Source organism: Leucopleurus acutus, assembly GCF_964270905.1.
Source record: "Leucopleurus acutus genome assembly, chromosome: 18".
NCBI classification, from domain to species: Eukaryota; Metazoa; Chordata; class Mammalia; order Artiodactyla; family Delphinidae; genus Leucopleurus; species Leucopleurus acutus.
Window position 1 is genome coordinate 17,600,542 of NC_139160.1, and position 72,089 is coordinate 17,672,630.

Below are 72,089 nucleotides of genomic sequence, written 5' to 3' on the forward strand. Positions count from 1 at the left end.
AATTGTATCTCATTTATTCATGCATATTAACCTTTTATAAATGTATTGGCAATGTGAAGAAAAAATTTAAATTTAAGAACAAAAAGCAAGTGGACTAAGATATCCAGAACTTCAAAACACCAGCCTAAATATTAGGTCCCAAAGTTCAAATATTAATTTTATGCTGACAAGTGATATAGTTGATTTTTTCCTCAGTTATATTAAAATATATATCACATACAGTGGAGTGTGGACCAGTCATAATATATTTCTAGGATTTTAGCACGTTAAAAGAATTAACGAATTAAAAAAATTCTTTGTGAGTAGGACCCAGGCATCATGATTTTAAAGCTTTATAGTTGATCTGTATCTGGCCAAAGTTGAGTGACCTAGAGCATCATAGCACATAAAAAGGCATTTAATAAAGAGCTGAATGATTGAGAAAAAAAAAAATTTTTTTAAAGAATACTGGATTCTCTATTACAATTTTCTAATACTGTAAAAGCTATTAATATTCTCATTTAAAAAGTAATCCATGTGTTTATTATAGTGTTTATAATATCAAAAGATTGAAAGTTTTTAAACTGTCCAATAATAAAAAACTGATTAAATAACATGCTGAGTGGAATACTATGCAGCTGTTTAAAATAATGTAATCAGTATTTTAATGAGCTAGAAACTTCATGATTAAGTGAAAAAAGGTTACCAAATAGCGTGAACAGACTCATTAAAAGAATACATATGCTAAAATGTTATTACTGGTTCACTATGGATGTGAGATAAATCTTACTTATTCTTATGGTAAATAAGCATGTATGATTTTTGTGAGTGGGGGGGGAGGTTGTTTTTTGAAAAGGAGAGAGAGCTCCTTGAAAAATAAAAACAGTTACTTGCAGCAGCCTTACCACCACTTAATCACCTCCTTTAGAAATCTGTAAATGGAAACCCTAAGTTCCTATGGGTTCAGGAAATTTAGAAGTGATAATGAAGAATTAACTATCATGGGAAGGACTGAACAGGTAATTTCAAAAATCAGATAACTTTAAAATCAGCTTCAGGGGAGCAATCTACTCTGTGTTCTCAAAGGAATGGTGAAAAGGAATTCAAGAATCACTTCTTGAATTCTCTGTTGAGAGGTTTTGCTGTCTTTTCCCCGGTCTTCCAGCCCCCAAAACCTCAAAAGGTAAGTATAAGAAAAGGAGTAGTTATCTATTTTAATTTTGAAACTATATTAATAAGCTGTAAAGAAAAACAAATCTGGTTTATTTTATAGTTATAGATATTTAATAGCACAGTGAAACTGACTTTCAGATCTTAAAAGGATTTTTGTTTAAAATGAAGTTTGTTTTAATTTTTCCCAGCATAAAAATAATGTATAGGCATAGAAACCTCGAAAAAGGCAAAAAATTCTATTTAAAAATTACATTTTTACCATCCAATGGCAACTATTATTAGCAGTATATTGTTTCCTTCTAGTTGTGTAGTTGGATTAACAAATTTATTTCTTAATTCATGACTATGCCAGAAACTGGAAAGAACATCACCCTCTGGAAAAGAGATATGAGATATGCTCCTGGCTCAAAAGGTTTTTCTTTACATTTATCTACAATACAGTTGATCCCCAAACAACATGGGTTTGAACTGTGAGAGTCCACTTAATTTTTTTCAATAAATACGTACTACAATACTACACCATCTGAGGATGAGGAACCGCGGGTACAGAGGCAAACTCTAAAGTTACACGTGGATTTTCAGCTGCAAGGTGGGTCAGTTCTCCTAACTCCCTTGTTCAGGGGTCAACTGTATACCCAAAAAATACCACTAATTTTATCATTTGTTCCATAATGTTTTACTGTAAAAATGCATACATTTTAAAATTTCTTTTTTCTCAAAATATTTTAGTAAATTTGAGTACATGAGAAGATGCATCTTGTTTACCCTCTGGCTTCCTCTTTCACACCTGCATGTCATCCCCAAGCGTACCTTTGCATAGTTTGAGAGCCTTTCTGAGGCAAGGGATGTCATTGAAGGGTTTTCATTGGGAGAGAAAGAAAATAATTACTGAAAATGTATTGCTCAAGATTTGCTGAAGGAAATCTAGGACCATTAGAGAAATGCTGCTTTTGTACCCCAATAATCACATCAAATTTATCAAAAAGCTGAGCTGGTGTTCTAAAATTGTGGAATTCACATTTGATATTCAAAAAACATTTACTAATTACAGACATTTCAGTTCAAACACATGGCTATGGTTATCAAAATGTAAACACGACACATATATAAATTCATAGTGTATGACCTGTCTGTTACAGTGACCCATTTAGAATGTAAAAATAGTATGTCTCAACCAATTTCTCACATTTCAATATTTTATAATTTAACTAAACCTCTTTAACAGTAGTTTTAGACAGGCAGGTTTAGAATCTGACAACTTGGCTAATCAAATAAACATTTGGGAGTCTAAAAATCTGACTCAGAGGGGTGTTTGTCACCAGAACTCACCTATGGTACAGATGTCAAGTTAGACCCTCTGTTATGCCACTTTTGTCACCATTTTAGTGGGCATTGCATCCTTTGAAAAAATAGGGAAAGCACCCAAAAGTAAAGCCTCAGGTCCATAATAGTTAAGCTATCAGACCAGTTTTTTGAATATAACTCTTTAGATGTATTTACCCCTAAAACCCAAGGAATTTGGATCTTTAAAAATTTATTACTTACTCTTTCTAAAAAGTTCCTTATAGTTACATTCTTCAGGAAAAAATTTGTGATTTTACAATATTTCTATATTCATTAAATTCCTTTTTTTAAAAAGAATTGTGGATGGTTTTTTGGGTAGTCAAATTGGATAATTTAGTTTGGAATTTAGGTAAAGATTCAACAAATTTCAAAACTAGCATGAAAATTCTTCATTTATTTAGGATAAACTATTGCTATATGCTAATAAACACGTGTTCTCCCAAATCATTGTTGATTGAAAGTCTTGGTTTGTATGGTTCATGTCAGGACACATGCAGACTATGGATGTGAACCAGTTTCAGAGGGCATTCAGAGAACTGAAAAAATATGAGATGTCAAATGTCCTCAGGGGTGGGTGGAGGTATTAAGAAGCTTGCTTGAAAAAGAACAATATTGAGACTTTTATTCTGTATTGCAAAATATAGAAGGGCAAAACTGGGGAGATTGAGTTTCAGGGATGCAAATATAAACTCTTAAGCAAGGGATTTCTACTGACTATGGATGTGTGTGTGCATTATGGAAATGGACTGCTTTACCAAGGACCTCAGAGCGATGACATGGGGGCGGGGGAGGGAATAAGATTTAAAGACATCATTTGAGATGATGAAAATCAATACATCAGCTTGAACAAATTCTTGCCTTTAAAATAAGCACACTTGTGCTAGCAAGTTTTGACTAAAGGAAACTACAGGGATATTTCTAGATTTTTTGTTTTAGCACAGCTTTTACTGAAAACTATTATTTTAACAGAACTGACAGTATCTAAGGAAGGTACTCCCTTAAGAAGTTCAAGATCACGGTTTCAAGAAGTATGTCACTTGTCTGAAAACAAATAATGAAAATAAATGTTAATAAGTTACTGAAATTGGAACATAGTTTTTGAATACTAAAACTTAAAAGTTGGCATTTGGTTTCAAGAAAGATTACTTTATCAAGGCTGTTGGGTAAGTCCAGTATAGAACTGGATCATTAAGTTTTCATTTTCCTCTTAAGACTTCAGAGGAGAATAAAGTTGAAGAATTTGGATAAACTAACAGGAAGGAACCAATTCCAGAGAAATTCTTAATCATACCGTTTTGATTTGAAGAGAGTTGAATCATAGTGTCAGTGGGACATTCTCTGATACTTATATTCCAGGGTGCTTGGATATTTCAGAAGACTGCTGCGCCATAGCTTGGGCTTAGAATTGCCACTTTGGGAATTCTCTTTCTGTAGTTAAATATAGGGGGGGATTCAGCTTCAATTGGAGCTTTTCTTACCTTACTAGACACATAGTAGATGCTCAGTTATTTATTAAGTGGAGTGTTCCTAGGAAGATCAATCTCACTCTGAAATTGGCACTGGGTCTAGTTGATTCTGTCATCACATATACAGGAAATAATCTGTATATTCTTTGCCAGTCTTTTGAGCCTAAATCATAGTTGAGACTTGATTAAGAAGTGTTACGCCTTGGCTGAGAAGATAGCTTTTATGACGTCTTTTAATGCAGGCTTCTTAGTTTTTACAGTTCAAGTACTTTTCAGACTACTCTGGTTCTCTTTCAAATTTATATAGAGATTCTTGATAGGAGAGAATTATTAATACAGTAAGGAACATCAGCCCTGGCACATTTGTTAATGTTTATTTGCCCCTCTGGGAAATAGGCCTGTAAATTTTTATTATTTATTTTGAGTGCTTATTTTAGTGAAAGTGACCCAAATCAATCAAATCAAAACATTTAAATACCACCCCTTGGGTTGTGGATGAATTTTTTTTTAAGTACATATGGAAACCACTCAAGCTTTAGGTGCTATTAGTGACAGAAATAACTGCTGACACATTGTCCTTTGCCAGAAACTTTTACATTTAAAAATCCTTTCAATTCTCATAACCACCTTATGGGGGAGATACGTCATTATTCCCATGTTATAAGGTAAGGAAACAATCACAGGGAAATAGCATGCCTGATGTCACATAACTAGTAAGTGGGGGAGTCAGGATTCAAGCTCAGGTAGTTTCATTGCAGAGCTCATGCTCTTAATAATTATATCTACAACCTCTGTCCTATAGTTAACAAAAGGTAGGGGAGAGAAAACTAAATATTAAGCCCTAAAATGCTCAAAATGATAGTGATACCTTCCAAAGAATGTTAAGACTTTAAAATAGGTTTGTATGTGGAAGTACTATACTAAGCACAAATTACCTTCTCAAATATTCCATGATGGTGCTACCATCCCACTGCAAGGAGGCATGCTCTGAGAAGTGTGTTTTGGTAACACTGGACGTGGGTGTTTATGTGTCCATGTCCTTCTGTGTGTATGTGTAGTCCATGAACATACATGCAGCTATATGAATTCAGTCAGCCCTTAGTAGCATTGTCCTCCCCTGAGAAAACTGCCCCACCTAATTGTCCAGAGTAAGTCTACACAATCTATAGGTCATACTTGGTTGTACTGTTTTTAAGGTGTCAAAGCATCAAACAGCATTGTTCTCTCACTTCACATGTCTCTTTGGAAGCTAATCAAAATCTAAGAGAAAATAAACCTTTTGTAACTAAAAGGCTGCAGACAAATTATACATTTAAATTGTAAACTTATTTTGCAGGTTACCTATTCCTAAGCTATAAGACATACCATTTTCTTTGTATTTTATGTTAATTTAAAGAATTGGACTTCTGGCAGGCTTAAAAATCATTAACTTCATTCTGTCTTAGAGAGCAATTGCAGGCAGTGTAGCAAGTTCTTACTGAGCCTTCAGAAGTACTCTTGGGTATTGCCTCAGAAGGGCAACCTCCTCCCACCCCCTTCACATACACACACAGAAAATTAATAGCTCCCTTTTCTGTTCTATCATCCCTATAGTAGTTTCATTATTGCTTATGTTACATCATATTGTGATTATTTTTCTTATTTCTCTCTGATTAACCTGTAAGCTTAATAGGCTTGAGCCCAGACTATCTTAGCTCATTTGGTGACTGATACAGTAAATAGAGCCCATGATCGCACATAGCACTCAGTATTATGTTACATCCCTTCCTTATCATGGAATACATTGATACCAATATTAGTATGGCTACTCAAAACAACTCACTTGTTAGATAGCCAGAAGATAGATCTTTTCAATGGAATCCTCCTAGGATCAATTAGGTGAAATTTCCAGATCACAAATATCAGTTTCATTGAAGGATCACAAGGAAAGAGAAATGAGAAACATGAAATAGTTCTTGCCAGGTAGTAGCAAGTTTTATATGTGAAATAAGTCTTTGTGAAGGCTCTTTATCTCTTACTGAGATGATGCATTAGTTAAGGAATAATAAATTTCACAGAGCATGTTTTATCTCCTAGGTAACAGACAAAAGAAACTGACAATATACCTTATGTAAGTCTCAGGAAAACTGTCTCTAGCAGATTGAAATTGTTTCCCAGATGTTCTTCCTGAAGTGCCACAAGAACACTATGGAGGTCAGGAATTCCAGTTAGCTTTGCTACCATCTCAAGATTCAGGGTTTTCAAAAAATATTAAGTGCTTTTAAAAGGGTTAAAATTATTTAATTGCTGTTTTTCCCACTTCATCATTCATCTGACTGACCCTACAGTTGATTGCTTAAGACAGCTTTTAAAATCCAAGTCAGCCTTGCTTAGGCCAATGAATTCATACCAGCTTGTATGTAAGAATACAACCAGAACAACTATTTGTGACTGCCTCTGTTTCTACCTCATCAAGAAATAGTTTTCACTTTAATCTTTCGCACTGAGGTCATACGGTGTGACCTTTTTTCCTAGCACTGTATTTGTGTTCTTTTCTTGCTATCTCCCAGACTCTGAACTTTACCAGCTTCCTGAACCCACAGTACCCAGCCTCTAAATCCTACCTGCCTAAATCCATGTCATTCAGATGCTTTGTCCTACATTGGGAAATCATCTGGCTTCCGGGCTCTACTTTTGTTTGGAGGACCCAAGTATATTCCCAAATTAACTGAAGCTCTAGCCTTAATACTCTTTTGCTCTCAGGTCGATTTCACATGGTGGCCTCTGTTGCTCTTCATAGTTAATGCCTTCCAAACTAGGTTTGGCCTACCTGTCAACAAAATATTTGGGTGTTTTATAATTAATAAATGTATGCATTGATAATATACCTGATATGTCTGCTACTCTAATATTGTTTTTATCTTTAATGTGTTTTCTAAAATTAATTGCTCACTGCCAGTAATACTCATTACCCTCATTTTTAGATAAGGAAAAAGCCTAAGATACTGTTGCATTAGTATAGGATTTTGGCATCAAGATTCTAAATACAACACATGGCACAGTGTCAACAATTAGTTAGCTTTAAATAGATAATTGCTCAATAGAATTTATCCAGAGACCTACGAAAGGAAGCATGAGAATGATGAAATCATCTTATAACCTCATCTTCAATCCAGGCCTGCCTAATTGCTTGCCACGGAGAAGACTAAAATTGTTGGAAATTCCTTTTTTTGGCTAAGTTTACTTTTCATCTTGTTTCATTTCCTGTCTTAGTATGATAATCTTTTTATATGAAATTGTGCTATTTAAATTTTCATAATTTTAATTTATTCATGTGTAGAATGTGTAATTTTATAATTTGTGATACCTGATGTATTTCAAGTAACATAATTTCCTTACACATATAAGAACAACATTAAAATTAAACTGACACAGAGTAGATATCCAATAAACATTTAAATTAATATTGAATGAATTAATAAATTTATTTAACATGGTGGTAAGTCAGAATTTTTAGAATTCTGTTATCGACAAATAGTCTTATAACTTTTCAACCTTCTCTGTGTTTTCAAAGTGTTTACTTTTAATGCTCAGTGTTTTTGTATTTAATTTCCCACAGTTGAAAAGATGAAGCTTCTCATAGAAACAAAATAATTTTTTTAGATTAAATAATCCTTTTTAGACTATGTTTTTGGTTCTGTTACTGGCTCCTAGGGAAAAGAAATTGCAATAAAATAGGCATTTCTAAAGAAATAATTTAGGATTAGGATTCCTTTAAGAATTCATACAAGAATTAAGAACACTGTAGAAAATCAAGTAATATAAATTAGAAGTGAAAATTTCCATTAGATTAATTTGATGATTCTAGACATGAGAATCTGTAAGTTATTTTCTATCATTTTGTCCTCATTTTTAAAGTCTCAGACAATGAAACTTCCATCACTTGAATCTCATTCAGTAATGTGTATACAGCTATTTATTCAACAAGTCACTTTGTTCAGAGGCATTTGCCTCTGATACTAGTATCTTCAATGTCATCAAAATGCATTTTATTAAGATGACAATTGAGCATGTAGGGAAGCTTAAGCTTTCCCCCTGGTTTAGAAGACCATGAAATGAAGCAGAATAAAAAGTTATAATTCAGTATAATAAAATTTGTGAATATTATCCTAAAGAAGTGTTCAGGTAGCTTGGTTACTTTGCCAGGGGAATGACAATGTAAACAGAAGCTTAAACTGTTCCTATCCTAGAGAAGTTAAATGTGGTCCTATTCAAATACTTAAAAATTGGCTCGGCTTAAATTTGTGTGACCTTAAACAAATTGCTCTCTCCAAGCCTCAGCTGTAAATTTTAAGTAAGAGGTTGAACTTGGATCTGTTTTGTCCCAAAGTTTTATAATCCTAGAACAGAGTCAGCCTCCAATGTATTTATTTTATGAATAATTCTGTATGCTGACATATTACTCATTAAAGCAAAGGAAAAAAAGTTAAATAATCTTGTAGATTTATGTGGAAACCTTAGTTATCACCTTAGAATTTTGGATATTATATATTTAAGTTTTCCATTCTAGAAAAAAAAATTAGATTTGTTTTTCCTACCCTTTTGTCAGATTGTCACCTTGACTGTATGAGACATGGCCAACAAAAGGAAAACAACCCCCATAGAAACTTGAAGAAGGAGAGGCACTCCCTGTAAATGAAAAATAAGAAATCTTTTAATGTTTATCAGATAAAGAAAGCATTTAATTGAATTAATGGGACACTGGAGTACCAGATGATTTAGTTAACTGACGTTTACAATGATCTTAAACCTTGTTTGAATATTTTGTAAAACATTAATAAAAATTACAATATTTCAGTATATCAAACAGTATGCTGAATATTGTTAAATTTTATGTAAGGATCAAGTCATATAAAGTATTATGTAATAATAAGTATAGAAGTTTCGAGAGTAGTGTTTAATGTGTTTTAGGCCATAACATCCAGAGGGTGTTTGATTATAATTTTTCTTAAAGTTAACTTCTTTTTTCTTGAAGTAGAGTGCAAGAGACAAATTCAGGTTAACTAAGGATTCAATTTGAAGAATTCCAGTTTCCTTTAAGCAAAATTTCACTTTATTTCAAACTGAACAAAATTATGTTGTATTCTTAATTTGACAACACACTCAAAAGGTGTACACTCGAAAGGATTCAAATTACAAACCTTCCAGTTATAATCTGTTGGTTGTAAGCAAGGCCATGTACTTGTAAGTTTCTCTTACTGCCAGAAATTGTATCAGAAGGGACTAAATTATCAAGAATGGCCACTGGTGTTTTGTTTTGTTTTGTTTCGTTTTTGGCTCTGTGGCATGGGGGATCTTATTTCCCCGACCAGGGATCAAACCCGTGCCACCTGCCATGGAAACACAGAGTCACAACCACTGGACCATCAGGGAATCCCAAGAATGGCTACTGGTTTTGATCATGGTTATGTACATAAATGTGTGTTATATACTCTACCTAAGTAGAGTAGGACAGTTTTATCATATGCAAATCTATTTTTGAATAGTGTGAAAAATCTGAGGTGATAATTTGAGGTGTCATATTCTGTAAATGAGAGTGATTATAATTTCATCTCATCAAGAATAGTTATAATAATAATACTTAAAATGCCTTGAAAGTTTTCTGTTGGCATTTTTCAAGTGAGATAATCTTTTATTATTAAAGACATATTCTATGCCCAGTACTTCACTATAGTCTAAAAAAGATGGTCACTGTTGGCAAAGAACTTCTGGCCTAAATGGTAATATTATACTAACTTACAGGAAACAACTAGAGAAGAGTGGAGTGTAATCTGTCTTGCTGATCTGAAGTGGCAATAGAAGCTCAAAGAAAATGTGGATTTGGACAACAGAGAAGACTTCTTAGAGGAGGTTGAAAATGAGCTGGGCTTAAAGAATAGATAGGACTAATTCAGTGAAATGAAGGAATTGGAGACGTACAAGTGCAGAAAACATGAACCAAAGGATGATCAAGTAGGAAGGAGTAAAGTAGAATTACTGGGTTGAAAACAGATTGGTATTGGGGAGTAGGTAGGGAGGTGAGTGTAACCATGCTTGAGATTGTTTTCCTTCCTTTGCATAAAATGCCCTAATTTCTAATTGAAAATGAGAGTATATTCAGATTGCCTGCAGCCCTTCGAAAATCAAGGTGTGATATTTGAAGAAAAAATCACGATTTGTAAGAAATGTTGGAAGGAATCTAGGCTTAAATTAGACGAGTTTACCTGAAATATTGGGGGTCTATAGCCTTTAACTGAGCAAATCAAGTGAGAAATCTTGAGAGGCAGGGGTTGCATAGCCAAAAGTCTACTATCAGGGATATTTTTTGCCCAGGTGAGATTGACCTTATCACTATGGGAATGATCACAAGTACCACAGTACTGTTGTTAAGCCAAATAAAAACACTGTACTCCTTTTCCAAACCTCTAATTTGCATACAAACCTTAGCTCAAGTTATGTCCTTTCCCTCATCTTCAGCTGTCTAAATATTCTTAGGCTATCTAGCCCCTGCAAGAAATTTTCCCAGTTCACTTTCCTTCCTCACCCAGAAATACCATTTCTCTCTTTTGCGCTCCTATACCTGACCTAAAACAATTAATACATCCTGCTTTATGGGCAGAGGCTATTTTATTTTGTATTGTATACTCTGCAAGTCTAACATAGTGGGTGCTTGATAAATGGCAGTTGGTTGCTGAAAATCAGTAGTGATTTGGTGATAAATTAATGTTTTGGAAAGGCTGAATACCAGCTAGATAAATATAGAAATGCCCAAGCTCTTGCCTGGTAATTTAGAAGTTCTCCACCTTTTACTGTTTCACTTACCAGGGGTCAGGGCTCCTCTCATTCTATGCTACCTATTAACATTCAAGTCTTAGCTACCTTAAAGTTTTTTTTAAAAAATCAAAGCCAGAAACCTGTGGGTGGGGGTATGAATAGCTGGAAAGCCTATGAAATCTTGAGGGTTATAAATGATCTGATTGATCATCTAAAACTTTCCAACAAAGTATAATTTAACTGTTCCCTATTGGCTTTTATTTGTTGTCTCTCTGAGGAGATGGGAGATGGTAGTAGAATGAAAAGTCCTTACATTAAAAAATACTTTTCAAAAAAATTTTTTTCAAGAAGCATCATTACCATAATCACAAAAATAAATGTATTGAACATCTGCTGCAGTTCTTTAAAGTGATCCTCTAAAGTTAATTGTATGCTTCTGAATCCCTCCGCTTACTAGAGCTACCTTATTGAGTGAAATGGGTTTTCTTATAAACTTTCTTGGACAATTTTGTAAGACAGTACCCAAGTCACACGAAAAAGCTTTCAGAAATCTCAGAAGGCAGAGAAAATTGTGGATCAAATATGTAGCATTTGTTTTCTGCTAGGACATTTAAGTCATATTTATAATGTGATAAAGATTTATTTTTATGTATCCTTAAGAGCTTTTATATAAAATCTATAGGACATTTATGTCTGATTTCCAGAACCTATATAAATATAAATTACTTTTTTTTGAAAAGTCTAATGTTGCTGTTGGGTTGGGTTTGGCTTTGAGGGAGGTTGACATATTTGTTATACTTAACATTTAGCTAGAAGTCAGGAATTCAACCAGCAATTAAATAATGGTTCCCACGGTGAAGCAGTTTCCCCTCTACACTTATTTGCCTTATGACCTGTTTTCTAGGCACTTATTTTGACCTCACCACTGCCCCCACCAAAAAAAAAAAAAAAAAAAATGTGAGAACTGACTATATCACGGGTACCTAGACCATGTGGAGAAAGGACTGAGACTGGAAGCAGAAAACACATTGTCCGTACAGAGCAAAGTGCCAGACAACAGCTCACTCTAGTAAAGGGCGATAAATGCCACATGAGATGGTCTCCTCAGTTCAAAACTGTAAGTAACTTTAGGGAATTGCAGGGGGATTAGACAGTTGTCTCTGCTGACTCAATAAAAAAATGTCTTCATTTTGTAATTTGTGGCCTGTATGCTTGTAAATAAGATGCACTGAATTGTCAAGTAGTGGACTTTTCTGGTTTGTGGGTGAGAAATAGAATGCAGCCAAAATAGAATGCAGTATTCCCCCAAAAGTAACTTGGGACCTTTGCCTTAAGACCTGAGACAAAGGTTACATGAATTTAGATAACCAGGTTAGAACTAAGTTATTGGGCCTTTGCCTAGATAACCAATTAGAGGACTTTTAGTCTTGATATAGCAAGGAATAGGGAGGTAATTATGGCCTCTTGAAACAAAATAATGAAAACTTACAAAATAATGGAATTTTTGGAAATTAAATGTGGCTATACTATATATAGAAGGATTCTAAGAAAGTCTGTTGGCAAAGAAACTGGGCATGTGACTACTGTGGTGATCTAGGAGTGAAGAAAACTTGAACAGAATGGTGGCAATAAGAATGGAGATAAAAGAATAAATTTAAGATATTTCAAAAGAAAAATTGTAGAACATCATGATGAGTTGGATAAAAGGGGGGGTGTCAAAAATTACACATTTTCTTTACTGGAAGACAATGATAGTATCACTGAAAGGAGAGAGTTGAGAGAAGATAGTTTGAGAAGGAAAGATTTTGAGTCCCATTTTTGTAATATTGAATTTAAGATGATATCCAGGCATTCCTTTTGAAATGCTTGGATTAAAAGTCGCTGAATATACAGAACTGGAATCCTATGTAAAAGTCTGGCTGGAGAGGTAAATTCATCAGTTATCCACTCAAAACTGATAAGGGTAGACAAGCTAACTGAAGTTATTTATTAAAGACAGTATATCCCTTTCTTTTAAAAAGAAGTACATAAACACATACATTTACATTAAAAAATTATTTGATTAGGTATGTAGTCTTAAATAAATATTTCCAAAATGGAATTAAAACTCTCCTTTTTTTCTTAGAGTGTCATATCTCAAGCTTGTGCCTATAGGAAAACCCTACACTGGTATCAGTTATGAAGGTCAGTGACTAAAATGTGTTAATTATTCTTTTTTTAATAAATTTATTTATTTTATTTATTTTTGGCTGCGTTGGGTCTTAATTGCTGCGTGCTGGCTTTCTCTAGTTGTGGTGAGCGGGGGCTACTCTCCGTTGCAGGTGCATGGGCTTCTCAGTGCAGTAGCTTCGCTTATTGTGGAGTACGGGCTCTAGGGCACACGGGCTTCGGTAGATGTGGTGCATGGGCTCAGTAGTTGTGGCTTGTGGTCTCTAGAGCACAGGCTCAGTAGCTATGGCGCACGGGCTTAGTTGCTCCACAGCATGTGGGATCTTCCCAGACCAGGGCTCGAACCCATTTCCCCTGCATTAGCAGGCAGATTTTTAACCACCGTGCCACCAGGGAAGCCCCTAATTATTCTTGAACCTTACCTTTGCTTCTATTCATTAAACAAATATCTTTCCCAGTATTACATTGAGGGAATGAAATTGAGAACTTAAAGTCCAAATAATTCAGTCAGTTAAAACTGTAAAATTGACATGGCTTTAATTTCTCAAATGGAAAAGCAAGTAATTGAACTGTGGGAAATGTGCTGGTCTCCAGTTTCAAGACACAGTACAGCACAAAGACCTGGCATTCTGGCTGAAGAGTTATAATAATAAACAGAAATTTGAAAACCAGGAAGACAAGTTTTCCAAGAGTGCAACTGTGGCATTTCAAAAGAGATATAACAAGAAATTCCGGAAGATGGCCAAAAATAGGTTTAGATAATTGAGATTCCTTATTTGAATACTTGTTTTTGATGGAGAAACACAGTTAAGAGGAAATGAAGCTTCTGTCTAAGAGGTCTAAAATATTTTCTCCTTTTCACCCTAAATTGGGTTTGCTTCTGAAGAAAAGTGTTAGCCAAAAAAAATCAAATAGGAATTCAGTACTGCTTAAATTGTAGCCAGAAGTTTAAAAAGTGACCAAATCAAAACAAAAAAAAATTTTTTTAATTAATTGAAAGCAAGTATTTTGATTTTCTAGGAGCTGAACCTTGTTTTATAGGATTCCTATTTAGAAAGTCAAAGTATCTTGATCTGTTTACCTAGTAATTACATGCCCATCATGGGACAGAAATACCACATTACTCTACGTTTTAAATTTCTAATATGTTCTACTTTAATGATATGTAAGGAAACCTAAAATGTTAATCTGTGCCTCCAAAATGCCTTTAAAAAACTCAGTAACATGTCTTCTGAATATACCAGAGTCTTTTATACCATTTTACCTAAATCCTTGAACTATTTGATTAATCCGAATTCAGTGAACCTATGTCTTCAAGGCAGGTTATCCAGAACTGGGAACATTTGTTTCTGTATTTCCATCCTAGTTGCAACTGACTTATGTGCCTGGTCTGATGACTTCGACTATCTTTTCATGACTCCTAAATTATGGAGGTAAGTCAAGATTTAATATTGATTATAGTCATGTAACATTCATTCGGAATTTGTATTCCTGTAATATTTATTTAATTACTAAGCACTCGTAGCATTGCATTTTTACTAGCAAATTATGGTATATTCCAGTTTTGGCTGAGCTGTTTTACTCTGATTAAATGTATAATTTTGCATAACTTTTTTAAAAAAATTTATTTATTTTTGGCAGCGTCGGGTCTTTGTTGCTGCACGCGGGCTTTCTAGTTGCAGTGAGCGGGGGCTGCTCTTCGTTGTGGTGCGCGGGCTTCTCGTGGTGGCTTCTCTTGTGGAGCACGGGCTCTAGGTGCGTGGGCTCCAGTAGTTGTGGCACACAGGCTCAGTAGTTGAGGCTTGCAAGCTCTAGAGCGCAGGCTCAGTAGTTGTGCCGCACGTGCTTAGTTGCTCTGCGGCATGTGGGATCTTCCTGAACCAGGGCTCGAAACTGTGTCCCCTGCATTGGCAGGCGGATTCTTAACCACTGCCCCACCAGGAAAGTCCAGTTTTGCATAACATTCAATTACTTAGTATTTCTATATACATCTAGACTTTCATCTCATTTTTTGTGTGATTACCCACATAAACTTCTAGTAGAAAATACCATGGGTTTTTTTCTGTAGTCTTTAACTTGAATCAACTCTTTCAGACTCTTTATGTAAAGTATACTCATCTATCTTTGAATCTACTATAATTCTTGTTTTTCCAAGTGCCTGTTTACTGAGACTATAGTGTTCCAAATTTTTCAGTTCAGTTCAGTTAAGACTCTTAGATGTCCAGCCCTGCGGGGGAATATAAAGACCAATATAAAGCACAGTCCCAGTCCTCATCTTAAAAGAACTCATGGAACCTCAGACATTGCAGCCAGACTTTCTTGGGGTCTCTTATTACAAGAAGGGTAAGATAAACCTCTCCTGTTTGGCTTCCAACTTGGGAACTCAAAGACATTCAAATTCTTACCAGATTGTGAAATGAGAAAAGTAACATGAAATAGAAACACTTGGTAGTTGGTGTGTTTTACTCAACTGATAAAAAACCACTTTAAAACAATGATTTATGGATTTGAGGTGTTGGTGTGAAATCTGAAGGTGCAGAAAGCTCTGTATGATTAACTAAGTCTTAGGCACATTTCAGTTTTAGGAGCAAATTCCTATTTATTTTGCTGTATTTTGTTGCTTATTTATTCTGTGCCATGCTTAATACTCATTTCCCCGTCACCATGTAAGGTGTTAGCTTTTTATCTATTAAAATATTTTGGGAGTTGGATTGACCTCATAGCTTAGATATATATTAAGGCATTTTCTGAGCTCAGAAATATTGAGATGATGAGTCTTTTGGTAAAATTTGCACATAACTTTTCATCTCAGATAGATCCAATAGAAGGCCTAACAATTCATGACAAAGCTGTTCTGGGACCAAACTGGTGAGTAATTATGGTTTTTATGATGTTGTTGATTTTCCAGAAATCTAAGTATTTTTAGTAATATATTTTCATCTCATCTCTATACTCCTTGAACTTTTGTTTAAAACAATAAGTTTGATGTCACACTGGTGTTTTCCATGGGTTCACTGGCTCCAGGAAGGTAATAAAATTTCCCAAATTTCTTTTTAAAAATTTCCTCTTAGTGGCTTTTACATTGCTAAGTGTGCTATTACAGAGTCAACTTCCCCAGCACAGAGGAAAAATAAAAGTAGAATACGGGATAGTTAGAAGTCTTAGCAAGTCTTTTGTTATTCCAGCAAGGTCTCTGTTAATGTGACCATTTCTGTTATTTATGATAGAGAACCAATACAAAGACTTATAAAACTAAGCTGACATTTGTCAGATGTAAACAGAATACAAGACAAATAGAAACAGCTTACAATTCCCTAAATCATATATTTCTCAAGCTGCTTTCCCTTGACCATTTTATATTACTTCAGGCTTCTGAATTCAGATATATTTTGAAAGCAGCCCGAATTAATTTCGACTTTAACATAACCTAAGGATTCTTTGTAATTATGACTTGTAGATTCTTTGTAATTATGACTTGTATATTAAATTCGAGAGTAAAATTCAACACCAGAGCATCTTTTCAGAAAATCTTTGTAGGGAGAACTTCCAACAACTTATAAGGTTACATTGTTGAGGTTCAAGAATAAGCTAAAATCTTTAGTGCCTTATCAGATATGAAACTGTAGGTGATGGAAAGAGGCTGAAACAAACATAAGTGGGAGAATAGGGGAGACCCAACTATCACTGGTATTGTTAAGACTGACAAACCATGCTTTGTGATGACTCATACCTGTATATCTGAGATGGATTGATAGGAGTATATGATTTGATAGACCAAAGTTTTCAGTTTGGTTGGCCAAGACAAGCTTCTGCCATTATTTTCTTATAATTTCTTATGATTTTCTTATAATCAATTCAGTCAAGAAGTTAAGTGATGCTCATATGAAGATGTTAAAGTCTTTTTTTTTTTTTCTAAAGCAGGCAAGAGTTTAAATTTGCCTGTGGTGCATCTAACATAAGCCTGTTTTCTTCCAGCCATATGCCTGCCTCCCTTTCTAAAACAAGACTCTTTTGCACGTCTTGACATACCAGTTACAGTGCCCCACTCTATGTTGGAGTGAAGACAAGAGGTTTATTACTTAGATAATCTTGACAGATGTGTCTCCAGATAATATCATCTGTAAAATATTTACTAAAATAAGAAACTCAATCCACTCTGAAAGTACACTTTTCCTAATGAATAATATACATTTTTAAATTTTGGTTACCTATCTCCTTCTGAAAACCTCTGGATTGTGAACCCATGACTTTTGAGGAACTGTTTAATTAAAGGCTTAAGTTATTTTAATTTAAACCCATTGTCAGTGTTATGAACTGTAGTTGTAGTGAGCTCTAGAAGGGACGACCTTATTTTGCTCCTTGCAGCTCCTTGCTCCCCAGTGTATTTGGCACACAGTAGATGTCAATAAATATTTTCTGACTGAATTAATTAAACGTATATATACTACATGTTTCCATAGGGTAATGTTTCTATTAGCACATTAAAAAGAACATTTTATTTCTCATCTCAAGCTAATTTCCGGCAAGTGTGAATGACTAAGAACACATAATAGCAGTTTAAACATTTCCTATCTTATTCCTTGCCAACCTGTAGTTACAGTATTTTTTGCTTCACTATTCTTTTAACCAGTTATCAGTTTTGAATCATCTTATCAGCAAAGCCGTATACGGAATTAAACAGTGTAACATATATAACCATGCCAACTACACCCAGCTAGTTAAATCACACGCGTGCCCAAAACTTAGCAAACTAGAAATATTGTGCCCTCGAATATGATGCTAGCAAGGGAACCAGGCCAGACACATCATCCCCAAAACTAAGATGACAGACTAAAACAACTAAGTTGTTTTTTTCTGCAGTAAAGAGAGGATGTGTGCCACCAAAAACAAAACACTCATTCATAAGGCTTTTTTCTTATTTGGGTCATTATTTTCCGTTGCTAACCTTAACGTTACTAATCTTGAAGTATTTTGCACTTTTCCATTATACATAATCTTTTGACGTACTATTAGGAAATTTTTTTTTTAAATCTTTCTTCCCTGCAACTTAGTACACAAATCTATAAGTAATTACTAGAAATTTCTGGAGTGTAATTTCTTTACTAAGTGTAGGGGTTTCACAGAAAGGATGGAAGAGTAAAATTTATGTCAGTATGAGATAATAAGCCATACTATGCCATAACATGCCTCCAACCCTGGCACACACACACACAATCTTTCAGGTATGGTTTTTTCTTTCTTTTTTAAAAAAGACCTCCCTGGTCTGATGAAAAGTAAATCTTCCTCCCACACCCAAACCCCACTCACCCAGTTTCCTCTCTACAGGTGACACATATCTTTGCTGAAAATTCCATGAATATAGATATATGAGTATTATATATCTTTCTGCAAATGGAAACTAGATACTGCATATAAAGTGGAAATATATTTTTCCACTTTATACATTGTCTTACTCCTTGCTTTTTTTCAACTTATATATATTTGACAATCCTTCCTTCTTAGTTTATAAACTGCTGTCTCATTCTTTTTAAAGGCTGCACGGTATTTCACTGTATGAACCATACTTTATACCCATTACCTGTTGATGAACTTTGAGTTTACTTCCAATTTTTCGCTGTTATGATGATACACTGTCTCACTTGAATGTGAGTTCCTTGAGAATAAGGATTTTTGTCATGAGTAAATGTTTTAATTCTGAAAACTTAGTATAGTATTCAACAAACGTTTAACAGATGTTTTTGAATGAATGAATGGTACTTTTTAAAATGCTGCTCAACTGCTTCCACTCAATGTTTTTTAACCCTACTATGTGCAGAGTACTTTGTACTCGTTGATCTAATGATTCCCTTTCTAGATATTTATCCTAATATTTTAAAGACGTGTATATAAGAGAAATTCCTACAAGAGGACTCACTAAGTCAAAGTAATATGTGTAGGGGACTTCCCTGGTGGTCCAGTGGCTAAGACTCTGCACTCCCAATGCAGGTTCGATCCCTGGTCAGGGAGCTAGATCCCACATGCCGCATCTAAGAGTTTGCATGCCACAACTAAAAGATTCTTCATGCCGCAACTAAAAGATCCCGCATGCTGCAACTAAGACCCGATGCAGCCAAATAAATAAATATTTTTTAAAAAGTAATATGTGTATTTTAAATGTTAGTAGAAGTTATATGCAAAAAGCTTTTTACCAGAGTAGGTGCTAATTGGTAACAAAGGTATTTCTCAACAAGTGTTCAGCACAGTGCTTTACACATAGTAGAGTTAAAACTGTTGAGTGGATCGAGCTCACATTCAAGTGAGAAAAATTTGTTTTTATGATGGCATGTAAGTCTAGATAGAGGAAAGGGCTGATTACTATGCCTAGGAAAGGAGGAAAACAAGGCCTTACAGAAGAGGTACAGTTGAAAGTGGGTTACCCATCTTCTTCATCATTATCATCACTGATAGTTACTGAGTGCCTACCATGCGCCAGGCAGTGTGTTGAATGCTTTACATTATCTCCTTTAATCCTCATATATCCTATAAGGGAGATATATTTATTATCCTCATTTGATAGATGAAAAAGTTGAGGCAGAGAGAGGTTAAATGATTTGCCCTAGCCACATAGCTAGTAAGTGACTTAGTTGGGATTAGAAATCAAGCAGTCTGATTCCATAGTCCATTCTTGAACGCTTTGTAAGTGTTCATGAAGAAGAGAAAGGGAAAGAGGCATTGAAGGTAGAAGGAATGTGCACCAAAGCACCAAGTGCACGGTGTTGTTTAGAGAGCAGCACATAGTTAGTGTGTCTTAAGCACTGTTAAGCTGTGGTTGCCCAAAGATGGCATGGTAGAAGGCCAGAAAGTTAGGGTGAGTACATATCTGACTAACATATATGCCCTAAATATGGAATTTCCAAACCAGAAAATGGCAATTTCTTTTTACTCTAAAAGAGAACAGAGAACCTCATTTCTTTTTCTGAGATTGCTCTGGCATGAGGGTAGTCTCTGGTTTCAGTGTTTTGTTCATGGCAAGAGCTTCAGGCTTTTTTATCCTTTCAAAGCTATAGCATTCAGTTTTGTCTTCAGAGGATACTGTTCTGGTGCTGACCAGATGGAAGCCTTCCATTAATAAAGTGTCAATCAGTAAGCCGAGGACATTAGTTCCGTTGGCCAGTTTTCGGTTATCAGGTTTTATAGAAACATACCTAGGACACACAAAAATGTTCAATTATAAAACATCCCTTTAATAACCAGCAAAACTAAACAGAAATATTTGATTTATAACCTCAAATAAAGGTATCAAACCATTTTCTGATCAGATATTTTTAAAGACTTCATTTATAAATCCAAGCCAGTACCTTCAGGCTACTGAAAACAGAGACTTTGCTGTGATCTCCAAAGTCATTTTAATTCCACATTTAGGAATATAGCCAACATTGATGAATTTTCATTGAGAAATTATTTTCTGGAGCAAACAATTTGATCAACCAATTAAATTAGCTTAATTTTCATATAATGTAATTTAACTATTTCCAAATTTTGTTTTCAACTTACTAAATATTGTTCTAATCGATTTAATTAACTGATTCAATCTTTTTAATGAACATCTGATACATTTACAGTTTCCCCCTAGATCTAATTTTACCCATTACCAGCACTGACATTACAAATTTTCTTTTGTGACTTTCTCCTATCAAATGCATTTTGCAGGTGAAATTTTGCAGATGTTAAATGTCAAGAAGACTTTATTGTCAATTTTTCTCAATAATTGTCCATTGTTGAAGAGCAAGACATGGGGTCAAAAGGCTTCTGGAGTCAAAATGACAAAACTTTCTGGAAAACTCGATAGATACACATTATTCAAGAAAAATATACCTGAACTTTTCAGATTGACTATATGTTGCTTTAATAATGTCAACATAACATGTCCATAAAGATATAGCTATATTGCCCCTTCTTTATCTACTATCAGGATTTTTTTTTTTTTTTTGGTACGCGGGCCTCTCACTGCTGTGGCCTCTCCCACTGTGGAGCACAGGCTCCATATGCACAGGCTCAGCGGCCATGGCTCACGGGCCCAGCCGCTTCGTGGCATGTGGGATCCTCCCGGACGGGGGCACGAACCCGTGTCCCTGCATCGGCAGGCGGACTCTCGACCACTGCGCCACCAGGGAAGCCCCATCAGGATATTTTTATATCCTTTGTGTCCTCCCACCATTTGTTTATGAGATGTGAAAAAAAAAAAGGCTTTAGTTCCCGGCAGCTACCTAAACTGTCTGTGGTTTTATGGGATAAAAAGAGCCTTGGGGTCATCCCTAGCCTCCTTTTAATTATGATTGATAGAGTGGTTATTGTAGCTCACATTTAGAAACCCATTCTAGGCAAAGAAAAAAATTCAATAATAAAATGTAAAAATTATAAAAGTACATATCAAAAGCACATTTATGTTTAATACAGCAAATTTTTAACATTAGTAAATCATTTCATCTACCCCCAAACCCCAGATCTTGATTTTATAGCCTAGAAACTTTTGTCAAAGAGAAAAAATGTTACAGAATGTCTCACAAAATTAAGATGCAAATAGTATATAGTAGGTGATAACAAAGTGGAATGTACTTGCAAGAAATCACTTGGCCTAAATACTTGATTCCCTAAGAGGCCAAAATGAAAAATGGAAGATTTCAAGGCATAAGAAAAAGATAAAAGAAACTAATGGGAACTGGAAAATCAAAACTTATTTTAAAAACTTATAAGGCAAGTACACTTTTCCATTTGAGCTAGTTTATACAGGAACGGTCAGATAGAAGATGGCTACCAAAGAGACTCTAGAATCCTGTGACCATAACTTGACTTGATAATGTGGTATGGCCCTCTGCAAGATGCATGCCAAGTATTTCTAGTACTGTGAACTTGAGAGATAATAACTGAGCAACTTGCTAGGTTACCAAGACCTCAGAGTGATAAATCATATTAGTAGAACATACTGAACAGCTGGATGATACATCAGGCTCTGAGCAGCCATTCAGGCTCACTCCTCCACTTTCCACCATCAAGAAAAACATCTGAATGGACAGATTCAGACCACAAGGAGTGAGCAAGAAATAAAAATGATTGCTAGCTAAATAATTATATACCTAAGGTGGGCCTCTTAAGACCAAGAGCTTTCATCCGATCACCTGAACTCCCAATAATGTCACCTTATTTGGGTTTCTACCTCTACTTTGAAATTGGAACTATAGAAGAAAATCATGACCACTTATAGGCTGAAAAAAATTCTAAACTTCAAACAACTGAAAAGAATACTCTTTGGGGATGCAAGAAAAAGTCAGTTTAAAAAATAGCTTCTGGTTTTGGAATTTAAATATAATGTCATTCTCTCATTAAGATGAAAAAATTTTTTGTACTATTTGTAAAACACAAACACTTAACAGCAAAGGGAAAACTACTGTCACTGTGTACACACAAAGAATATCCCAACTTGAGTTTCTAATGTTTTTCAAGATTATAGTCATTTTCTCCAAATGCATAGCTTTTAAAAATCATTTAGTATTTCCATGATACCTTTTTATCTTGCATGTTTCTTCTTGAAATCAATGACACCATTTTTTCTTAGTTTTTTAACTTTTTAGAAAGGGATCCCCAAAGATCTTAATCACACAAATTAAAAAACAACAACAACTGGTAATTTCCCTTCTATTTATGTTAGTACCCCACCAACTGTGCCCAGAGGTATCTTAAAACATTTTGAGGTGAAGATAGGGTCTTAGGTTTTCTTCTCAATCAGCCTGTTAGCTGGATCTCTTTCCCCAAAATGACATTTCATGCCTCTTTGGAAAGGCAGGAAATTATAAAGCGTAAAAACTTAAGAATTGTCCTACTGGGTTCTTCAGCTGGTATGCAGGACCAAGGGGTATGTTGTGGGAGGGGTAAACATTGGTCATTTCTTATGGTTACTGCAAAAGTTAAGAAAATATCCCCAAATATGTCTGTCTACCTTGACCCCAAAAACGTGTATCTTATTTAAATACTGTCAGTAAAGAACATATGTAGACTTTTTTTTTCCCCTCCTGAAAATTAAAGCCAGCTTTCACAGTAAAATAACAGTGGGACAGCATTAAGACATTTCTAAGCGGCGAAAAAAGTGTCCGTGACAGTAGAGTGGAAATCCGTCTTAGGGTCCAGCCAAGAATAACAGGGGGAGAAAGTGACTGACTCAGAAGCAACTATCCTTAATATACTGACAGCCTATCCCAGTATTTTGAGTTGTGTAAGGAGTGCCAACAATGTAACAGGAGACCAGATTTGCCATGAGATATATCTGCCTTAATGGTGTTTAAAAATAAAGTGGAATGGAGAAAAATCAGTAGCCAAATCAGAAGGACTGAAAGAACAACTGTACATAGTGTAATGAAATCATGACAAACTGTTGAGCCTTTACTATATACCAGCAACGAAAAGAAACCCTTGGGGAGAAAAAGGCTTCTCATTCCATAGTGATGGAACATAATCTATAAAATTGTTTCCTCCTACAACTTGAATGACCATAGTCCCAGTTTTCCCTGGACAACTTTGATTTATTCTTATTGTCCCACATAATAACAACTTCTTTCACTCTGAAAAGTATCCCAGTTTGGACAATAATTATCTGGTCATTCCACCCAACTCTGCTGGTTACTCCCACCAAAAAATCATTTTGAGTAATCATTTTTTTCCAAAACTGAAATGAGAAAATTTCAATTTTGAGGTGATACATCAGGAACCGGTGTAGAATAGAGGCTTCAAAATACAAAATACCTGATTCCAGTTTGGTTATCAGTCGTGCTGTCAGAGCCGCACTGGAAAACCAGGTCATGGTAAGAAGGTCTTTGTGGAGGCAGTGGAAGTAAGGTCATCTGAGGAGGGAAGGAGTTACTACTCCAGGTCGGTGCTGAAGGTTGCTCTATAAACACTGTAATTCTCCCAGTTAACATCTCGATTGTTTTGCTGCAAGAGCCAAACACCCTAAAAAAAGCTTGAGTGTTTCGGCTTAGGAAATGTACCTCCACAAGAGCAGGTCTTGGCTGTAGCAGGTGTTCTTGGTTTAAGAGATCCACCAGAGGATCAAGTTCATAGAATACAGCCTCCCTCTGAAGCCTGAGATAGTCTGAAAAGTCAGTGGGTAATAAAAGCTGGTGAGTTCTCAAAAAATCTAAGACGAAACTAAATAAAACACCATCTCTGTCCACAAAAATCTGGCCACCAACCATCTTGAATTCTTGATCTCTGCCATCTAACATACGTGTCAACCGAGAGGCAGGAAACTGCTTTAAGGTTGAAGACCTTGTGGTGAATATCTTCCCTCCCACGTTCAAAGTGACCAGTTCCTGACTACTCATTTTCCTCTTGCTTCACACTAGAGGCTACACACCATCAGGCACAGACTTAGGAACTTGAAAATCAACCTGTGACCACAAACGTTACATATGATTAAGAAATGTAGGGGAGTGGAATGTAACAAAAACAGAGACCTCGATTTCCAGGTAACTACTGTTAAAGCAAATAGTGTGTCCATAGCTGTGTTTACAAATTTGAGAGAGTGTGTCCATAGCTGTGTTTACAAATTTGAGAGTTGCCTGGGAACGTACAGTATACAGAATGAAAAAATAACAGATGAGGAACTCCATAGTTTAAGGAAAACTGCCAATATGTCTGAGGACATGTGTCAAATAGATCCCTTTACTATATCTCATTAAAAAAAAAAAGAACCTTCATAAAAACCTCTTGTAAATCTATAAAATATACTGGGAGCAGAAAAGCATTCCCCCTCTCCAAACCTCTTATCTACTATGAGTCCTCATGGCAGAGGTAATATTTATAAACATTGTCTTAATTTTTTATATCCCTTTAGCAATCTAGTGGCTAATCTTGGATTGCCAGTTGGGGATAAGGCAGTCATTACCTCAACTAGCAGATTATTTTGACTACTCTTCTCATAACTAGAATGATTCTTCTGTACTTGAAATTTAGTTGCCACCTTCTTTTCCTGTCCCTGCTTGTATTACCTCCTCTCAACCAAATTAATGGACTGGGGTAAAGACCCTCTGGACTGTCAAGGAATGTCTTGTCCCATGACAGAAATAAGGTTGACTGAAAGCAGTTCTAAGATAAAGTCACTTCTTGTTTTCATCTGAATTCTAAACAAGGTGAAAAAATTATTTTTGTTCTGTGGGAGACAGGGCATCTTTATCTCATGTGAGCAGATAGGACAGCCTTAGTGTTTAGCTGATTATTTTGTACTTTATAATAGCTGACAGATTGTTTCATCTATCGTTAAATTAGTCTTACTACTCTTAAAAAATTCTTTAAACAAGTGAATTGATTGGTTGTACAGTTGCCATGATACTTTGGAACAACACTTAGCTGCCAGTAAAAAGGCGGCTTTTCCATTTCCTGCTCTTGCAATGTGTTTTTTTGTTTGTTTTTACCCATGCCTTTGCTTGCACAGTCACCTAAGTTTTGTAGTTTACCTCCAAACTCCTCTGGTGATAAATTTACAAAACCTAAGCAGATAAAAGCAAGCTGAAATAAATCTCCACCCTCCTTAAAACGTAAACTTCGCATAAGGTAATGCCAGTTTTTGTTTACATGAGACTTACATTGTACCAAAAAAAGAAATCAACCCTCTGCAGAAAAAGCTGGAAATTCAATCCATATCTTATTCCTTTTTAAAGAATGTTCACTCTCAAAAAAAAAGTTGCTTTACAAGAGTAGTCTTTATTACATGCTTAAGAACAATCATTATTACACTACCTCATCAATATTAAATCATGTACTCTCTCACATCCCCTTTTTTCATAGCATAAACACAACCAGTATTAGGGGTAGGATGCTTATTTCAAAAGCACTTTAAAAAAGAAGGAGGGCTCAGGACTACACTATTAAATTTCACTTTTATCTTTATACTACCTAATTTCAACAACATGTGTAGGACATTGTTTTTGAAAGGAATACTTGTGGAGGAAAATATCTGACTGGAATCTTGACCAAATCTGAACTACCACTCTGTATTCTGACAAATTTCTAACAAAAGACACAGAACTATGTACTTCAAACAGATTTTATAACAGTTTATATTTGCACACAAATTCTGCCACATTGTTCAGCACCACCAAAGTGAAATTCTTTAATCTTTCACTGAAAATGAAAAACCCATCTGCCAACTGTTCCCAGTAGAAAACTGATTGTTCTACAAAATCAGCTGATTTAGTCAGGTAGGAACTAAAGTTTGAAAGATTGTCTTTCCAAGTTGTGATTTCATCAAATAAAGACCATTCTAGGAATATGGTAGGACTGAAGAAAATGAGAAGGCCCAGCAGAATGATTACCACAAATAACAGATAAAAGTTCCAAGGAATCTTGCTAATGAATGTGCCAGTGTCTTGAGGCAAAGAAAGTTTATCCACATCTACTAGTTTTATGTCTTCCCACTGACTGGTATCAAAATTCTTCATTAAAGGGCTTGAGGGCAAATTAGAGGGAGGCAAAGGAGTTTCCTTGATGACTTTTATTTTCTCCCTGAACTCCTGCATCTGTTGCAGAAATATGATGGGTTCTGACACATCTTTGAAAGCCTCAGCAATGTTAAAGGCCATTCGTTGTTCCTGCAAGATGGTGTTGAGTTTGTTGATCTCTGGGTCATAGGCCTGCATAACTGCAAGTTTCATGGTCTCAAAGTCAGAAAGGATTTCATTCTTCTTTTGATCTAATGTGTGTTGTAACTTCTCAAAAAACTCCTTCACTTTATCTGAATCTTTAGTCAGCAACTGTAGAGATTTCCTTTTGCTAGTTTCCAAGGTATCCAAGCGAGAAAGAGCATCTCCCCGACGCCAGGTCTCAAAGCTCTGGAAGAGGGACTCAAAGGCATCCCTTTCCTGAGCATAGGCATCTTCGATAGAACAGAAGACATGCTTGGTGTGGTCACCACGAGTAGCACAGATCCCACAAATCAGCTGCATATCAGTCAGGCAGAAAATGTTGAGAGGCTGCCCCAAGTGTCCTTTGCACACTGGCATTTTGGGAGAGATCTTGATCTTGTTATACTTTTCCACAATACCCTTCAGGGAGTAATTAACCTGCAGGCTACTGACCCCGGTGGCTGAAGTTTCCTTGCGGCATGTGGGGCACTTGAATGGAGATGATCTCCACAATGAATTCCGCACGTTCCCCTCTAAGATCCCTTCTAAGCATTTTTTGCAAAAGTTATGCGAGCAAGGCAAAACTCGAGGATCGTCAAACAGACTGCAGCAAATTGGGCACGTGAGATCTTCTTCAAGCAGCTCCATCACATCTCCTACCAGAGAGAAAGAAACATTTTATTTTACTCCAGTAACCCCTTCATTTGGACTACGGACTAGTTAGAAGAAACTATCTTCACAGCCATTAAAAATGATTTTTCACTGAAATAACCAAACAAAGAAAATAAGTGAGAAATTTGTGAAGGGAATGCACACCAAAGCAGATTTAATCTGCTGGGACTAGAACACGCTCCTTATTAGTAGGGCTCCCTGTACACAAGGCCTTTGTGTGGGCTTTCCAACAACAGTCTTTGGCTGAGACAGGGTTAGGACTAGGACAACTGCAAGTTGAGCCAGCAGGACCCAACTGCTTGTTTTAAAACAGAGCTGACTACTAGCTGTCAGAAACAAAGCCACTCAGTGTCTGAAGAGAATGAGCTCTTTAGTCTGGGCCCACAATTATAAAATGGTATGCTATTTAAAGAAAGCAGCACAGAAATATAAATCCAAGCATGCACTGTCACGTAGACTTTTATTAAAAACTGGCATATTTTTCTATTTCAAAGGCAAGATTACAATTATTAAAATCAGAGGTAAAAACATAAAATGAGACAGCTGCAATTCATTCTTCCCTTGAGAATTAAGTGAATATTTTTTCAAACCACTGGAACAGTAATCAAAGCCAGTGGGGACAAACCTGGGCGTCCCTAAGACTCTTCCAGGGCATCTGTGAGGACAATACTATTTTCATAGTAATACTGAGATGTTATTTACTTCTGGCACAATGTTGACAGTGCACTGTAAAAGGAGCAATGGTGAGTAGACACTGCTGGAGCCTTAGCAGGAATCAAACAAGGCAATAGGTAGCACCAAACTGGACTCCTGGTTATTGTATTCTTCACCACCACGTACCCACGGTGGGGGCAGGGGTGAGGGCAGCCAGTTTCATTTTAGAATGTTCTAGATGAAGCAGTAAAAATTACTCATTTTACTAAATCTTGATCCTTGTGGACATGTCTTTTTAATATTTTGTGTGACAAAATATGAAGTAACCACAAAGCATTTCTACTGCATACCGGCAGATACTGTCTGGAGGAAAAGCAATTAGGTGATTGAGCTACAAGCTAAATCAGCCACTTTTTTTGTGGAACACCATTTTTACTTGAAACAACAAATGACGAACTATGGCTGTGCAGACTTAGGTATCTGACAGATTTTTTTTTGAAAATGAACAAAATGAACCCATCACTTCAAGGGAAACAAATGACAGTATTTCTCGCCAATGATAAAAAGTTGAATTTTTGAGTGAAAATTGGATTTTGGAAAACATATTTGCCACTTAAGAGCTTGTAATGAAACAAGTGGTGATATTAACATGTAGGCTTTGGCTTTTTTAGAGGAGAGATCGTGTATAACGAAATATGTCACTATTTGGAGATCTATATTACACAGTGAACTAATTGGTTCAAATCACCAATGCATGTTATAAATCATACATTCTAATACAGTTAAATATCTATATATAATACACATGTAAATAGAAGCTCTTGGGAGCCTTAGTTTTTAAGTGTAAAGGGGTCCTGCAACCAAAATATTTGAGATCTCTGACCTAGAGGATACCATAGAGAATACCAATTCTCAATTCAAGTTTATTCTTTTAAAATGTACACTTTAAAACTTTTATCCCTGAAGTTTTAGAACCAAAAATAGTGCTAAATATGTCCTCATTCAGTTTACTGAGGGATATATACACACACACATATCACATTCCCACCAAAGTAACAAAATAGGGTCTACTAATCTCTATGCCATCTTATAACCAAAAGTAAATAATTTCTATTATATAATACTTTTCAAAAAAAAATATTTATTTATTTATTTATTTACTTGGTTGTGCCGGGTCTTAGTTGCGGCAGGTGGGCTCCTTAGTTGCGCCTCGTGGGCTCCTTAGTTGCGTCTTGTGGGCTCCTTAGTTGCAGCTTGCCGGCTTAGTTGCGGCATGTGGGCTCCTTAGTTGCAGCATGCATGTGGGGCCTACTTCCCTGACCAGGGATAGAACCTGGGCCCCCTGCATTGGGAGCATGGAGTCTTAACCACTGCACCACCAGGCAAGTCCCAGGAAATGAATAAATTTTAACAGTAATTTTAAGAATCACAATTGGAGCTACAATCTAGAAGATAAATAGTATTTAAAAGATAAGCTGAACTTGCAAGACTAATTAGTTTATGGTTTTCTATTAGGTTGTGAGAGATATATGTATAACAAATATATAATACATATATATGTAGAATTAAAGCAAAGAGTATTCTGTCAAATTTAGTGTTACACGGCAAAAATGGTGATGAAGCTTATTTTTCTGAAAAATCTTTTGTGACATGGCAAATCATACAACCTTTGAAAAGCACTGAGAAGAGAATGGCTACAGAGACTGAGGTTAGTGTGCTCTCTAAGAAGTTATCAAGCAGCTATAAAACATTCTGACTCTTTAAAGCAAAGAAGGAAAACTTTTGATGATCTTCCATCACTAGTCCTGGGGTTCTACACTTTTTCACCTCCATTGATCTCTGTCACCTTTCACCTAAGAATTCTATGCTAAGGCTAGATTTTGGAGTAAACTGTAGGAACAGGAAAGTAGTGGCAGCAGCATTCAATAAAGTAAACCTAATTTACTCATCCTTGCAAGGTTAACACTTCCAGAGAATCCTATCCAAGCACATTAAATAAATAAAAGGAAAAACAAAGGATACCAAGTTTTGTCATGAGAAGGAGAAAAAGGGCACCCAAGACAAAGAGAAACTTTGGAGAAAACTGAGGGACCAAGAAGAATTTTAAGGCAATCAAGTATGATCAAAAGGAAAATGTCACCAACAGGAAAATTTAGAAATAATAAACAGTCATCCCAAAGCCACAATCAATTTACAGCTCTTAAAATGAACCAGAGGAAAAAAGTTGGTATTTGGAAAGTCCCTTTTTTAAAAAAATTGCATCAAAATCATGGTAGATCCTATTGTTCCACTTTTCGTGATATAACTTACAAATTCTGGTTTATAATTTAAAGATTCTCATTTTAATCCACATTAAAACTAAACACTATTTTCTTTTCTTAGCTTTATACTCAAAACTTTAATCACAAAACTATGTGACCACTTCCACAGCTGACTTTTAGAGAAAACTGAGACATATAGCCTAACAACCCAAGAAACCATGGCAAGTTTGTTGCCTTAAAAGTTTTAAAGGAAAATACATAATAAGGTTTTTAGTCTCACTAAGTGAAGGGTATGCTTTTCACAGTAAAGGAACTTATAGATCCTTTTCTAAAGTGTGGCTAACACATAAAAATCTAAATAAATCAATTGAGCTTACTCCTTTGATGAAACCAAAGTACATATCCCCCCCTTCTGGGGGACAAATATAGATATCAAGAAATTTTATGTGAACAAAACTACTGTTCACCAGTGATAAAATTTCAACTTAACCAATGTCAAGTTAAGTATATAAAGGCAAATAAGTTTTCCAAGATTCATTTCTTCTTTTGAATTAAAAATTTCCCAAGATTTATTTATTTATTTACTTATTTAGGCCACGCCATGCGACTTCTGGGATGTTAGTTCCCCAACCAAGGATTGAACCCATGCCCTCAGCAGTGAAAGCGTGGAGTCCTAACTACTGCACCACCAGGGAATTCCCAACAATTTCCCAAGTTTTATACCAACAAAGAAAGTAGCCAAATATATACCTAGTTATCTACCGCCTCTCTGGTTTTCCACTTCATTTTCCTACCATATTTATACTTTAAAATATACTTCTTAATTTATGTAGAATAAAACTCACTCCTTTCAGTACGCCGTTCTATGAGTTTTGACAAAGGCACAGTTGTATAACACCACCACAGATTTATTTTTAAGCAAACATTCAAGATATCCACACTTAAGGAAGACTATGAAAACTGTTTGATCAATACAACCTTGAGTAGGTATATAGCAACAACAGTCTCTGCAAATGAAAACAGTAACACAACAACCAGAATATTAAAAATGGAAAAGCCAACACTTATAAAGGAGTCATAAAATAGAAGTAAAAGCTAATATATATGACTTCTCCCTCCTGGAAGCCCTTTTGTTTTTATATGATCAACCCAAAATGATTACAATTGAACAGGTGCTCATTTTATTCACTCTTAAAAGGTAATTTTAATAAAACCTTTTGGGCTCCCCTGGTGGTGCAGTGGTTAAGTAATCCACCTGCCAATGCAGAGGACACGGGTTTGAGCCCTGGTCCGGGAAGATCCCACATGCTGCGGAGCAACTAAGCCCGTGCGCCACAACTACTGAAGCCCACGCGCCTAGAGCCCATGCTCTGCAATAGAAGCCACCGCAACGAGAAGCCCGCGCACTGCAACAAAGAGTAGCCCCTGCCCGCCGCAACTAGAGAAAGCCTGGGTGCAACAATGAAGACCCAACGCAGCCAAAAGTAAATAAATTTATTTAAAAAATATATAAAACCTTTTAATTAAAAGAAACTTTCCTATTAAATCTTTGAACTTCATTAGTTGATAGCAATATAAAGTTCAAAATAATACCCATGATTTCTTTCCCAAATCCCATTACAGAAGAAAAAGAAAAGCCAATATATTATACCTTATATCTGAGAGATTTAAATCAAATTTCCATCCTGCTTTGAGGCATCTTTGAATTCAGGAATTTCAAAGCAGTATCTAAATACCTAACAAGTAACTAGATAGCAAATTCTGAAACTCACTTCATAGACAAAACTAAATTACGTGAGCTCTACTAAACAGACAGCCACCAATCAACCTTATCTTGGAACAAAGCTTAGAATAAAAGCTCACCTTTAAAAAAAAACCACTTCCCCTCATCCCACTAGTTAATCTTATTTTCAAGTTGTATACTGTATTTTCAAGTAGTATACTGATATTTTAGTATGAGATCCACTAATAATCGTTTCTTGAAACTTACTAAGAATCTATTAACAACTATTGAATCTAGGTAGAGGATGTAAGGATATCTATTGTAATTTTTTTTTTTTTTTTTTTTTGCGGTACGCGGGCCTCTCACTGTTGTGGCCTCTCCCGTTGAGGAGCACAGGCTCCAGATGCGCAGGCTCAGCGGCCATGGCTCACGGGCCCAGCTGCTCCGCAGCATGTGAGATCTTCCCGGACCGGGGCACGAACCCATGTCCCCTGCATCGGCAGGTGGACCCTCAACCACTGCGCCACCAGGGAAGCCCTCCGTAATATATTTTTAATTTTCAGTATATTTGAAAATTTTCACAATAAAAAGTTGGAAAAAAAAAACCTAAAGAGGGGACCAATAATAAGAAAACAATATTGAGCTAAAAAAGTAAAACTTCAAAAACATTAGCTAACTATGATAAATTTCACAGAGAGTTTAATCTGCTGTAATATTGTTTTATTTTTTATAAAATAAAAAATATATTATTGGAATCTCTGGATCAAGGCCTGTGAGGAGACTGACATACTTGTTTTGCTCTCAGTCTATGACCTTTGACAAACCACTTATACATATTAGTTTTTCTCCTCATTGAATAAGTGTTTTGAAAGGTATCTAACAATATATGAAAATTATTTACCAAGGTTTTTTTTTGTTGTTTTTGTTTGTTTGTTTTTTTGCGCTATGCGGGCCTTTCACTGTTGTGGCCTCTCCGTTGCAGAGCACAGGCTCTGGACGCACAGTCTCAGCGGCCACGGCTCACGGGCCTAGCCGCTGCGCGGCATGTGGGATCTTCCCGGACAGGGGCACAAGCCTGCGTCCTCTGCATCGGCAGGCGGACTCTCAACCACTGCGCCACCAAGGGAAGCCCTCAAGTTTTTGGGTTTTTTTTAATACTCTATATCAATGTGTTATTAACACCTCATTCTGGCTTTTAGAGACTGTTCCCAAACTTATATGATCCAAACAGGATAAAGTGAGATTAAGAAAAAGACAAAATTTCTGATAACTTAAAAAAGGAATATTAAAATTAATATACCATATACTCCAATAAAGATGTTTAAATAAAACCTTAAGGAGCCATAAAAAAATAAAATAAATATACCACATATAGCATCTAAAATAGCTCATCTAATTGTTATGTGGCCCTTGCAAACAAAATATAATTTACCTTTGTGTCCATATAAGATATAAGTAACTTACCTTTTCTGGCATTATCCTAGAATAAGTAGTAGTCAAAATTTCCTCCAAGGTATTTCTAGTAGAATTCCTGATAAGTAGGGCAAAATAAACCTAGTACAGAAGGTCCAGCAGCTTGGAAGGCCTACCTACTCAGAAAATTCACAAGTTTTTGGACTAAGGTGACAGTCTCAAAAACAAAAAACTAGGTCATTACCTTCATAGTCCAGAAAAACTTGGAAAAAATGAGTTTTTTCCTTTCCTTCATTCTCTTCTCTGTGCCACTATTTCGCCTCGACTTTTCCTTTGTTTATTCTTCTTTTAACTCATCTTCCCCATTCAATTTCAAGGAATGCAATCTTTTGATTTCCTCTTATTCCTTCCTTATCTCACACCTCCTCTTTACCTTACTTCTTATGTTTCTTTCCCTATTTTCTTTTCCCTGTGTCACCTGATAATCACCCAAGATATTATTCTGTAATCCTGTAAATCGGCAGCATTAAATCAATAGTTTTAGGATACCAGCTAGATCAGATATCCCTATCCCATTTTTGTACAACTACTGAGAAATCTATGAGGACACCGAATGGTGGTGAATCCCATTCTCTCCCATCCAGATGAAATCAATTTGAATATAATGAGGGTCTGAATTTGAAGGAAACATACATACAGCCCAAATTATTCTCCTGGTCTGGTAGGAACCAAACCCAGATTACTTATCTTTACCTGTTAAGAGTTAAAATTAACTTAAATTGGAACTACTGACTTCTGCAAAGGTTTTACAAACTAGAAATGTCTGGTTCCTTTTCTCCCAAATAAATGTAAACAGGTTTAAATGAAGGTAGCAAAATTCTACCCCTAGAACAAATTGTCTTCTTTCACAACAATAAACTTGGCAATCATTAACCTAAATTATTATCCCCAACAGGTTGGTATCTATTAAAAGTTTTCATCATCTAGCTCTGCATTTGAGGTTAATTCCAGCTTTCAGAAAGTAATGTCAAAGTCTAGCATTCAGTACACAGCAAGCTAGATCTATGTAGATAAGTGAAATTATTTACGTAGTATGTAATACTGTGCCAAGTGAAAACAAGTATTTAGTGGATAACTAATAAGTACTACCTACCTGCTAATAAGCACTTACTTCTGAGATGGAAATGTAATTGGTCTGAACAAAGTTCCTTTTGCTCAGTGTAGAATTACATACGCATTTTATTCTAAGTAAAACTGATCTAGAAAATATTTCAAGTAGAAAGCTAATTATGCTAAACTTTAAGCAATTTTTAGGTTGGCTGTATTCTATAATACTATGTTGGCACTCCTCACTCATATTCAATACTGCACATATGCAGGGGAAGAAAGGAAGAGCTCCTCTGGGAGTTTTAAATGGGGAGCCAGGTTACTGCCAAGGAGATATACTTGTGGTGCTTATGCCACAGGAAAGACAATAATTTAAACTATTGGCAAAAGTTTTCAGTTCAACTTTTCCTTAGAAATATATTTACATCTATAATGCAAATGAATTAGAAAGCGTTCACATTATGGGAATTTGCTTTATATTTACAGAAGGCTTAACTGGAATGTAACTATTCTGTATGTCAAAGGACACCTGTTTTTAGTTAACTGTTATGAGTACTATTCCTCTAGCACCATTCTAGTATCTAAAAATCCCAAGGCAAGGTAATGACAATGGCAGTGTCTTTCACGAATAACAAAAATGGATAATCCAATGATATTTTAAAAGATGAAATATAAGCCAAAAGTCAATTCCTGCCCTAAATTCAGAAATATAGCACATTTACAAAGGTATTGTTACTATAAAAGGTGTGATAACTGCCTTACAAAAGGACATAGAAAGCTGACACCATACTGAAGTTGGAGAGGTTATCCATGCAAGTGGACTTTGTTTTTCTAAAATTATAAAAGTAATTTGTGATTATAGAAAATTCAGAAAATACAGGAAAAAAATTACCCATAGTTACATCAGCAAGGAATAACCATTATTATTATTTTGGTACATTTCTTCTAACATTATTTTGGCACATTCCTCCCAATACTGTGTGTTTGCACACACACATATTTTAACAAAACTGGAAGCATAACACAACTTTGTATCCACTTTTTTCACTTGTTTTATCATATGCATTTCCCCTATTATAAATTCTTCTAGAACATGACCGTCTATCTTATGGATATGCTGTTTCTTATTGACTGCTTGTTTTGGGTGGATTGTAACATTTTAATGAACGCTCTGTAGAAAAGTCTTAGTCCAACTGTTAGGTGGGTCAAAGAGTAGGAACATTCTTAAGGCTCTTGAAAAGACTGCCAAGTTTCCCTCTAGAAAGGGCATACCACTTTCTGAACTCTGACCAATGATGTATGACAGTACTCCACCTCGCCATGCAATTCCCAACCTTACAACAGAATCATACTTTTATAGAGCTTAGTAAAAAAATAAGAAAAAGGCATAGTTTTTTACCATACACTTTTTTACCATACCTACCTAAGTTTAAAATATAAAACAGTTTAAGGCAGTTAATATTAGTATGTGTCTACGTATTACCAATATATAAGAATATATGGTGCTAAAAGTTATGGAGTAGGAATAAAACAGAAGTACTGGGCTTAAAAACATCTTAGAGATCATTTAGCTAAATACCTAACTTTACAAGTGAAAAAACTGAGCCTACCCTGCTCCCGCAAATTGTACACAGCAAGCAAGGCATAGGACCTGAGTTTCCCAATTCTCAGACCTTAGCACTATCCAGAAAGTGGGTCAGGAATTCAGTATCCTCATTCATCAAATGGAGAACCTTAAGCATGAGCTCTCTAAATCCCTTCTAAAATTCTATAATTTTTACAAAGTAGGTTGTAACAGGTTCTCCAGTGAAGGGTAAAGAGCACTGAACCTGCATCTGAATACCTACCTTTAAGCACTAGTTTTACCCTTCATGGAATGAGGATTTTTACAGTACCTACCTCATAATGTTCTTGGAAAGACTAAGTAATGTGTGACAATTTTGTAAACTACTGAGCTACATCAGTGTAAGGTGGTTTAATTACATATGTGTACAGATACTGTGAAAACTGTAAATACTCATTTACAGTGTTATGTTAGAGCATGAGTGTATTAACCAAGAAAGGTCCTAAAGGAGAGTTGGACTCCCTTGAACTGTAATTTCAAGGGAGGACAAAGTAAGTATTACATAGCATAGCAGGTACAAAGCATGTTCGTGGAAATGGGCATAGCTGAACAACAGCTATGGCAGAAGCAGGGCCAGGTAACCAATAAATGTAGAGAATGAAAATAACCTGGTGTTATGGAAGGACTTGCCAGAGAGGTTTAGTGCATCAGCTGGTGCAAAAAAGATGGTATTTTTAGGGAAAGATAGGAGAGCATGAAGAAACATATGTGCTTATTGTGCAAGACAGAAGTATAACCAATTAATCAATAGCTCCATCAAGTTCTACCAGAGGGAGTGGCTATGTAAAAGAAATTCTGCATTTAAAATACCTTTTATATAAAGGTCTGTAGAGTCAGAAAACTGAAGCCCTGTTATATAAGCCCTAGCAGCAGTGACACAGAAGGAAAAAGAAACCTATTATCAAAAAGAAAGAAAAGCTGCTGTAGCCTCTTTTCCTTTGCAGTGTGAATCTCTGGATTATAGTATGTTTCAAATAATTGTCACATAAAGAATTTCCAAGTATAGAATCAATTTTTCTGAGTTTTGACAAAATATGAAAAGAACAAAGACCATCCATGAGGGTGGGAACACATACATTCTGCACAGAGTTCAATTTTGAAAGGTTCTGGGCCTGACGAAATTGGGTGCTTTCTTTTTTTGTTGGTTTTTGTTTGTTTGTTTATTTGTTTTTAACGTAGGGAAAAGTATTGTAGTTTACCTCTGTCCCCTGCAAGCGGGTGTATTGGTCAGGGTTACAATTTCCCAGGGCAGAGCAATCAGGTTTTGGTTTTGTTTGGTTGGTTTTTTTTTTTTTTCCACGTTGTGACTGGAGGCTACTGTAAAGAAAGAACAAAGAAAGAGAGGGTATTATGCATTTATGTGCAAAGGGTCCTTAGTCTTCACCCTCAATTTTTTCAATCATCCCCCACAAATAAAGCCAGCCTGCTAGGACCTGATGAAAAAGCCAGGAGCATGGGAGAGGCTGGCCATCTCTGTGCTAAGGAGCTTCTCGGTGAGGGCGCCCTCCCACGGGGCCAGGCAGCCTCCCCAGGTTCAGTGCCAGGGGGTGGTCGCGTGCTCTGACTCCGGTTCATGGTCGCCTTTTCTTTTGTAGGCGATCCCGAGGCGCTGGAAGTGAACCCAGGCGTGTTGGGTAGCGGACCAGGTTTTCAGCAGCCCGGACGCGCTGCCCCCGCCGCCCACCCGCACGCCGTTGCTCCCCATCCCCCCGTTCCGGGGCCTGGCTGCTTTCCGCTGTGCTGCCGGGACTGGAGCGCCGACTGAGCTCTCCGCCAGCCCCTCCGACTCACGCAGGTGCCTGCCCGGCCAGGGCAAGTCCACACCCCCCTTCCCCGTAAAGACCCGGGCGGCGGGTACTTATCTCGGACCTCCGGGGCCGCTGGGGGGTTCCCACCGGGAGCCGCGCCGCGGCCAATCCTCCAGCCGCGGGCACCGCGCGCTAAGAGTCGGAACGGCTGCAAAATGGATTCGCGGCGCCGACGGGCCCCGCCCCAAGGCCCTCCTCCGCCGGCACCTCGGTCCGCCTCCGAGGCTAGGCCTCGCCTTTCCCCCGGGGAGGGAGTGGGTGAGGGGAGGCGGAGTTCTTCCGGTATCTCCAACCGCCACCGATGACCGCCGCCCGCCGCGGTGCGCCTGGGAGAGGGGAGGGTTGCTGGCTGCTGGCTTCTCTCCTTTCCAGAGGGGCTGCGCGCGCCCGCGAAGCGCCGTTCCCCGGGCGCCGGGAAGGGGACGTGGATCGCGCAGACCCGCGGGGTCGGCCTGGACCGAGCGCGGGCGACGGGAGGCGGCGTTGTCCCCGGTGGAGCCGCCTGGGAAGAAAGCCGGCGCGCAACAAGATGGTTGGGTTTGGATTGTTGTACTTTTTTTTTTGTTCGTTGCATTTTTAGGAACAAAAAAAAAAGCCCAACCCTTCACACCGCTTCATCTGCATCTCTCAGGACCAGAGGCCCGGCCACAGCGGCTTGGGGGGACGGAGACGACTGTCCGCCCCGCACCCCACAACCCGGGGTGGGTGGGGCGGGCGCCCGCGCTGCTCCAGCCGCAGCACGATCAAAATAGTTAACTACTGCACCCACCCACACCTTGCATCTATGTATTTCTTTGCAGGCTTTAGGCCGAACACTAGCCACCCAATTCAAGGTTTCTTTTTAGGAAAAACACCACTGCCCTTTTCTTTGGAGAGAAGGAAAAACTCAAGTATGGCTCTAAATTATCAGCCGCTAGCCTGACTCACTCTTCTGATGTCCGGCACCCTGTATAGGGACCTTCTCTAATTAGCAAACGCATTAAGCACTTACCAAGGAGCGGTTGCAAGAAGATTGCAATGATGAAAGAATGGCTTCTCCAAAACTTGCCATCTTGGGGGATGTGAAGCATGGACAAAAATCACAGAATATGCCCTGGGGTTGAGTTCGCCCCCCACCCCCGCCCCACTTGGGGAAGTCTGGGATTTGGAAGTAGAATTGGGGGGAAAGGTATTCAAGGTCTATTTACAGTACTTGGACCCGGTGACTAATAATACTAGCTCAAACCCCGTAAAAAGCTCCTCCCCACTCCCTTCTGAGATGTCCAGTTCCTCACCATGCCCGGGGTCCCTTAAATCCAGTTTTGTGTGTGTCTCCCTTAAACCCAATTTTGCCTTTGAAGAACAGTTCCTATATTTATGTCATTTTCTCTTCATAAGAACACTGTGGAATGGAAATTATGATCTTCATCCTATAGATGAGGAAACGGATGAAGTGATTTCTCCAAGGCAAAAAACAAGAGGCAGCGCTGAGACTCTAAAGTCAGGTTCCAGGTACACGGTCTTTCTACAGCACGGTAACTGTCAGTGCCAACGAAAACTGCAGCCCAGTCTCCTACTAAATAAGTGTTATTAAAAGAAAATCAAACTCCTGATTTGTAGAAACATTTTGAATACCCTAATATTAAAATGATACAAGAGTGAAAGGTTATTAACTCATAAATCAGAAATTGTCCTATGTGTACCTGGTTGTTCGTAGATACTAATTAATTAACTTATAACCAACTAAATGTAAAACGTTGGTTAAATCTGCATAGAAATCCCTAGATTGTTAACAAAAAAATAAACTACTAAGAGACCATCGTATATTAAACTCTCTTACGTGTAGAAAAATAGGGAAGGAAGAATAACCTATTTTCCTTCCCATGGTCCTAATAAAACAGCCAAGCAGGGAATCACCACATATAGTGTGACTAGAAAAAGAGATTAAAACCTGCATGCACGGGGCTTCCCTGGTGGTGCAGTGGTTAAGAATCCGCCTGCCAGTGCAGGAGACACGGGTTCAAGCCCTGGTCCAGGAAGATCCCACAAGCCGCAGAGCAGCTAAGCCCGTGCACCACAACTACTGAGCCCGTGTGCCACGACTACTGAAGCCTGCACGCCTAGAGCCCGAGCTCTGCAACAAGAGAAGCCGCGGCAATGAGAATCCAGCGCACTGCAACGAAGTGTAGCCCCTGCTTGCCGCAACCAGAGAAAAGCCTGCACGCAGCAACAAAGACCCAACGCAACCAAAAATAAAATAAATTAAAAAATTTTAAAAACCTACATACATGGATTAAAACCCACCCACACAGCTACCTCCTTCCTGGAAGAGCACACTATAACTAGATCCCATACCGAGGGACTGTCAAAATTCTTATCACACTGGAATTTCCTTTTATTGACTGTTCTTCAAATAAGCAGACTAAGCTTAAGACTGGAATTCATATGTCACCACAGCAATAAGATGTAGTCTTATGTAAGTTTGTCTTTTGTGAAAAATATATTTTTACAGGTAGAATTTCTAATGTTATATATTTGAAATATATATATACACACATATACTTATTTTTGTGATTTATTTCATGGTGTTGTTTTTGTCCTCAGCCTTGACAAAGGTGAAATCCTCCAGCTTTCCTTCCATCTACCAAGACGTGATCAGATGTTCCATAACAAAAGGGACAGTGCCAAATTTGGTGTACACTGAAATGTAAATTATCAGAATGGGGAACGTCTAATAATTAAGACTGGAGCAGTTATGTGCAGGAGAGTGGTGCTGGTGAGCCTCCTTAGATATACTGGAACATTTCATTACTATTCTGTCCTTCCCTTCCCAATAGCTGCCAGTCATGAATGCAAGCCCCAACATTCCCCAACGAGAATTCCTGGCAATACAAGGCACTGACATTGCAAGGTGCAGCAAAAAGAGCAGACACTTTGGAATCAATTCTGCATCCAAACTCTAGCTCTGCCATATACAAGTTGTTCAAGTTACTAAGCGTCTCTAAGCCTCAGTTTTCTCTTCTGTAAAATGGGGATAATGTTTCACTTGATTGTGAAAATCAGATAACATACAAAGCAACCAACATGGTATCTGACATATAGGAGGTACTTAATAAATGGTTGCTACTGCTATATGGGAGAAGAAAACCATGCTGGTTTTGAATAACGGTTGTTTTGGATTTGTAATGTGAGGCTCAAGCACAATAGTCTTAAGCAGAGCTAAACTGTCTACGTAGTAGAGGAAGCTAGCACCATAATTTCTGCTTTTTTTACACCCAGCCCAGGGTGGCCTTTTATTTTATATATTTATTTATGTATTATTTATTTATTTTTGGCTGCGTTGTGTCTTCATTGCTGCGTGCATGCTTTCTCTAGTTGCTGAGAGTGGGGGCTACTCTTTGTTACATCGCGGTGGCTTCTCTTGTTGAGGAGCATGGGCTCCAGGCACACGGGCTTCAGTAGTTGTGGCGCGCAGGCTCAGTAGTCGTGGCGCACGGGCTTAGTTCCTCCGCATCCTGGACCAGGGCTTGAACCCGTGTCCCCTACATTGGCAGGCAGATTCTTAACCACTGCACCACCAGGGAAGTCCCCAGGGTGGCCTTTTAAAAGCGTTTATCTTTCCACTGCTGTACCTCCTTCCTTATGCTTAGGGAAAGGAGAGGAAAAGGAAAAAACATCTCACTTAATGAAAGGAAGACTCTGCAGTGCTTTTTAAAGCTTTACAATTTCAGTGAAATTGTTGGAACATCCAAAACATTCCATTAAAAGGAAAAGAATCTACCTGTAAAAATACATTTATCACAAAAGACAGAAACTTACCTAAGACTTGATGAAATTAAAGGAATTAGTCCTTGGTTTGAAGAAAATTACAGGTTGCATATATTTCAATTGCACAGTGAAGATCGTGCATTAGATGGAGCAAACAGCAATATCAGTTAGCTTTGGGAGAGAATGAGAGATGCTTAAGCAACAGTAAACTTGGCCTTTAGTTGTGCCGTTTGTTTAGATGGAAAAATAAGTTATGAGAATAAAATGTCAGAGGTAATTAAGATGATATTAACATATGCTTATAATTATATACTCAGGATTGTGCTAGGCACCAATGACACTAACTGAGGAATTTCCCATTTGGTTGAAGAGAAAAGTCTTAACAGCATGAACTAGTTCAGTAATAGTGGCTGTTTAAGAGTCAATGTGAGTGGTGTGGTGAAGACAAGATCAGAGGAAGGCATGGAAGCATCACGAAGATTTCACAGGGGAGGTGGGAGTCAAACAGAATTAAAGATCATAGGATTTGAAGGTAAGAGGAAGAGCATTGGAGGTGAGGAACACAAGTTCAGGGTGGGAATTAGCTTCACTGATACTGAGTCAGGAAAGAGCATGGCCTAGTTTGGAAAAAAAGTTTGAGGCCAAATTGTGGAATGTTTTGATGTCAGAATAAAGAGTTGAACTTCATTCTGTAGGAAATGGGAAGCCACTGAATAATTACGTATATGGCACTAACAAGATGAAAACAGAATTTTGGGAAGACTAATCTGATAACAGGGTCCAAGATTTAAGGGGGAAGAAATTTCCTTTATTTTAATAGTTTTGAGGTTATTGAAAATTATAGATTTTTTTAATGCAGTAATGTATATAAAAGTACAACATATGTGCCTAGGTTAAATTCCATTGAACCATTTAATTTCAAGTGTATTGTTTACTAAAATTTTCAATTTGTAAATAAAATGAAATGAATGTAGAAACAATTAACGATGACAAATACTCCTAAAGTCCTATAAGAGGAAATTATGTGTATATATATATATATATATATATATCAATCCTATATAAATTATCTTAATATAATGATCTTAACTATATTGTATGACTAAAGTTAGTATGTTGCTTAAATATTAACTACATTTTAGAGTACGCCTCACTAGAGCTTTAAAAATCATTACATATACTCTGAAATGTAGTGCTCTGTTTTGATATTTTTAACAATGATTACACTCAATTATGTTAATAATTTTTTCTCTAAACTTAATTTCCATACATGTAGAATTTTATTCTTGATGAAAGTCACTTTATGAGGGCCTTAAGAAATGACTCATTCAGGTAAAGACTACTGTTGTATAAATATTTGCAGTTGTTTAAGAGAACTTGATTTGTAGAAACTGTTTATTTTGGAATCTTTGTGTAGCGTTCACTAATCATTATGTGCTCTAGTTTTATCTTGAAAAATGTCAGTTATAATAATAAATTTTATAATTTCAATTTAGAAAACTACTCTCACCCTGCTCTATGAGACATTTTTAGAACATTTCTTCTACAAATAAAGGTACAACAGTTTTCTATTATAGTTTTCAATAGCTAGTAGATTCCTGTACTTTCTTTATCTTAAGTAAAGGCAGTAGTATATCTCATAGAACTTTGGTTCTGAAGGTCTAAATTTATCAGATACCTACCTATACAGCATTGCACAAGAAATCCATGCTTCTATTTTTTAACATGAGTCCAATTGAGTCTCTCTGATATCAAAGCATGTGGTAATAAATGCCTTGTCAAAAATGTATTTATCTTATAATGGTCTTGTTGTTTATAACACTGTGCTAGTTGTTGCTAGAATGTGGCTGGATCTCTGGGAACTTGCGCTGGATCTAAAGCAGCCCACACCCCTCCCAGTCAGGCAAAAGACACAGACAATGCAGAAGATGTGTGAGACTCGTTATACAATATGAACACAGGTTAGGCATTTTGTGAAGGTCATTGACCTCTGTGCTGTGAAATTCAATGGACATTTTTTCAGTTCTCATTTGCTTTGATCTCTCAGCAGCTCTCACTGCCTCCTCCTTAAAAGGCCCTCTTTCCCTGGCATTTAGTAACATCATGCTCACACCGGGCTTTTCTTTTTCCAACTCTTTCAGGGACTCTTGCTGGGTTGTACCCAGCATTTAAGTTCTGTAATTCTTTGAACACTCAGGTTCAAGACACTGTCAGGACTTCAGCTAACATTTAATGACTCTCACAATCCCTGTAAAGCAGGGATCACAAACTGTTAGCCCGTAGTTACACCATTTTTAAATTTAAATACACTTTAGCGAGGCATGCCCCTTCTTCCTTTCCCACAGTCCTCCCTCTCTGCAGGCATTTGTGTTAGCCGCTGTGTTGTTGCTCGAGGCCCCTGCTCCTTCCAGATTCAGGATTCCTGCTCCCGAAGTCCCTTCTTTCCTGAAGGAACCCCCTCACCGGCCACCAGATTCCTCTTCGTCATCCTCATCCCCCAAGCACAGCACAACTGACACATCCCAGGTATGTCAAGCTTTCCAAGAAGTTCCAGGCCAAGGTCAGATCCCTCATGATCATCTCATACCATCCTATGCTCTTCTTCCATTGCACACGCTAAAGTTTGTTATTATATATTTATTTGTGTAATAATTTAATAATGTTTCTCTCTCCACTTGACTGTAAAGTCCGTAAAGTCAGAGATTGTGTGCGTTTGTATGAGTGTGTTTATCCGTGTTTTCTCATCATTGCAGCCCCAGCACCTAACCCAGTGATAATAATTGTTTTTTCATGAATGTTTTAGGGAAGTAAGAATTCTCTTTTTCAGAGATTAGTGGTATATTTCAAACTTCTAAAAATTACCTGTTAACACCAGATGAAATGGTAATGTATTCTGAATTTTATTCACTTAAAATAGGCACTCTAATATATTTTATTTTATCAAAACAATATTTTCCCTCTTTATCTGCAAAGCAAAGTTTTCCATACTCCTCCTATAGCTTACACAGATGTGTCAGTAGTCTTTAGTCTTTTACAGTAGAGCTTGTCTCTTAAAAATGAGGATAACTTGGGAGTTCCCTGGTGGTCGATTGGTTAGAATTCAGTGCTTTCACTGCCGTAGCCTGGGTTCAATCCCCGGTCAGGGAACTGAGATCCTGCAAGCCGTGCAGCACAGCCATAAAAAAATAAAGAAAGAAAAAATTTTTAAAAAAAGGATAATTTTTTGAATAGTCCATCAGAGAATTTTGCTCCGGACGCGCAGGCTCAGCGGCCATGGCTCACGGGCCCAGCCGCTCCGCGGCATGTGGGATCTTCCCGGACCGGGGCATGAACCCGTGTCCCCTGCATCGGCAGGCGGACTCCCAACCACTCCAGGGAAGCCCTTTTTTTTTTGTTGTTTGTTTGTTTGCGGTACGCGGGCCTCTCACTGTTGTGGCCTCTCCCATTGCGTAGCACAGGCTCTGGACGCACAGTCTGAGTGGCCATGGCTCATGGGCCCAGCCGCTCCGTGGCATGTGGGATCTTCCCGCACCGGGGCACGAACCCGTGTCCCCTGCATCAGCAGGAGGACTCTCAACCACTGCGCCACCAGGGAAGCCCGGGAACTCTCTTTTTAAGCATAAAAATTAAGCAATATGCCATAAAAAAAAAAAGACTTAATGATATGACTAAATAAAAATGTAAAAAAAACTTTTATGTTAAAAATACAATATAGTGATAGTAGTATGTAACTATTAAAAGAAGTTATAAAGCAGTACGTATTAACAATGAGATATGTATAAGATATAATAAGTGAAAAATCAAGTTAAAAACAGTATATATACTATGATTCCAATTTTGAAAGGAAATGTAATTCATAATATATTGATAGGAAAAAACATTTGGAGGAATATACACCAAGTTATCAATGTGAGAAGATGGAAATGGGAAATGTTCAGTATCTATGTTTTATATTATAATTTTTTTGTATTTTTACATCGAGCGTCTATTACTTTTATACTGTATAAAAAAGAAAAAAGATAAATTTGTAAAAAACACAAACTCAGTTAGAACAAATACATGCAATATATATGACTATGTTCTCAATATATATGACTATGTTCTCTTGAATAACAAATCAAACAAAAGGTAGAAAAACAAGCCAGGAACACGAAAAACAGGACACAAAAAGAAGAAATACAAATGACTGATAAGCATGCGAAAAAAATTTCACTCTCATTGATAAAGAAATACCAAGCAAAACACTTATACAGCCTTTTTTTAATGACAAGTAGGCCAGCATTGAGTGGTACAGGCCATCCTGTTTGCTGCTGGAAACCAACATAGATGGATACAACATTTTGGAGGACAGTTAGGTAATCTGTATCAAAAACACTCAAAATATATATACTTAATTCAACTTCTAGAAATGTATCCTAAGAAAAGAATCAAAAACATAATTTATATAACAAGGATATTGTTATGGAACTTTCAAGGGAAGATTAGAAATATCCTAATTATCCATCAAAAGGACATGAGTTATATGAATCCTGGTACATTCAAACAAAATAATAATATGTAGCCATTTAAAAATCATGTTTTAGAAGGCTATTTAACAACTTGAAAAATTCTTTTATTATGTGAAGAAAAGCAAATTTCAAAACTATATGTAGCATGATACTGATTATTTGTGTGTATGTGTGTGCATGCATATGCACATATTAAAAAGCCATCACAGGATTAACAGTTGTTATCCATAAATAGTAAAAAGTGAGAATGATTTTTATTTTGTCCTGATTCTTTAATGAATTTTTGAACATTTCTATAATGGTTATATAATGTATTACTTTTATAGTAATAAAAAAGAAGTTCTTTTAAAGTTGCTGGCCCATGCTTTGGAAAAAAGTTTGACCATTCCTGTAAAGATTAAACATAGAGTTACTGTATGATCCAGCAAATCTACACCTAGATGTATACCCAAGAGAACTGAAAGTATATGTTCACGCAATAACTTTAACCTGAATGTTCATAACAGCATTATTCAGGATAGAAAAAAAAAAAAGGAAGCAACTCAAATGTCCATCAATGGATGAGCAGAATGTGGTATATACATACAATGGAATATTATTCAGCCATAAAAAAGGAACAAAATACTGATTTCATGCTACAACATGGATGAACCTTGAATACATCATGCTAAGTGAAAGGAAACTGACAAAAAGGCCACATATTGTGTGACTCCATTCAGATGAATTGTCCAGAAGAAGCAAAACCATATAAACAGAAAGTTAACTAGTGATTTCCAGGACTGGGGAGAGGGAAGAATGGTAAGTGACTGCTAATGGTTACAAGGTTTCTTTTTGGGGTGATGAAAAATTCTGGAATTAAATAGTGGTAATGGTCACACAACCTTGTGAATGTACTAAAACCCACTGAATCATACACTTTTAAAAGGTGAATTTTATGGTATATGAATAATATCTCAATTCTTAAATATGGAAAAAAGTTTATGGCCCATCAAAGTTTCCTGGAGAAAAAGAATAGCGCTTAAATGTATAGAGTACTTTATATGTAAACAACCTACAATATGGTTAGCGCTATGATAGAGGGGTGGAACATAAAAATTAAAACATCTAACAGTACCTGGGGGTTAGAGGAAGTTTCCATTAAAACAGAGATTCCTGAACTTTTTTAAAAATTTATTTATTTATTCATTTATTTAATTTTTGGCTGCATTGGGTCTTTGCTGCTGCACGCGGGCTTTCTCTAGTTGCAGTGAGCGGGGGCTACCCTTCGTTGCAGGGTGCAGGCTTCTCACTGTGGTGGCTTCTCTTGTTGCAGAGCACAGGCTCTAGGCACACGGGCTTCAGTAGTTGTGGCTCGCGGGCTCTAGAGCGCAGGCTCCGTAGTTATGGCACACGGGCTCAGCTGCTCCACGGCATGCGGGATCTTCCCGGACCAGGGCTTGAACCCATGTCCCCTGCATTGGCAGGCAGACTCCCAACCACTGCGCCACCAGGGAAGCCCCAAGATTCTTGAACTTTTTGAGAATAATAAATAAAATAACCTTTATTTATTAATCCATTTAAAATAATAATGATCCATTGCATTACTCATTCCTCTCAATGATGACATCTTATATAACCATAGTACAGTACCCAAACTAGGAAATTAACATTGACAACTAAATAGACTACAGGCTATTCAGGTTTTACCAGTTTTAGCATGCACTCACTCTTTTAAAAATTTTTGTAATTGAAAGGACAATACTGGGACTTCTCTGGCAGTCCCTAGCAGTTAAGACTCCATACTCCCAATGCAGGGGGCATGGGTTCGATCCCTGGTTGGCGGAACTAAGAGCCCACATGCCACGCCATGCAGCCAAGGAAAAAAAAAAAAGAAAGGACAATACAACAATATTAAAAAATTTTAAATAAATGATTAGAGGGAATTCCCTGATGGTCCAGTGGTTGGGACTTCGTGCTTCCATTGCAGGGGGCACAGGTTCAATCCCTGGTCAGGGAACTAAGATCCCGCAAGCTGTGCAGCGTGGCAAATAAATAAATAAATAAACATCTTAAAAAATTTTTTTTAAATAAAATAAATGAGTAGAACTACCTATAATCTCACATTAAAACCAATCGGATTACCTTATATAGAAATACATTAAATTTTTATTACAAAATAGTTTAAATATACAAAAAAGTGGTAACATAAAAAATAGCCAGGTACCCACATTATCTCCATGTATGTTTTTACACTTTTACCACATATGTAAATATCCATGAAAATATGTTGTATTATTTTGCAAGTTTGAAAATCTTATATAAAAGTTGTATCACAATACACAAGGATGCATCTTTTAAATATTGGGTTGGTCAGAAAGTTCATTCAGGTTTTTCCGTAACATCTAATGTTTCTATCATAGTAATACATGCTGTCAACTGCTAGTTGGGGATGACACTTTCCAACCTCTCTTCCTACTTTCCCCAGGAAGGGGTTATCATGGAGATCAGAGCTGAGACTCTAGAGAGGCCTTGCCTGGACTGGAATCCAGAATCTTCTATTCATCAGCAGTGGAACATTTGACAAATTACTTACTCTGGTCTTCAATTTCCTCATATGTAAAATAGAGGTAATGACAGTCCCTATTTCATAAAGTCATTTGAGTATAAATTAAGACTATGCAGGGGAAGCACTTGGTACAGTGAAGCACAGCATCTAGACGTGCTCACTAAGTGTTTATCGTCATTATCATCATCTTTATTATTGCAGATAATGAATCTAGACGTTGCTGTCTCTTCCTGCAATGAAAGAGTGGTGCACATAACCAGAGCCAGCTCAGAGCAGGGGAGTAACGTGTTTTCTGCCTCTCCCAGTGGTGTGCTAATCAACAGTTAACACGCAGCTTTGGGCAAGGGTGGGGGATAGGGAGCCACACTTCGCAGTGTTTACCAGTTTCCATGTTGTAAATTCTCCCACCATGGCTGACTGCAAGCTGTCAACTTGAGTTCACTGAATGCTGACTGCAGAGTTGGGAAGAGTTATCAGAATCAGCTCTCAAGTCATGTGAGCCTGCTCCAGCACACTCAAACGAGAATTTATCTTTTTTGCTGCCTCTTTGTTCACTGCTGAAACCAGGATCTGTTCCCTCTCAGGCAGAGGACCAGGCATACATATCTGATGCGCTCCTGCCGAGGTAAGAGTTTATTTATGCCTGGAAGATAGAGGAAGTCTTCAGATGTGAAGCCCAAAGCAGTGCTCAGGCCCAGCTTACCAGAGTACACATAGCAAATGATACTTTAATTCTCATTTGTTACGTTCCCTTTGTGTCCCTGAGGGATCTTAGGTGTGAGTGTGGGTGTGGCCACAGTCTAGGGTAAGATTCTGTTATCTTTGGTCATGTGGCCATAATGCCTTCTTAAGACCAACAGCACCTTACCTATTTTTAACATGTAGCATTTTGCATTGCACTATTTCTACTTAAGACGTTCAAGTAATCATCTTTCCACAGTCTTTATAGAGATACTTTCTAATGGCCGCACAATTCCATTAATACAACTAAGTATAAGGTATATGTAAAGGAAAAAGAACCAGGAGGCAAAAACTGGGAAAAATGACATAAATGTAAGAAAAAAATAAGAATTTCAAAAACTGAGTATGGTCTTAGCTGTTGATGAGAAAAGTAAATTGAGCCCTGAAAAATAACTGAATAATTGAATCTTACAGTTAGGTCTCTAATGCTTTCAGGAAGAGAAAGTACATCTCCTTATGCGGGGCAGAGGTGGGTAGGGGGCATGAAATGCATTACCTCGTGTAGAAGTCAAGTGGAGAAACTAAGGCTGGAGTGATTCATTAACCTGCTCAGGATCACACAGGGCAGATCACCCAGGCCAGGCTTCATTCCACTATAGTCAGGAGTGAATGAGAATTAAGGAAATGGAGACAGGAGGTATGAACAATTCTTTCCGGAAGCATGATGGGGAAAGAAGAGAAAGAGCAATAACTAAATAAAGTATGAGGATATGGAATCACTGCTTTTATAATAAATATAAGGCTCAGCTCCTCCAAAGTTGACATTGAAAAAGGCCCCAGTGAGTGCAGGGCCAGAAGCAGACAGACAACAGAACCCTACACCCTGTCCTGGAGATTTGTCTGTATTTTGGGACACTCATCATCTTTGCTCCATCAGAGCCTCCTCGGATTGATTCTTCCTTTCATATTTGAGGCCCATATGTGAGATGACAAAAGACATTTCTTAATATCCCGTGGCACAATCAAGTCAAAGCCAGAAAGTTTAACCCAGGGGTCCCCAACCCCGGGTCCACGGACCAGTACCAGTCTGTGGCCTGTTAGGAACCAGGCTGCACAGCAGGGGGTGAGCAGCGGGCCAGCGAGCGAGGCTTCATCTGCCTCTCCTCATTGCTCCCCACCGCTCCCCACAGCTCCCCATTACCGCCTGAGCCACCCTCCCCCTACCCAGTCTGTGGAAAAATTGTCTTCCATAAAACTGGTCCCTGCTGCCAAAAAAGTTGGGGACCACTGGTAAACAGCTTTTCTCAAGGCAAGGGCAATGTTTCCTAACCTTGCCAGTCACAGAGACTGCCCCAGACACTCATTTAAATATACGGAATGTCAGGAGATTTGGCTTCAGTTCTCTGGTGGGGGCCTGGGAATGGGTATTTTAAAGTAATGTCAGTTATCCTTAAATTCTTGCAGGTTTGGGTATCACTGTGCTGGCAAGTAACAAAGAGAAATAAACACAGTAGCATAAATCCCCGTAGTTTGCCTCAGAAGAAACGGCCTACTCATAACCATGCTGGGGTCCCCAGCCTACCCCTGTGATTTGATGCCATCTTGGCACGTGCTGGCTTAATCTCCAGCCCAATCTGGGCACAATGGAGAAAGGTCCGTCGCCAAATTATAAGGTGGCAGGAGAGAAGGGAAAGAGGGCTTCTTCTGTTCTTAATATGTTTCAAACTGACTTCTAGTTCCTAACCAGCATGCCAATACAGACAAGACCCGTCTTTGCCCATCTCATCCCCTTCTTCTCTGTCCCTCCAGCAGGCACCTCCTTCCTACAGGCTTCTCAGTCTTCGGGAGGGTGACCCTAACATCTTGGTTTGCCTGGAGGAGAGTCTTGACTTAAGCCCAGAGTTCTCTCTGGTTTGGTGTCCCCTTTCATTCTCAAAAGAGTCCCAGTGTGGAGGTTAAATTATATCGTCATGCTGTCTATGAACAGAGTGAGAACAAAAACACAAGTGCACAAAAGCAAGAAGTAGTCTGCCAGCAATTTACACAATGACTTCCAATTATCAAGCAAATCACTCCATGACACTGCATACATCATTTCAATTAATTCTCACAGCACCCCATGAGGGAGCTCTGGGCACATGGATTCTTGCAAGTAAGGAAAGTAACCGGGTTAAATGACTTGACCAAGGTCATCCAACTATGAGGAACAGAACTGGATTCAAACATCTATCTGAGTGACTGCAACTTCTGCTCTAAAGGGGGCCTGCCTGACTCCTCAGGCCATGTGGCCACCCCACCCACCAATTTCTGACTGCGTTAAGAAACAGAACTTTACCAAGAACGTTGGGCAGTTTCAACACTAAAGGAACTCTCTCAATTTTCATATTTTTCATCTTACATTTGAAAGTAGAGTCTATTTCTGCAGCTGTGTATATAATTCAGCTCTTGTTTCTGTAACCTAATTTGAAAGAACACTTCCAAAAGAAGCAACAAAGTCTACAAAAGCACAGTTTGACTCAAGTAGATCCAACCAATTTATAAGTGGAAAATAACACTGAGGAATAAGTTTTGCATCACAAGTGTGGCTGCTTCAAGTCATCCTTCATGAAACTAAAGATGTAAGTGTAACCCAGAAAAGGGATGGTTCAAAATCTTTGCTTTACATCTGCATAGCTTTTTTTTTTTCAATTTTATTTATTTATTGTGGCTGCGCTGGGTCCCCGCCGCTGCACACGGGCCCTCCCCAGTCGCGGCAAGCGGGGGCCACCCCTCACCGCAGTGCGCAGGCCTCTCCCCAGCAGTTGTGGTTCGTGGGCTCCAGAGTGCGGGCCTCAGTAGTTGTGGCGCACGGGCTCAGTTGCTCCGCGGCACGCGGGATCCTCCCAGACCAGGACCCGAACCCGTGTCCCTGGCATTGGCAGGCGGACCCCCAACCACCACACCACCAGGGAAACCCTACGTCTGCATAGCTTTATCTTCTAAACCAGCTGCTCTCCCAGGAAAGATGAACTTAAAGTCTCACCCTTTGCTTTCACCACCAGATTGACTGCAGTTCTCTTTCTTTTAAAAAATGGATAATTTTTTAATTTTAATTTTTAATTCCAAAAGCACTGCCTTAATGCATTTTCTTTGGAAAAAGAAATCATAAATAAGTCTTAAGTGGCCTTCGATCAATACTCCAATCTCAGATCTGTACATTGTTACTGGTTTGTTTTTGTCCTTCTGTTTTTCTATCCAGGAAATTATTTTTCTACCTTCTGCCTTTTCCAATAAAGCTTCCAGTAGAGGAGTATTTTCCTTCTTCCCCTCAAACTCCATCTATAGGGAAGCTCCTAAAATCTCAGAGATTGAAAGCTCCAAGAGGGCTACAGCAGCTTCTCTCTCCTTCTAGTTCTTCTTTCTCTCTGTTGAGTGTTTAAGAGCAAAAGCTCTAGAGCCAGAGTGCTGGGTGGGAACCTTACCTGCATCACCTATTAGCTGAGTGACCTTGGGAAGTTCATGTATTCACTATTCATTTAAATTTATTTATTTACTGAGTGCCTTTTACGTATCAGGGATACAGTGGTATACAAGACAATGTTCCTACCCTTGTGGAACTTACATTCTAGTGGGAGACACAGAATGTAAACATATGAATGAATATAGCATAACTTCAGGTGGCAAGAAATGCCACAAGGAAAAATGAAACAGGGTCAGGGGACAGAGACTGCCTTTTACCTAGATGAGCAGAGAAAACCTCCCTGAGGATGTGATGACAGAGCAGAAAGCTGAGCATAGTTAGGGAGCAAATCATTCAAAGATGTGAAGGGAAGAGCAAGTGCAAAGGCCCTGAGGCAGAAACAAACGTGAAGTGTTGGAAGAACCGAAGAAGGCTAGTGAGCTGACACAGAGTGTAGGAGAGAGAGTGGTGGCACGTGAAGCCTCCCACTTTTCACCATCACCTCCCGTCTTCCAATCCCAACTCCAAAAATTCCCCAACTCCATTCGATCCTATAGTCTACTGTTTCACTACATTTTGCTTGCTCCCGTCCTCCCTCATGTCCTCACGTCCCTCTTTAACCAGTTTAGATATGAGATCCATTATTATCATCACTCCCCTGCGTAAACATTCAACTCCTTTTAGCTTCATACCATTTTCTCTTTCCTCAAACTTCCAACACTTCCTCCCCAACCCTTACTCTTCACTGATGAGCTTCCTATTTCACTGAGAAAATAGAAGCAAACAATAAAGGAGGCCCACAAGCTCCCACCCCGATACCTGCCCACCCACCCGTGCTTGTGTCCATATCCCCACCTCCCCTCCTATCATGGGGGCTGAAGGCCTTCCAAAGGTACACAAACTCACCCCCTCTCCTGCTCTAGCAAGTTTCTTTCCTCCTCTTCCATCAGTCCCATCATCATAAGAAATCACTGTAATTTCTTCCACTTCAATAAAGGCTTCTCTTGACCCAACTTGCACCTCTAGCCACCACCCATTTTCTGACATTCTTTAAAGCACAACCACTTTCACTCACTGTCTTCACTTCCTCTCCCCCCATTTCCTCTGAACCCTCTGCAGCCCAGCTTGAGCCACCATTCTACTGAAACTGCCTCCGTTGCTAAATCTTTCACCGTGGTAAATCCAACGGTTAATTCTCGCTTCTCACTTACAGGCGCATCACCAACATTTGAACCCTTTTCCCCCACTGCCACCATCCTGGCCCATGCCACCCTTATCGCTCCCACCTCTGACTCTGAGCAAGTCTCCCTGCAGCCACTGCTGCCCTGCTACCCAGTCACATCACTGCACTGCTCATATTCCTCCCGGGGCTGCCCAGCCACCCACTCAAAGTCCCATGCCTACAGTGGAACAGGAGAGGGACCTACAAGTTCCTACATGGTCTGCGCTTTCCCCGACCACGCCCAGGACCTCTCTGCCCTCCGCTTACCCGCTGCATTACTCTCTCTGCTCTCGCCACATCGGCCCCCTTGCCGTTACTCAAACATGCCAAGCACACCTCTTCCTGGGGGCCTTTGCACTTGCCATCCCCACTGCCTGGAATGTTCCCCCAGAATCCATTTGACTCACTCCTTCCTCCTCTTCCAGTGTCTGCTCCCTTGTCATCTTCTCAGGAGGCCTTCCTGGTCATCTGCTCAGCCACCCAGTGGCCCCTCACTGCCACTCACACTTCCTATTCTCCTTTCCCACTTCACTTTTGTCCATAGCACTCACCACCATCTGATAGCCTACATATTTCTTTTCTTCTTAATTGAAGTATAGTTGAGTTACAATATTGTGCTAGCTTCAGGTGTAAAGACTCGTGATTTAGTATTTTTGTAGATTATGCTCCATTATAGCTTATTACAAGATAATGGGTATCATCCTACATACTTCTTTGATTATTGTCTCCTCCCACTAGAATGTAAGCTCTGGACAGGAACAGTATGCCCAGCATCTAGAACAGTGCCTGGGACATAGTAGGCCGTCAATAATTTTTTGTTAAATGAATGAAAACTGCACACAGCAACCAGGAGCCAGCTCATGTAAGGCCTTGTAAGTCCCCCACTTTATTTTATATGTGAAGGACAGTCGTTGGAGAGTACGTGGTCTGACTTACAGTTTAAAAATACCACTCTGGCTGTAGTGTGCATGGAAGATTGTACCGGGGGTAAGAGTGGCCTCGGGGGCAGTCAGAGGTTGATGCAACATCTAATCAAGAAAGATAATAAGGACTTCAGCTAGGGTGAAGAAAGGTCAGATTTTTAGATATATTTTGGTGTTACAGCTGACAGAATTTGTTAATAATGAGGCGTCTGAGAAAAAAAAGAGGAACTGAGAATAACATCTAGGGCTTCCCTGGTGGCACAGTGCTTAGGAATCTGCCTGCCAATGCAGGGGACACAGGTTCAAGCCCTGGTCTGGGAAGATCCCACATGCCGTGGAGCAGCTAAGCCCGTGCACCACAACTACTGAGCCTGCGCTCTAGAGCCCGCGAGCCACAACTACTGAGCCTGCATCCTAGAGCCTGCAAGCCACAGCTACTGAAACCCATGTGCCTAGAGACCGTGCTCCAAAAGAGAAGCTACTGTGATGAGAAGCCTGCGCACCATGACGAAGAGTGGCCCCCGCTTGCTAGAGAAAGCCCACGAGCAGCAATGAAAACCCAATGCGGCCAAAAATAAATTTTAAAAAATAATAAACAGGGCTTCCCTGGTGGCACAGTGGTTGAGAGTCCGCCTGCCAATGCAGGGGACACGGGTTCATGCCCCAGTCCAGGAAGATCCCACGTGCCACGGAGTGGCTGGGCCTGTGAGCCATGGCCGCTGAGCCTGCGCGTCCGGAGCCTGTGCTCCGCAACGGGAGGGGCTACAACAGTGAGAGGCCCGCGTACCGCAAAAAATAATAATAATAATAATAAACAAATAAAAAAAAGAGAATAACATCTAGGTTTTTGGCCTCAATACTTAATCTTTCTGAGCCTGTTTCCTCTTCTGTAAAATGATGATAATTAGAGCACCTCTCTCGGGATTGTTGTGAGAAAGAGGGTAGAGGACAACCGTTGCTCACACAGTGTCAGGCACATGCTAAACACTCAATAAATGTTAGCTCTTCTTATTGCCCTAAAGATAACTATTTCCTAGGATTACAAAAATATCCACACCACAGAGACTGAGGGAAAAAATTGTTTTGTAGAGTGTACCCTCCCCTCCTAAGGGACAGACATTTACTTTATTTAACAGAATACTTAACATTAGTCTTGGAACAGTTTACTTGCACACAGATACCTAAAAGAATTCCTCACATTTCAAAAGGATCATAAGGCTCCTTTAAGTAGTGCTTGTCCATTTAATAGTTAGCAGAAGGAGTAAATAAAAGCTGAAATTACAAACCTCTGCTGATTAAAAATCAATCAAAATGTAAGAAAAAGTATATCTGAAATAATAGTGATTTTTTAAAAACAGGTATTTGCTGCATTTTAATACACCAGAAACTAAAATACCATGCTGTCTGGTTCAATACAGGACACCTGGCAACCCTCTTTGTCAGTGTAACTTAGCTTTCTGCAAAACCAACACCCAGCTCTTTTTGGCTGCATTGGCCTGTCCTCATTTCCCCCTGGAAAACTCTTTTAAACTTAGTACAGATAACATTTTGCCTCTGTTACAATTAGCAGCTTCTCTCAATGGGTCACCTGGCTTGGCGAGTGCTAGTATAGGTAACCCGGTATCTTCTTTCAAAGCCTCCCAATGGTGGCCTCCAGGTAGCATGTGAAGAGCTGCCTGTGGGGAATTTAGGGCCTGCTTCGGGCCCTTCAGGGACTTTCCTGCTAGCATCTTCTTCTGCCTCACCAGATCTCCCTGATTATTGGTGATCTGAGCCCCCCACCCAACTGTAGACCAGCCATTCTTCTTCCCAGACAGCTTCTCTGCCCTGCCCCCTCACAGCAAGGACCTCTTTTATGGACTCTTTTCTCTTCCTGGAGACCTCCCGCCACTCCTCTCCTCAGGTGAGACCCTAGGGCATTTCTTCTGCTGTGCTTCTCCCCAGGTAGGGCCTCTAATTCCCATCCAAGAGCTGCCTCTTCTGCCCTCTTAGAGCTGCTTTGACCTATCCAGTGACAGCCCCTTAGAGCTGGGCCCGACTGCCCCGACCTGGTCCTCAGCTGGATCCTAGTGGCCTATCGCAGGGCAGGGACCCACCTTTCCCACGGCTGACCCTGGAGTCGAGATGTCCCATGTGGCCTGGACAGGCTATCCTTGCTCATCTTTCTTGCCAGCCACTCCCTGCAGCCCCAACAGACAAGCAGAATACAGCAATGGCTGGCTCAGATGGAGACACTCAGGAAAAGGGGAGGAAGCTGATTAAGAGCCAGCTTCAAAAATAAAGTCATGATTTCTCTGAAACAGTAGACTGCAAGGGGCAGGTACATTTAAAATGCTCCAAGCACACAATTCTTTGAAGATTTGGGCATTTGAATTTGGGGTGGTTGTTTTTTAAGCTTTCCAAAATGAGAAAAAAAATGTCAGATACTTTTCTGCACCCTGGAAACCAGAGCCTCGCCTGGAATCATAATGTAAAGCTTCAGACTCAATCTGGTGGGCAGGTTCACTAGCTACACATTCTTTCTCACACTTCTATCATTTATGACACAATCGATTTTCCCTAAAAAAGATATATTAAAAGCCAACTTCCAACCTTTTAAAAAGTACCCTGGCAGTGTTATCTACATTCATTATTAAAATGGTATTTTTCAAAATTATATAAATTCTATTTAAAAATTATTATAGTACTTTTTTATGTACCAAGTACCGTTCTAAGAGATTTACAAAGATTAACTTTTTTAATCCTTAAAATAACCTAATGAAATGGATACTGTTATTAACCTCATTTATAGACAAGGAAATTAAGTCACAGAGAGGTTAAGTAACTTGCCCAAGGTCACACAGCTAAGTGACAGAACCAAGAATTCAAACTGAGACAGTCTGGGTGGGTCACAGCCATATGCTGAGGTCACTAGGCTATGCTGCCTCTCTAAAGGGCCTGAAAAAATATAGATAGATAGATAGATCTTTAATATATATTTATTATATATAAAATACATATTATATACATATATTTTGTGCATAAATGTTACGTGTTTTATACATGTACATGTATGTACCTATGTAAATATGAGAGAGAGAGAGAAAGGAGGATTGTAGGTGCAATTTTTCCAAATGGCCACCTTTCCACATGTTTTCAACACATGCCTAAAACCCAGAAAAGTACTGTATAATTTTTCTGTAGCTACATCTTCTTGAGGAGCCTAGATAACTGGTTTCATAAACCTTGGCTTCTCATGTGAGAAATGAGGTGGCTAGATTAGAGGAACAGGTTGGTCAAGTGAGTGTAAGAGCCTCCAACTTCAAAATTATTGAAATTTCCTGGAAGACTGACCAGGTACTTTTCCTCTTTACATCTGACTCTGTGAGATGTCCTGACTCAGTATTCTGTAAGCTAACTCTGGACTATTCCTGTGCCTTTTGGACTAAATATAATGCGGGTTTGTTCTGTACAACAGGTGATATTCTAATGCGTATGTGCAGGTTTAAGTTTAAATTTCTAGGGACTCAGGCCTTTGGGTTCACCAAACAGGTAAGGCTTAAATTAACAAGTGGGGCCGAAGAAACACGTTCTATCTAGTACTGATGCAATTGCGCCCCCTGCCGACTATGTGCACGTGAGCTGGCTTCCTAAGGGCGCCACTCCTGCTCCTGGGGCACAGAGCAAACTTTCTCCCTTCCCCTTCTCCTGCAGGGTTCCCACCAAGCCACACTTGCTTAGCACTCCCTGAGCTAGGCACAAGTGCATTTAGGGCTGGGGATCGAAGATAAATCAAAGCGTCGCAGCCTTAAAGGATCTCACGGTCTATCGGGGCACGCCCAAAGCAGCGCACTAGAATACAACTTGAGCGGTGCGTCTCTGGAACCAGCCTCCTGTCCCATACGTTTGCAACCACAAGTGGCACGGAAGAGCCTGAACCAAACAGCACAGTACAATGCCCTTTTGTTAGGCAAGAACTATGACTCACCCCAGCATTTTCTCTGTGCACAGAAACTACGGCCTGCACGGGAGCGACAAGTCTAATCGGTGCTCCCCTGAAGCCCCAGGCTACCTGGGAGTAGTCCTGAAAGCCGCCCTTCAGAGTGAGGGGCTGCAAGGAAAGGTCACGATTTAACAGGGAAAGAACAGAGGTTAAGAACGGGGCCAGGAGGAGATGTAAGCATTTGGATATTAAATTAATAAGTAACAAGTGCATTAAAAAATATATAACCAAGACCTCTGATGCTTTTAGTAACAAGATGCTAACTTAACTTCCCAACTAGACTTTGTTAGATTTTTTTTTTTTTTTTTTTGCGGTATGCGGGCCTCTCACTGTTGTGGCCTCTCCCGTTGCAGAGCACAGGCTCCGGACGCGCAGGCTCAGCGGCCATGGCTCACGGACCCAGGCGCTCCGCGGCATGTGGGATCTTCCCGGACCGGGGCACGAACCCGCGTCCCCTGCATTGGCAGGCGGACTCTCAACCACTGCGCCACCAGGGAAGTCCTGAATTTTTTAAAATAGAATTTTATCTGTTTGAGTTTTTCACGCTAGGCCAGGAGGCCTCCTCAATTTCTAAAACACAAAAATTCTTTCTGTTCCTCTTCTCAAACCTAATCAGACTCTGGACACACCCAGCAATTCAGTGTGTCTTTTAGTTAACTCTCTGTCTCCTTTCACTTTAGAGAAAGTTCTGCCGGTAACAAAACCTGCTCTACAAGCCAGGAGGAAAAAGGACTTAAAGGAAGAGGAAGAACACATTTTTCAAAATTCTTGTCAAAATATATGAGGGGGGAAAATATAAGAAGCAGAGGAATATGCCACTCGACTCAGGAGTCACTCTGGACAAGTGTCTTGGAATCAAGTCCTAAAGGACAGCCATCATGGCAACAAAAGGTGGATGTAATTACAAATAAGGGCCTTGGAAGAATCTCTAAAATGGTTCCTGCAAAGAGTGCAGTTCGGAAAAATCTATGCAAAAGAAGAAGGACAAAAGTGGAAGCTCATGAGAGCAGAGAAAAAGCAAAAGGTGAGAAGGGAGAGAGGAGGAGGTGGGAGGCGGAGAGGAAGGGGCAAGTGTGGGTGGCGGGCTGCACCAGGGTGAGTGCCTCACATTTGTAATTCAATGTAAGAAATGTGTGGCTTTGTAAAAAAGCAGGCAAAGAAAGTAGAACTTCAGTGTTATCACACACACACACACACACACACACACACACAGGGTAAATACGTGAAAATGCAGACAGTGCAGAGAGCATAATGCAGACGTGAAAGCCTCTTCCCCGCCCTCAGTGCATAGCCACTAATAGGGGTGGGAGAGGTGCTGGGGGTGAGGACAGGTGGGAGGCCATGTGCCCCTGAGACAGTGGTGGCACGCTGACCTGCTGGAGGCCAGCCCTGGACACTGTGGTTTAAACCAAAGGTTTTCAGCTAATGGCTTCACAGGAAGCCCATACACAGGCTTCCCACCCCTAAAAATCCTCACCTAATTCTCAGCAAATGTGAGGCCTATTGCCAAAAACAAGAGCCACCTCCTTATTTGATTTAATTGGCAAAAAACAGAAACAAAACCTCTATTTTTATGCATGCCTGAAATGTTAAGAATGTACCTGTAGCAAATTTGAACAGAGCGCATTAAGCTTTGTGAAGTAAACTGAGTGAAAGTGTGTACAACAAATATACAAATGTCACTCTCTGGACCTGGGTCAGCTGGTGTGTGGTAATAAAAGCAGACCGGAAGATTCACCCAGTTTTGTTGTATTTATACAGTATCTCTCTCCTCTGTCCTAATTCACAGGAGGTGGCAGCGGGAATGAGGATGAGGATGGAGAGGAGAAGGTGTTAGGCTAATGTTGTGTGCCAGGTGATAAATGAAAATGTTGAATTTCCACAGGTGTGTTAGAATATCATACACCCTGTAGAGAGGTTAAAATAGCATTGTCTCATGTAGCTTTAACATAAAATAGTTAATCCTGAAGAATGGGTAACATATAGTACTTTATCTATTATAGAAACAATGATAAATACTATTTATGTAAGAAATGATGAATGATAGATATTTATAGTACACATAGATTCTCCTTCATGCAGTTATAAAAAGAGCTCTAGTTGTTATTTCAGTAATAATCCCTTATATAATAATTCTTTATGAATTATTAAAGTATGAGTTTGGCCTTTAACTAAAATATCTACCACCTTCTAGCAAGGTTAGGACTAGAACAGTTCTCATTGCATTGCCCAGGTTGTATCTCTGTAGAGTTTGTTAGTTGGTTGATTTATACCCTACTTTGTTGCACAAGAGATTTAAGATTGCCGGGCTTCCCTGGTGGCGCAGTGGTTGAGAGTCCGCCTGCCGATGCAGGGGACATGGGTTCATACCCCGGTCCGGGAAGATCCCACAGGCCGCGGAGCGCCTGCGCCCGTGAGCCATGGCCGCTGAGCCTGCGCGTCCGGAGCCTGTGCTCCGCAACGGGAGAGGCCACAGCAGTGACAGGCCCGCGTACTGCAAAAAAAAAAAAAAAAAAAAAAGATTGCCCAGTGCCTTTCACATCAGAGGTGCTAAGTCGTCTTCAACTGTATGCTATGAGGCTATATATAAGTATATATAAAAATTGTGTGCCAGTTAGAGCAGTCCTAATGTTAGATGAATATATTTGAATAATACTAAATACTAAAACACATGGTAACTGAAATGGTTTCTCACACATACACAAACACACACTTTTTTCTTTTAACCCCATAGCTTTTCTGAACAGTGACAGAAGAAAAATGCAGAAAATATAAAGCCAAGCTGGGGTAGGTCCTATGCAGTGAGCTCTTTGGGGTCCCTAGCAGAGACATAGATTTCAGTCTGTTCATAGTTATCCAAATTAACACAACAGAATAGAGATATGAAGGCTTGAGAAGATTCAGTCGTCTCAGCATCATCCTTTCAAAGAGCTGTCATCAGACACCTTTTGATTCTAAAGGGAAAAGGATAAAAACACTGCTCTTCCTAGGGAGCTAATTCTATATAGTTGAAGTAGTCAAACCACATAGCTCTTTATATTTATTTACAGTGTTGTAATTGTATAACAGGATAGAGGTATCAAACGCATTCAATAGATAAAATGCACTTTATTTAAAATAGGGAAGGATTTCCTGGGGGAACCATAAAATCAAGAATGTTGTAATAATTTTGTGAATCATTCAGGCATAATTACCAACCAATAAAAATAAAATATTCCATATACTCTCAGTTTTCACTAGATATTGGTTTATAAGTCATTGTTCTATTGTGTGCTTTGGTTAAAACAAAGTCTTTAAAACCAATATCCTTTATTTGTCAACATGTACTAGGTGGAAATCTTTATAATCATGGAATTTTATGTGCAAAAAGCTGCCCAGACAGGTCCCAGCTCTGGGTGTGCAGTGTGCACCAGCCACTGGAGCATCCTTGTGGCCCAAGGGCCTGGATAGGATGGGCCTTTCCCAAGGGACCCTGAAATAACACAGCTAAAAGTAGAGAAACAGAAGCTAAGATCTCAGCTGATAAGATGGGCCTTGCGTGAGGTCAGAGGGCAAGTAAAGTCAACAGTGGGAGAACAGTAGTGCTTAGAACCTGGAAGTTGAGAAAAAAGATAAAGCAAGGCTTTATGAGAACTGAATCAACCAGAACAGTTCAAAACTAAGGCTCTGGATGACAAGGTGGGTCAGAATATTCCCCATCCCCCTTTTGTAGTCACTATATTACCAATTTAATTTACACTGAGGAATTTATGCCCACAAGCAACCAAAATGATGATGATGATGATGATGATGAAGGAATGACTGGTGTATTTTCTCCCTGAATTCTACACATATGATGTGACAGCTCTTAATCAAAAGTTACTTTTCTGGTTTGCCTGAGAAATCACTGTCACAAGGACCAGAAATACTCAAGAAATACTCCATTCTCTCTTCAGACCTACATGGGAATTAGAAGGTAGCCTGGTGAACAAGGAATCAGCCCAAGTGAGTCCGAGGCATAAAGCTACAGTGGCATAAGGCTGTGATAGCCCATCTTACTGTTGGAGTATCTTATTCCCCTACAGCATCTACATTAGAGCTGGATTTGTCACTGGGACCAAAAATGCTGGCTGACAGTCCTTTGGGATCCAGAGTTGTGAAAAAAGGAGAATCAAGGGTACTAAGAATTGTTTCTGCCGCCTAGGGAGTATAGAAGATTTTGCAGTTTCTTTTTTGTAAATTGGAAATATGACCTCCCCACCAGAGAACAAGTTAAATGACTCCACTAGAGCACCATCAGCCAAATCCAAATATAGGACTGTCAGGATCTGTGCAAGGCCTTGGATTGTACCCTGCTTACAAGCGGTCCTGTTTTGTGGATGCTGGCAGAAGACCCAAAATTCCTCAGTCACAGACAAAGGACTTTATTGCTCACAGCAAAAGTAGTATTCAGAGCTTTATGTTGATTTGTGTTGGTTCTCCATGTCCCACAAGCCCCACAAAGGTGACACAAAGGGTCCATGATGGATGTCTGGGAATGCAGTGGGTTGTACTAGAGGAAAGAATCATGGAGCTGGGGAGATTCTCTGTATAGTAAGTGAAAGCCAGCCTGCTCTTTGTCTGGGAGAGACATTACCCCTTCTTCAAGGTTGCTTGCTACAAATACAGCTCTGAAAAATGGCCCCAGGAAAGAAAGGTCAGAGGTTTGCATTCATGGCATACCCAGCAGGAACATGCAGAGACACCCAGGGCCCATGGCAGATTCCTCTCCACCCCTCAGCCCGGAATAATGCAGTCTTGGCCGAACTTGAGTTTTTACTCAAAGTGTGCCACTCCACCAGCTACTCTGATTAATCTGACCAGAGAATCTGACCTTGGACAGCCACCGATCTCTCTGAAATCTATTTGTAAATAGGGACACTGGTACCTCCCCTTACAGGATCATTGGGAGGACTGGGGAGAAGGCCTGTGGCGCACTCGGCACTGTGCTTAGCACACAGTAGGTCCTTCAAAATACGGAGTATGATGGTGATGGTGATTCGCCCCTTCAGACTCCAGGCCATTTTCAACACTTTTTTTTTTTTTTTTTTTGCGGTACGCGGGCCTCTCACTGTTGTGGCCTCTCCCGTTGCAGAGCACAGGCTCCGGACACGCAGGCTCAGCGGCCATGGCTCACGGGCCCAGCCACTCCGCGGCATGTGGGATCTTCGCGGACCGGGGCACGAACCCATGTCCCCTGCATCGGCAGATGGACTCTCAACCACTGCACCACCAGGGAAGCCCATTTTCAACACATTTAATCTTGCATATGACTTGAATAGCTTGGTTCGACTTGTCTGGGAAAAGGGAGGTTTTCTTTCTGAATTCCAGAATTACATTAATTAGGCATCAGGAACCCCATTCCCAAACTCAATTGGAATAAGTTATTCTCTTCACTAAAACAGAATGATGAATAAAATGGAGCAAGATAACTCTACTTTTTTTGTTTTTTCAGGGAGTTTCTCCATTTTGTCATAATGAAAGACCATTAAAGTAATCAGAAGACAAATAAAAATGTAGATCAAATGATCCTTTGTTACCTATTTTTACTCAACTGTACTTGAGGAATCCATTGATTAAACTGCCAGCAAACCAAAAAAAAAAAAAAAAAAAGAAAGAAAATCAAAATCATATGCTTCTCCTGATGCCCAAGTGGCCTTGGTTATGTCATATATGGTGATCAAGACTATAACTCCTTAGTGACACTGGTTTTGTAGCTTAACCAAAGTAATGGTAATACAAACCACGTTGAGCGACAAATCTCAAAGTGGAGTGCTCAGGTTATATTTTTGTATGTGGGAAAGTGTGGGCCACAATTTCTCTGTTGGGGATGGGATTGCTTTTTGGCCCAACTATTGCACTCTGTAATTATTACAATGACACTGTAGACCAGAAGGTCAGTCTAAACCCCCTTGTGTGGATCATAATGAATTATAGCTTCACCTTGGACCTCATCCTGGCTATCTGAAATAAGACCTACTGATCCCCTATGGGACTTACTCATAGCTGGCTGAGTCTGTACCCTTGGCGGGGAAGAGTGTGACTGAGGTAAAGACTACAAGATGGCCCCATCCTGCTGCTTGGAGTCCTGTTGATAGTAGTTTTGATTAAATGTTGAATGAGACAAATTAAATGAATTTGCTCCCAGTCTCTGTGGTCAGATTAATCAGAGTAGATGGTGGAATGGCACACTTTGAGTAAAAACTCAAGTTCAGCCAAGACTGCATTATTCCGGGCTGAGGGGTGGAGAGGAATCTGCCATGGGCCCTGGGTGTCTCTGCATGTTCCTGCTGGGTATGCCATGAATGCAAACCTCTGACCTTTCTTTCCTGGGGCCATTTTTCAGAGTTGTATTTGTAGCAAGCAACCTTGAAGAAGGGGTAATGTCTCTCCCAGACAAAGAGCAGGCTGGCTTTCACTTACTATACAGAGAATCTCCCCAGCTCCATGATTCTTTCCTCTAGTACAACCCACTGCATTCCCAGACATCCATCATGGACCCTTTGTGTCACCTTTGTGGGGCTTGTGGGACATGGAGAACCAACACAAATCAACATAAAGCTCTGAATACTACTTTTGCTGTGAGCAATAAAGTCCTTTGTCTGTGACTGAGGAATTTTGGGTCTTCTGCCAGCATCCACAAAACAGGACCGCTTGTAAGCAGGGTACAATCCAAGGCCTTGCACAGATCCTGACAGTCCTATATTTGGATTTGGCTGATGGTGCTCTAGTGGAGTCATTTAACTTGTTCTCTATGCCTATAAATTGGAAGCCAAAGCTAGACGTTTCATCAGATTTAAGCTCAGCTTTTAAGGCAGAAACACTTTGCATTGGTGATGTGTCCTTTTTCTTACACCACGTTAGGAAACGTAACATCAGGTTTTCCAGTTTTAGTGATGCTCAGCGTATCCAGTGGATTCAGTTGCTTTCAGTACGGTATAATTCTCCATCAGCACTTCGTCTAATAATTTTAGACGAATCATCAATCATCAATGAATATTGATGATCATTGCCCTGATCCTTTATTTCATTTGTGGTTTTTTGTTTGTTTGTTTGTTTTGGTTTTTTTGAGGTACGCGGGCCTCTCACTGTTGTGGCCTCTCCCGATGCGGAGCACAGGCTCCGGACGTGCAGGCTCAGCGGCCATGGCTCACGGGCCCAGACGCTCCGCGGCATGTGGGATCTTCCCGGACCAGGGTACGAACCCGTGTCCCCTGCATCAGCAGGCGGACTCTCAACCACTGCGCCACCAGGGAAGCCCCATTTGTGATTTTTTTTAAGGATAACATTTAAATGGTATCATTCTACTTCCATTTACCCTCTGTGATTCTTCGGTAAGGGAGAACTTTCTATCATTGACTATTGGGTTGCCCTAAAATCAGTCCATCCCTTTAAGCCTCTTCTCTGGGCCCCTTGTTTCAGGGAACCTCACACTTTGGAGTTCCTTCTTCCAACTTTTCTAAGTCTCTCTCTGGTACCTGGAACCAGCCAGGGTTAGCAGGGCCAACCAGGTGAGGTGCCCCAAACCCAGAATGGGACATGGTTTGGTCATAAACTTGGGTTCATTAGTTTCAAGTTTTTGTTTTGTTTTGTTTTGTTTAGGGATTACTTTTTTTCTTTTGTTTTAATTTTGTTTTTAAATATGTAAAATATTTACATCGTCCCCAAGTCAAAACTGTATACTAAGGCACATTCACAGAAGCCTCACTTTCTTCCATGTCATCCCCTCCACCCTGTTTCTTCCCTCCTGCTCTAAGTAATTATTTTTATTGTTTTTTTGTTTATCCTTTCATTATTTCCTTCAAAAAATGCAGTCATATACATTTATATATTCTTATTCTCATCTGCTATTTCTTACACCAAAGGCAGCATGTTTTATTATCCTTCAGCTTGATTTTTTTCTCTTAACAATATATCCTCGATTTTATTTCATTTCAATATATAGGAATGTTTCTCACTCCTTTTTAGAGTTGCATAGCATTTCATTATGTGAACATATCATGGTTTACTCAATCAATTCCCTTATTGATGGACATGTGGGTTGTTTCTACTTTTTTACTCTTACAAATAATGCCACAACAGGGAATTTCCTGGCCGTCCAGTGGTTAGGACTCCAGCGCTTCCACTGCAGGGGGCATGGGTTCCCCTGATTGGGGAACTAAGATCCCGCATGCCACGCAGAGTGGCCAAAAAAAAAACAAAAGTCACACAAAGAGTTTTATATAAATATCATTTGCATTTTTGCTGGTGTAACTTTGGGCTAGATTCCCACAAGTGGGATTGCTGAGTTAAAGGGTAAATGCATATTTACGTTTGCTAGATTTGGCCAAATTCTCTTCCGTAGTGATTATATCATTTTGCATTTATCAATACATCAGCAGTGTATGAGAGTAACTGCTTCTCCAACAGAGTGTATCATCGAAGTTTTGGGCTTTTGACAATCTAGTTGTTAAGAAATGGCATATTGATTTATTTTACTTTTTTTGTAAGCTATTCTGAAAAATGTTTTAAGTATAAAATATCATTAATATGAAACATAGTATTTCCTCCAAGTAACTTTAATTTGCATTTCTCTTGTTATAAGTAAGGTTAAGTATCTTTTCACATGTTTAAGACCATTGGCTTTTCTGTATCTGTGGACTGACTGTTCATGTCTGTTCCCTATTTTTCTAAGAATTGTTAGTCTCTTTCCTCTCAATTTTTAGGAGCTCTTTAAATATTAGAGTATTAACTCCTTGAAAATTCATTGCAAGATTGTATTCAGTTTGTCAGCTGTCTAAATTGCTTTGCAGTACTTTGTCAGGACTCGAAGCCACTCACTAACCAACCAGAATGTCGATTAATTAATTTACAACATGTAATATTCCCTTCCAGTCACATAAATATCCCATTTCTGCTGTGCTAGGTACCTTCTTCCTGGTATCAGAATCCCTGAGAAACCAAATGATTGACAAGGAGGTTATTAAATGGCTGTATCAAAAGCTACTTCAACTGTATAGACCTCTATGCTCTGCCTTCCCTTTTCTTACTAAGGATGAATGATCTGTGCTCTTACTGAAGGTCAACTCCACCACTTATGCTTTAGATCCCACCCCTTCACTTGCTCAAGGATATGGTTCCTGCAATTCTTTCTCTTGAATCAGGAATCTTCCCTTGACTATTGGATCCCTCCCCATCGGCATTCAAACAAACAGTAGTGTCTCCCTTCTTTAAAACAAAACTTCTAGACCCCACAATGTTTTGGGCTCACACATCTCTATCCAGCTACCAGGCCATTTCTCTGCTCTCTTTTACAGTAAAAAAAAAAACTCAGAAGTTGTTTATTCCTGTTATGTCCACTTCCTCTCTTCCCATTTGCTACTGAACCCACTCTAGTCAGGCTTTTGTACCCTACAGTAACAGCTGTCATCAAGTCCACCAATGTCCTCCATGTTCTTAAATCTAGGCAGCCATTCTCAGCCCTCATTTTATCCATCTTCTCAGTGGCATTTGACACAATTGTTCACTCCCTCCTTCTTGAAACCCTTTCTTCATTTGGTTTTTGACACAAGAATCTCTCCTGCTTCTCATCCTATTTCACTGGCCTCTTCTCAGGCACCTTTGCTATTCTTTTTTTTTTTTCAATTGTAGCTTTATTTACTGATCTACACACAGAACAACTTTAATTGGCCACACCGCGCGGATTGTGGGATCTTAGTTCCCTGACCAGGGATTGAACCCATGCCCTCGGCAGTGAAAGCGGAGAGTTCTAACCACTGGACCACCAGGGAATTCCCACCTTTGCCGTCCTTCCTCAACTCAGTCCAGTTTGGTCTCTGTGGGATTTTATCAAGAACATCTCACCTGATGTTCTCTGGTCATATATCGTCTTTTGATTTACTTCTCCTGGGAAGCTAATCTCCGTCATGTGTGAGTTTATTAAATTAAATCTAAGGGCAGACATTTTGTTACTTAATTTCCAAGTCTAATAATCACCTCCATTTAATGTAACTAAGAAATTCCCCCACAACTAATCCATCTAAGATTTTAGTCATAATGTATAGTCATGGCCTTAGTCTGACTAATCTAAGCTCTACTCTATATACCCTCAAATGCCGAAAGATAACACTGAAAGAACACCTGTTTAAGAAGCAAGTAGTCCTGATTTCTGGTTCTAGCACTTATTAGTTATGCCTCTGGTTAAGATACTTAATCTTTCTCAATCTCCATTTCCACATCTTGTAAATGTGGATCATAATTTCGACTGTGTCGTTGTGAAGGTTTAATAAGACAACAAATGAGAAAACCTTGGTGTCTTGGTGATTAGTATTAACACCCATCCAATTGCATTAGCCAGAATAGTTTCCATTTTTTCATTGTTGTGAGAATTGCATATATATACACATATATATATATGGTAAATATATACATATATGAACATTCTTATTTGGCTCTTATTTCAAAATGTCTAATATTAAAAAAAGAGATGGTAACATTCAGTTAGCTATTTGAAGTTGTGTTTCATAACTTTGCTCACAGATAAAGTACCCGTTGTGCCAATATGCCTTTCTAGTGAAGCAATGAAACCATCAAGATTAAGTGTTCATTTTACAGAGAAATATTGATAAAGTTGGCAAAATATATAATATTTCTGATATTTAAAGGAAATGTTAGAAAACCATCATAATCTGATTGGAATTTTTTTCAATCTTTTAATTAAAAGGATAAAAGTCTTGTTCCTTACAGAATGGCACAATCACAAAATGGGAAGAGCCACATAATGTTGGAGAAGAATTTATATGAAAATAAATTATTGGTACGATAATTAAAGGAAATTCACATGAAATAATTTCTCCTATTCCATTAAGCAATGATACAGCTTTGAAATAAATCATTAAGATGTCAAAAATCACCTGTATGATGAATTATAGTTAATATGTAAGTATACAAACATAACCTGTGTGACTATGAGGTTTTACTGCCTATATATAAAAAAAGAAATGTTATTTTAAAACTTATTGACAATAGACATATAGGGTTTGTCAAATAGTGAACCCTTAAAAATTATTTCATAGAAAAAGTATACTCTTTCCCAATGTTATTGAGTGCACAACAAATGAAATACTAAGCTACTTTGATCAGCAATCAAAATTTAGGAGCTAACCTAAAATGTAACACCAGGGACTTCCCTGGTGGTGCAGTGGTTAAGAATCCACCTGCCCGTGCAGGGGACCAGGGGTTTGATCCCTGGTCCAGGAAGATTCCACATGCCGCAGAGCAACTAAACCCGTGCACCACAGCTACTGAGCCTGTGCTCTAGAGCCTGTGAACCACAACTACTGAGCCCGCATTGTTTATCAACAAAGCTTATTAGCCAAAAATCCTAGTGAGAGATTCCATAAATCAATGAATGTGGTGATCAATGCTGACTTTTAAAAATTAAGAGTAAACTCATAGGTAGGGAAAGATTTCTTGAACAGATGCAAAAGGCACTCACTATAAAGGAAAAAAATTGACAAATTGGATCTAATTATAATTAAGAGCTTCATCAAAGACACTACTAAAAGAGCAAAAAGGCAAGCCACAGACTGGGAGAAAATGTTACCAAACACAAGTTCACAAGTTGGTGTGCCCAACGCACAGTGAGGCCAGACAAACCAAAACATTGGAGTTTGGAGCAGAGAAAGGTTTATTGCAGGGCCATGCAAGGAGAATGGGTGGCTCGTGCTCCAAAACCCCGAACTCCCCTGGTCTGGGGGGAAAAGCTTATACAGGCAAAATTGGGGGTGAGGGCTGCAGGGTGTGAGACTTTCTTCTGATTGGTTGGTGGTGAGGTAACAGGGCGGTGCTCCAATAATCTTGCAGCTCAGCCTGAAGTTATCATCCTCTACCTGGGTGGGGACCTTAGTTCCTGCAGAACTCAAGGGTATTGTTACACGTATATCCCTTGAGGAGGAACCATGATCCTGCACTATAGTTTTTTGATTGTTCCTCCTTTGTTTCTGCATCCCCTTACTTCCCAGATCAGCAACTGTTTGAATCTGCTCTTTGGTATTCACTAAGGTCGGTCTAGGAGACAGAAGCCTTTTTCCTGCAAATATAAAAACGGAGGACACAGAAAGACTTTTGTGCCCAGGAGGGCCCCACAGGGTCCTGGTCGTTTTCAAAGATGTTCACAAAATTTTATATCTGACAGAAGACTTTTATCCAGAATACATTAAAAAAAACTCCTACAAATCAATATGAATAAACAACAGTTCAGTTTTTTTAAAAAGGCAAAGACTTGAACAGGCACTTCATGATAAGGATAGCCTGCTTTATCATCCACAGAAGGGAAGGAGATGAAGGTACACTTCTTCCAGGTTGAAAGTTTTTGGTAAATCACATTTTTTACTCCCTGGCCCTTTATTTATAGAGCACTTGCTATTGGCTTCTTTTTCTTCCTTTTTAATATTAAAAAATTGTTCTGCTTTATCCTCTATTATTCTTATTTTTCTGTACCTCTATCAAATTCCTTTATCTTACCCCATCTTCTTTTTCTTTCCTAATGCTAGAGCTCTGTATTTTCCATCTCAACCTGGCTTAAGTGTCTTAACAATTGAAAGTACTAAATATCCTTTTCTTTGGGCCATCTAGAGACAACCGATGAAGGACACTGCTGGAAAATGTTCTACGCTGCTGCTGACAGCAAAGCTGCAACATGACTAATGTCAATCTGTTGTTAAGTAAAAGTGTCTCAATGCTATTTGCCTTATTTTTGGTTGTTGAAGATCGGTAATATACCTTATAATTCAGCAAACCCAGATTAAATGAGTGCAACTAATGCCAAGTAAATTTATTTCATTTCATTTCATTTCATTTCATTTTATTTGCTGTGCCACACGGGATGCAGGATCTTCCCTGACCAGAGATCAAACCCTACATTGGGAGCGAGGAGTCTTAACCACTGGACTGCCAGGGAAGTCCCTGCCTGGTAAATTGAAATATCAAATATCAACTTCTGAAGTAAGGGAGAGAAGGAAACAAAAAGAAAATTGGGTATTTATTCTTAAATATAGCACCCTAGGGAGGCAGTTTGCATAGCGGCTAAGAACACAGACTCTAGAGCCAGACTTGCCTGGGTTTGAGTCCAACTTCCCTTATTGCCTATGTGACTTTGGGCACATTTCTTATCTTTTCTTTGCCTCAGCTTCTGCATCTGTAAAGTG

At 38.9% G+C, this 72,089-nt stretch overlaps 2 protein-coding genes and 1 long non-coding RNA gene across 6 annotated transcripts; 1 reads left to right on the top strand and 2 right to left on the bottom strand.

The window, feature by feature from the left end:
• The first annotated feature begins 496 nt into the window (after positions 1-496).
• LOC309974861 lies at positions 497-37,804 on the top strand. 3 transcript variants are annotated; one of them, XR_014326926.1, is made up of 6 exons: positions 497-1,741; positions 9,744-9,953; positions 11,659-11,871; positions 12,880-12,938; positions 14,290-14,356; positions 37,625-37,804. It is a non-coding gene; the product is annotated as an uncharacterized lncRNA (long non-coding RNA). The 3 variants fall into 3 exon arrangements; XR_014326927.1 differs by having other exon boundaries at positions 9,744-9,851; XR_014326928.1 differs by lacking the exon at positions 37,625-37,804 and adding an exon at positions 15,736-16,081.
• KCNRG (potassium channel regulator) lies at positions 18,849-24,277 on the bottom strand (the record flags this gene model as incomplete). Its single annotated transcript, XM_082859337.1, has 2 exons — positions 18,849-20,107; positions 23,697-24,277. The coding sequence occupies 2 exons, from the start codon at positions 24,275-24,277 to the stop codon at positions 19,867-19,869; spliced, it is 822 nt and encodes a 273-aa protein (XP_082715463.1). The 3' UTR covers positions 18,849-19,866.
• Positions 25,180-37,630, bottom strand: TRIM13 (tripartite motif containing 13). 2 transcript variants are annotated; one of them, XM_082859650.1, is made up of 2 exons: positions 29,063-31,422; positions 25,180-27,231 (listed from the first exon to the last, which is right to left on the bottom strand). In XM_082859650.1, the coding sequence occupies exon 2, from the start codon at positions 27,221-27,223 to the stop codon at positions 26,000-26,002; it is 1,224 nt and encodes a 407-aa protein (XP_082715776.1). In that variant the 5' UTR covers positions 27,224-27,231; positions 29,063-31,422; the 3' UTR covers positions 25,180-25,999. The 2 variants fall into 2 exon arrangements, with proteins under 2 accessions (XP_082715776.1, XP_082715775.1); XM_082859649.1 differs by lacking the exon at positions 29,063-31,422 and adding an exon at positions 37,229-37,630 and having other exon boundaries at positions 25,234-27,231.
• Positions 37,805-72,089: the final 34,285 nt, after the last annotated feature.

What these genes read in the sequence shown, in the direction of transcription:
- TRIM13 (XM_082859650.1), bottom strand. Translation starts at nt 27,223, where the DNA reads ATGGAGCTGCTTGAAGAAGATCTCACGTGCCCAATTTGCTGCAGTCTG.